The sequence below is a fragment of the Marmota flaviventris genome, chromosome 16, assembly GCF_047511675.1.
Source record: "Marmota flaviventris isolate mMarFla1 chromosome 16, mMarFla1.hap1, whole genome shotgun sequence".
NCBI classification, from domain to species: domain Eukaryota; kingdom Metazoa; phylum Chordata; class Mammalia; order Rodentia; family Sciuridae; genus Marmota; species Marmota flaviventris.
Window position 1 is genome coordinate 71413558 of NC_092513.1, and position 72089 is coordinate 71485646.

Here is a 72089-nt window from a genome sequence, read left to right on the forward strand (position 1 = left end):
ACACAGCCAAGGAAGCAATCAGTGATGCTGAAAGCACATGTATGTGTGTCCGTGTTTTACGTGCATCATGACTCTGAGGTAATAAGGTACTGAAAACATTTAGGAACAATGGCTCTTCCTATATGCACATCAGAAGGCAGCAGGGAATGTGGTCTGGCACTCTCAATTTTCAGATATTTGCTGTACAAGATTTATTTTTAATATACATATGGCAAATTGAAGCTGATGTCAGAATAGTTATTAAGCAGGGGGCACATGATTCCATTCCAATTATGTTGGGTTTAAATTCACAAATGCCTGGCAAGTGGCATGCATATATCCATATATAAATGACACCTCAGAAAACACTCATGTACATGCAATGCTTTTGTTTAGTTTATGCAATTTATTTATTTAAAAAATTTTATTTAATTCATTTGTATTCAGTGCTGAGAACTGAACCCACTGCCTCACACATTAGGCGATGCTCTACCAGTGAGCTACAACCCCAGCCCTTTTTTGGTTCTTCTTAAGCTTTTTTTGTACTAGTGAATGTGCATGAATCAATATTGTACATTTTACTAGATGTTTTCATATTTCATATGAACAAGTTTTGATATAAAATTTCTAAATAAAGGCTATTACCTACCTTTCTCAAAATTGATTCCCCTTGTATCTCTGAGAGATAATAAAGTTTGATGTCTTATTGAAATGTTCATATATTCAAAACTCAATTATCACAAATTTTTTATAACACTTTCTTGGTAGATTTCCTCTGTGTGTGTTAAAATACTGTTTTTCTACTTCCAGTATTTTCCTGTTTGATAAAGAAGAGTTTTGGACAGAAGCTGTGGCCATTCAGGATACTGTCAGGTTTCCTAAGGGACTTTTCTGATACACAGAAAACATAAGTTGTTCTTATGTCCACAGAAATCACATGCTTATGTTTTATTAAGTAAGGCTTGGTGAGTTTAGGTCATTACCAAGTATACCAAACCTTGCAGAACTTCAGCAGAGAACAAGTTTATTTTCTTGATATGAAATACCCAACTGAGTATGTGGAGGAGGAACCACATTCACACCGTCCTTCCTTGACCCTGGTTCCTACCATCAGGTACGCCTTCATCCTAGTGTGTGAACTCCAACTTTTCCCTAGAAGTAATATCTACCCAACTCTGGTGAGAAAATTTGAGAGATGTATTTAATGAGACTCGTCCGTCCCTGAACCCTACATTCTATTAGCTAGAAGTTAACAATATGACCTCCTTTGTGAGAGTGGTTGAGAAATTATGTCTAGATGGAGGATGGGACAGAAGAGGACATGGCTACCGGTCAACATTTAGTAATTAGATAAGGGAGACTACCTTTGTATAAGTCAAACTGGGGGTTGACTATGGCAGGATTGCCCATATCCATCACCTGCATTCCTTGTCTGTCTTGATATGTGGTTAGGTCTCTATCTTTTAAATATTCTGGGCTAAACTGAGAAAGATAACCTTTGGCTAAAGGTTATCACACATTTATTACTTTCTAGGTTTTCTTTCTGTGATTTCTCTGATGATGAATTAGTTTTGATTGCCTACATAAAAATTTCATTTTTTTTATTAGTTTCTTGAAGCTTTTTCTACAACATGCGTTTTTTGAGGATTGAATTCACAGAATATTTCCTATAGTCATTATCTTTCTAGCGTTTCTCTGCAGGGTAGGTTCTGTGATACAATGAGATCAGCACTTTGGGTGAGAGACTGCCCATATTTCCCATATTCTTTACATTCATACATTTAATCCTGCATGGGCTTTCTGATGTTCTCTGAGGCTTGATTTCTGGCTGAAAGTTTTCCCACATCTATCACATTTGTAAGGTTTCTCTCCTGTGTGAGTTCTCTGATGTACTCTGAGATTTGATTTCTGACTGAAAGCTTCCCCACACTGAGCACAGGTGTAGGGTTTCTCCCCCGTGTGAGTTCGCTGGTGCTTTCTCAGGACTGACTTCTCACTAAAAGCTTTTCCACATTCATTACAGTCATAGGGCTTCTCCCCTGTGTGAGTTCTCTGGTGTCCTCTGAGATTTGATTTCTGCCTGAATGTTTTCCCACATTCATCACATTTATAGGGTTTCTCCCCAGTATGAGTTCTGTGATGTACTCTGAGGTTTGATTTCTGACTGAACGCTTCCCCGCAGTGACTGCAGGTATAGGGTTTCTCCCCCGTGTGAATTCTGTTGTGCCCTCTAAGCTGTGATTTCTGTCCAAAAGCTTTTCCACACTGATTACATTTGTAGGGCTTCTCCCCTGTGTGTGTTCGGTGGTGCTTTCTTAGGCCTGACTTCAGTTTGAAAGCTTTCCCACACTCATCACATTTATATGGTCTCTCCCCTGTATGAGTTCTCCGGTGATTCCTAAGGCCTGACATGTGGCTGAAAGATTTGCCACATTCACTGCATTCAAAGGGTTTCTCTCCCGTGTGCGTTCTCTGGTGTACTATGAGGATTGACTTATAGTTGAAAGACTTCCCACATTCATGACATTCGAAGGGTTTCTCCCCTGTGTGGGTTCTTTGATGGATTCTGAGGCCTGACTTTGCACTGAAAGACTTCTCACATCCGTCACATTTGTATGGCTTCTCTCCTGTGTGAGTTCTCTGATGTTTCCTTAGGCGTGCCTTCTCACCGAAAGCTTTCCCACAGTCAGGACATTCATAGGGTTTCTCCCCACTCTGACTTTTCTGAGGCCGAATCAGGAGTAAATTCGTAGAGCAGGATTTCCCACATGCATCACCCTCACAGGGTTTCACCCTTATGTGGGTTCTTGGATGCTCACTAAAAGTTGATTGGCAGCTGAATGTTTCTACACACGTGTTAAGGTCAGCGGGTTTATCTGTTGTGTGAGTTCTCTGATGTACCTGTGGGGGTGAATTATGGCTGAAATTTTTTTCATATTCAAAGTGCTTCACCTCAAAGTGAATTCTCTGCTGTCCTCTAATGTGGGATTTGTGGCCAAAGGGTTTTCCTCCTGTGTTGGTTCTTTGGGTGGTCCTACTGAAACTATTCCTGCTTTCATTAAGCTCATAGTGACTCTTGTCCTTTGGGTGAATGCTCTTGGAGATGAAAAAGGTGGATCTGTCACCTTGGTTTTCTCCAAATGTACTGAATTTATACGATTTCACCTTTTGGTGGACCACAGGAGAAGTAACGAGGGCGGCCTTTTCAAGTAAAATTTTACCACGTTCTTTATATTGAAAATCCTGCCCCAAATTCTGAATTGTCTGAGGCTGAATAACTTCCTCCTTACGATGGAGAGCTCTCACATTCTTACTGCAAACAAAAGACTCCTCTCCAAGATTAGTTGGGTGACCTTTAATACCGAGGAGCCACCTCTCATACAAGTTAAGCTCACAAGTCTTTCCTCTTGAATACTGACAGCGTGAGGCCAAAAGGCTGAGGCTTGGGTAAGTAGGCCCAGAAGCAATACACCGATAAGGCATCATTCTTGTAGGGAAAATATTTATTTCCAGGTTACATGGTTTCTCTGGAATTTCTTGCTCTGTAGTCAATGATCTGTTGGGGAACAAAACTTGCCACAAACGTTTGCCTTGATTTTCTGGGCTCTTTTCTGAGACTTTATCAGGTTGTGAGTCTTCTAAAAATGAGAAAAATAAAATATTTATAAATAGTTAAAGTATTTTTGTACTTAACACAGCTGTTTGAATGGGACATATATACAAAAGCTCTATTAAAGTATCTGATTCTGTGGTTTCTGGCTTAGCTTTCCAACAATTCGAGATATATACTCTTTATGTACCTTTTTTCCCCTTCAAAAAAGCTTTTTTGTAGTAAAAGAGAGGAAAACAAAAATGAACACACACATGCATTTGGCATCTTAAAATATAATTTTCAAAAGTGAGTAGAGAAAAGGATATAAAAGAAAGGAACAGCTGAAAATGTAGTTTATTTAAGACAGTTGAGATCCTTGGAGAGAAAAATGAGGATATGTGAAGAATTTGACAAAGAGTATCAGCACTAAATAGATGACAAGAGTAACAACAAGAAAATCAGTGCACAGCAGGGTTTACATCAGGGAGGAACACCAGATCTAGGTTCTCACTCAGTCAAATACAGATTACAAAGGGAGGACAATCATTAGCCTATTCTGGCTTTGGCTGTTTTTTCCATTCTGTGTTTCAATACCAACATAATTTATAATGGCATCAATTTTCTCATGTGGGAAGAAGTCGTCCCACAGGCCATGCTTTAATTCCATCCACAAATGGGAAACTGGAGTGTGGAATCGACAGGAGTTAGTCATTTCCTGATTAAACTGTATCATTACATCAGAGACGTTTAACAGTTACCCTTTCTAGTCATCAAGTGTTAATTTTCTTTCAACTTGCTCACTCATTTCCCCCAAACCAGTCTTGTCCCTCTCCAATCCTTAATTCTGCTGTCTACTTTTTATACATACTTATTTTGTATTGACTCAGAATCTTAAGGGATTGTTTTTCAACCTGGCCCTAGAAACTTTACATTTCCTTATCATGTATTTCTTGCAATATATTTGATACAATTGCCCTGCTGCTACACATACAAAAATGTCAGCCTATGCTAAAAATGTTCAAAGCATTGAATTTATTTTCCTAGGTACCAACAGGTAAAAGATCTAAGAGATGTGATTCAGGAAAAGAAAGCTTTACACTAGCTGCATGCCCATTATGTATTCGAGCTACCACTCCACTAGTCCATGGTACTTTGCTCTCGTTTTGACAAGACATCAGTCTTTTTTTAAAATATTTTAAAATTGTCAATAAACCTTTATTTTATTTATTTATATGCAGTGCTGAGAATCAAACTCAGTGCCTTGCACATGCTACGTAAGCGCTGTACCACGGAGCCACCACCCCAGCTCCAAGACAAAAGTGTTTAAATGACACATGGTTCATTTCTACCAATTTCCCTTTTACTCACATTCTTTCTCCAAATCAACCCAAATTCCTGCCTTACACACATGTAATTTCATTTAGAAAGACATAGTATTGTGTAAATGAAGCAATATGAAATTTCTCTTCCAATAGGCTCTGGAGTTAGTCTACAATGTTTATTACATGGTACATGCTAGAGAATGGGAGAGTGAAACATCCTGCTTTACTCCCCTGGATAATCTAGGTGGTAAAAGAACTCACTCAATAACTGTGTTCTCTGGCACAGAGTTTCATTTTGTTTTCACACATCCACGAAGTGAGGTAAGAGTTCACAGAGAGATAACAGCATTTCAAGATTAGAGTAGAAATCTGAGCCAAAATTTAACATGAGTAGTAATGCTTCATTCTCCTTTTCATGTATAGTAATTTTTATTATTTTTATTATGAGAACCACTTTTTGGCTTTACTATTTGTATCATTATAGTTTATTTAGTTTTACTATCTTTTTAAATATCTTTTAGTTTTAGGTGGACACAATATCTTTATTTTATATTTATGTGTGCTGAGGATCGAACCCAGTGTCTCGCACATTCTAGGTAAGAGCTCTACCACTGAGCCACAACCCAGCCCCTCATTATACTTTTATCTTTATTATGTCTTTTGCTTTACTGACTTTTCTTTGAAAACATTCTTGCTTTTTAACATAAGTACATAAACAAAATTTTTCTTTTAAGCAGTATTTTGCCTGTTGTCCAAGATGCATGTTTTTCATTTTTTAAAATCTTCTGGATATTGAAAAATTTTGATTTAGTCTAATCAAATATGCTTTTAAAGATACATGCTCCTTTTTTAAATTTCAAGACAGACTTTTTTATTATATTGTATTCAAATTTTAGTTTCATGGAACAATAATCTCTCTACGTTTTTGCACTTACTGACATTTTCCTAAACTACTTTTACATTTTGTCAGTGTTCAGAGGTGATTTTAAGAGGTTTATTCTTTGTTTTCAGAGTAGAGATTTGAAAAACATGTCAATTTAATCTTAATGAAACATGCTGACTTATAAATTCTGGAGCAAGGGGTCAGTGAACTTTTTCAGTGAAAGGGAGGAGAGTGAATGATCTGACTGTACTTGTCACGTGGCCTCTGTTGCAATGACTCTGCTCTGCCTTGTAGCATGAAGCTGTGAACAGACATGGCTGTGTTCTAATCACTCTTTCTTCACCAAAACAGGCAGCAGGCAGGGTTTGTCCTGAGGGGTGCAGTGTGCTGAGCAGTATTCTAGAGACTCAACTGGTATCACTGGCTGTGCTACTGAAATCAGAGAGGAATATTAAGATCTACTGTATCGTACAACTGGAGAAATGAAAAGTTGTGCTCAAAAAAAAAAAAAGATCTCCTGTATTTAATATGGTCATGTTTCTTCTTACAATTCTTGCAGTTCTTTTAAAAAATAAAACTTGAGATCAATTTATTTGGTGGATAAATATTCAAAACTCATATATTCTTTTAAAATTGTCTCTAGCATTATTAAAATGTCCCTTTCCTCATCTGTTCTTTGATCTGAACATTTAGTATGAGTGAGATAAACATGGTTATGCTTATTGGTTAACAACTCATAACTTAGTCTGAACTATCTCTTTAAGCCAACAGGGCATCATTTCCTTTTAAAATGAGAATGTAACCCATTTATATTAGTTGATGTAGCACAGGCATCTGTCTTACTCTGTATTATGCTGTGGGTCTGAGTAACCTTTGTGCAAACAAAAGATGATACAGCAGGCCTGAGACAGGACTGCTTCAAGGTCAGCCCTGGGCTAGTATCTGGGAACTTAGACTTCAAGAGTATTCCCAAGGTTCCCAGCACTTCTGAGAGGGGCCATCATACCCAGACTGCCTGTGCCTATACTGAGCACCTGCTCTCCCTCTCACATCTACACAGGGTCCCAGCACTGCTCAGAGGGACCATCATACCCAGACTGCCTGTGCCTATGCTGAGCACCTGCTCTCCCTCTCACATCTACACTTTGACTCATGATAGATAAAGATGCCTATAAACTATCTACCTGACATACAGATCATCTGATCATCCACACAACCTGTAAATCATCCTGAACCTGTGCTTTCCATCTGAATACCCAGACTTTTAACATACTATTGAGGGTATGATAAAAATCCTGGGCTCCTAGTCCTAATCATCAGGATTCTGAGTAGACAAAATGTTACAATTCATAGCCAGGGGAACCCAGTGTGTCCTGTTTCTGTGATTGTGCCTCTTTTCCTGGTACTATGCCTCCTGCCCTTTTTAAACTGATTCTGCTCTGTATCCTTTCTGTTGATTTTTAGCCACAAGTATGGCTACATGCTGAGTGGTAAGTGTCCTCAGTGAGCTTTCTGCCAGTATTCAATTACTCACCTGGGGAACTCCAGTTTAGGAATCCTTTTTCTTTCTCTAATGACCACGGATCTTCTCCTTGTTCCAACGTGAAGATCAGTTCTGGTTTGGTAAAGCAGAACCCTGTAAATAGGAAATAATTTAGAACTTGAGTAGGCTGCGTAGATTCCGCTGCTCCTGAATATGAAGAAAAACACTGTGGTACCGCAGTCTGGCTGGGCACAATTCAGGAGCCACTTGTCAAAAGAAACGAACTTTATTTTTAGAACCACACACGCCAAACAAAACAGCTCCTCAGGAAAAACCTTCAGAGCCCAACTGCCACCACCGGCTTCCCACAAGCCTCTCAACCTCCCCCACTCCTCCTGCTCTTGAGGCTGATTGGCTGGGTCGCATGGGTGGAGCCAAAAAAGTCCCCCAATGAGCAGCTCCCTGGTCTGAAAGGGCAGGGAAACAGCCCAATGAGCATCACCGCAGAGGAGCCAATCAGTTGGCAGCTAGAAGTTGCTGGGGCTGCTGTGAGCCAATCATCAGCTGGCAGCTGGAAGTTTGCTGGGGCCCCTTGGGCTGTGGCTCTCAACACTGCGGGGAGCCATCCCTATAACGCATGAGGAACTTTCCTGGGCATCGCAGCCAGGGAAGGGACAGGTCTGGCACTGGGAACCTCCTGTGGCTCTCCCACAGAGACGGATAGCCCCAGTACATGTGACCTTCTCTCCGTTCTGCTAGAAAGGTCCCAGGCAGCACACCAGAGAAGGGACTGATATGTCATCAGGAGCTGAGCAGCCCACTTGCCCCACCTGTATCCTATTTTGGTGAAAATCTTTCCTGCAAAGCCTGTGAAGTCTTCCGATATAAATAGAGCAGGCACAGGCTCCTTTGTTAGAAGCTGGATCTGTCTGGTCAGTTGGCCCATCCTGACCCTGCCTTTAAAACTTCTTTCTGTGTTCTGTGGTTATTTCACCATCCTGTTTTTCTTAGCTTTTATGTCTCAGCCAGCCCATTCCACTGGAGGGGACTCCATTTCCACCGCTGCCCAGGATGCAGGCAGTAAAGCACAGCTTAAAAAATGGCACATTCAAGATGTGTGTACCTTTTGGAGGGAAAGTGACAATAGAATTTTTTTTTCTTACACTCAAATAATTTCCTTAAATCTCTGAACTGCAATCCTAAATAACATTATATACTAAAATGGTCAATGTCTTGGATTTAAACAGAAGATTTCATGAGGACTTCCATTTCTATCTATAGTAAAATAAATTGGATATCAGACATCTAAAAATAAACGTATATGGAAGATTACAGGCTTAAGACAAAAGGCAGGAGAACAGAGAAACAAATGAGGTGAGCCCTATAAGAATAACAGATTATTATCTCATATTTGGCAGTAGAATTATCTCATGTTTCCTAGACTTTAAGTGACTTGCCTTGCTTTTCATAACACTGTTTCAAGGACACTGTAAAAAGTCCTTCAATTTGAGATTGTCTGATGTTTTTCTCATAACTAAACTGTTGTCGTGTATATATGGGAGAAAGGCCACAGATTAAATGTCTGCCATTTTTATCACATTTTATTAACGGTACATGCTACCAACACTAACGGCTGGTGAGGTTATCCTTGTTCATCTGGCTGAGAAACCGTATGCCAGGTCTCCACTGGAAATTTGCTCCTTCTCCCCTGTGTATACTGTATCTCCAGAAGGAAGTCACTGGGCACAGCCCACTAAAGTAGAGCAGAGTTATGCTCTATCTCCCTGAAGGGACAGTAAGTACATCGATTAGTAGGATAACTCTGTTTAGGAGATTTTTCAACTTTTCCCAATTATTTATTTATATTCAATGACTTAACTTAGTATTCAGTATGGGTATTTTATACTTTGGGTTATAAATCAATAATGTTTTGTTGCTCAAATTTCTGTAGTTTGGGCTACTGAGAATTTGGTACCCCAAAATGAATTTCTCCTCTGTTCTCTATCATATGCACATATCTTGGTTCTTGAGCATTTCCTTAATTTCTGGGTCTACAAGATGCTCCATGCTCATCTCACATTCCTGTCTCAGTCCTAGAATCAGCCATTTCCGCAGGAATCCTGGCTCCTTTTACTGGCGATTGGTACTAGAAACTACTTGTGGGTCTACTCAGATTTTCTGTTTTCATGATTCAGTTTTGGTGCATGCTGTGTTTCTAGGAATGTGTTCCTCTCACCCAGCTGATGCAATCTGTTGGGATACAGCTGTTTACAGTATTCTCTTATGGTCACTTTATTTCTGTAGAGTTGGTAATACCTCTCACTTTCACTTGTGATATCAGTAATTTGAGTGTTCTTTCTCAATTTAGTCTGTCAATTTTTCATATCTTCTTAAGCAAACAAAACAACTACTGGTTTATTAATTTTCTCTATAGTTTTCCTAGCCTTTATTTCTTTTCTAATCACTATTATTTCCTTCCTTCTACTAATTTAGATTTAATTGGATCTTCTTTTTCTAGTATTTTCAGATATAAAAGGTAGGTCACTGATTCGAGATTGTCCTTTTTTTGGGGGGGGGGTACCAGGGATTGAACTCAGGAGCACTCAACCACTAAGCCACATCCCCAGCCCTATTTTGTATTTTATTTAGAGACAGGGTCTCACTGAGTTGATTAGCACCTTGCTTTTGCTGAGGCTGGCTTTGAACTCACAATCCTCCTGTTTCAGCATCCTGAACCACTGGGATTATAGGTGTGCATCACCATGCCTGGCAAGATTGACCTTTTTTAATGCATGCATTTAGGGCCATAAATTCTGATCTTAGAATTACTTTCACTGCACCATCAAAGTTTTTTTTTTTTCCCTAGGTTTTTCCTTCCTCTTTTTAAATCATGTTCTTGTTCTCAAGAACTTCTTTTCTGTGCCCAAATCAGTAAAGTTATATTTTGAAGGGACACTGTCCTTTCAAACAGGTCATCCTAGGCAGCTAACTGCATTGCATTGGGGTCTCTGAGCAAAATTCTGTGACTTGAACTAAATAGTTTTAAATGTAGATTTTTTTGAAAACTAATATTTAATATTGCTTTTCCTGAAAGGAAAAACTGCCTACTTTGCTATTTAAAAACTCTCAAGAACTATTTTCTACTGCCGCTTATTTCATGTGCACCCACAATGAAAATGTTTAAATTAACTATGTTGTACAAACAAACAGAACTTTTTTAAAAAAAATTATTTCTTTTAGTTCTACACAATGCCTTTATTTTTATTTATTTATTTATTTTTATGTGGTGCTGAGGATTGAACCCAGGGCCTTGCACGCACCAGGCAAGCGCTCTACCGCTGAGCCACAACCCCAGTCCCAAATAGAACTTCTAAAAAATTAGCCAGGTACGATGGCACATGCCTGTAATCCCAGTGGCTCAGAAGGCTGAGGTGGGAGGATCATGAGTTCAAAGCCAGCCTCAGCAAAAGGGAGGCACTAAGCAACTCAGTGAGACCCTGTCTCTAAATAAAATACAAAATAGGGCTGGGGGTGTGACTCAGTGGTTGAGTGCCCCTGAGTGCAATCACCAGTACCTGCCCCCTCTAAAAAAAATTAGTTAAGGCTTTTTGGCTCATGGTTTCAGTACATGGTCAGCTGGCTTCAGACCATGGACCTGTGGTGAGGCCCAGCACCATGGTGGAGAAGGCAGGTGCAGCAGAGCATCTCACCTCATGGCAACCAGGAAGCAGAACTGGCATTTATACAAATCCATCTGATCTTGTCTCATGCTGCATCATTTAAACGTCTTGAAAATTTGGTGTTTGTAATAGATGCTTTAATCTATGACTCCCCTTGTAATATCAAAATAACTATATTGCTTCACATATGGTGTAAGCATCTTTATAACTGTGTTCCCTGTAGCCCATCCTATCCCATGGAACTGCTGCGATTCACTTCAGTTATCTGGATACTCTAATCACCCAACCCATTATAATGGCTATTCGTATCTTCATTTGTATCCTGGGCACTCTAGGCATTATGTCAGGAGGCTCTGGGTTTTGTTTATCTTTTGCTTTAGGAAGTGTCTGGATCATTTCTGGTACCATGGCAGCTGGAGAGGCATGTTAGAGTCTGTAAACAAGTCAAGATGGCGCCTGGCATTTTGCCAGAGGGAGTGGTTTGTGAGGTGGCGCCAGCGAGCCTTTAAGTGTGGAGATTCCTTATTGGTTGACTGCTGTACCTAGTTTATGTTAATTAAGATAAGCTGTGTGTAATGTATATATACCCCTCCTGTCCTACAATAAACGGCTCCTACTCCTGCTGTATCAATCTACACAAGTTGCTCGTCACCCCCCCGGTTATTTTGCTGCGGCCGGACTGCGGCAGAGGCAGATATTTCTTCTTATTTCAGGGTGAGGTCTGGAGTCCAGGTTCTCCATCTGGTCTTTACTGACATGTGAGAGTGCTATGGTTTGAATATTGGTCCCCTCCAAAATTCATGTTGAAATTTAATTCCCACTGTGATAAATTTAATCGTGAGACCTGTAAGAAGGGATCAGACCCTGAGTGGGACTAACACCATGATACAAGAGTTAGTTCGGCTTCTTTCTCCCTCTTGCCCTCTTTGTGCTTCCACCTTATGCCCTGTGATGACACAGTTAGGAAACCCTTGCCAGAGGCTGGCACCATGATGCTGGATCCAGGAGTACAGAACTCTGAGCAGGTTCTGTTTGTTCTGAATTACCCAGTCTGTGGTATTCTATTACAGCAGAACAAAACAGAAAACGTAAGAACAAAACTGGTGCCGCAGGAAAGAGGTGCTTCTGTAACAAATGCGTGACAGTGTGCAAGTGGCTTTGGAATAGGTGATGGGTAGAGGCTGGAACGGTTTTGAAGCACATGCTGGGAAAAGCCTTTATAGTCATGAATGAAGCACGAGGGAAATTCTGGCGAGGGCTCAGAAAGAGAGAGTTATAGGGAGTCTGAAACATTTATTTATTTATTTATTTATTTTTGGTACCAGGGACACTCAATCACTGAGCCACATGCCCAGCCCTTTTTTAAAAAGAATTTTTTTTATTAGCGATAGGGTCTCACTAGTTTGTTGAGGGTGGATTGGAATTTGCCATCCTCCTGCCTTAGCCTCCAGAGCTGCTGGAATTCCAAGGGTGTGTGATCACACCCAGGAGCCTGAAACTTCTTAGAGATGACTCAACTGGTCATATATGTTGAGGAAAATAAGGGTGATAAAGGTAATTCTGATGAGGTCTAAGATGGAAATGAGACTGAAGGTATTAGAAATGAGAGAAAAGGCCAATCTTATTATAAAGTGGCAAGAACTTGGCTGAATTGTGTCCATGCTGAGTGTTTCCACTTTATTTAGGAGCAATAAATCAGGCTATCTGGTTCTTGCTGTTACACAGTCTTCATTTATATATATATATATATATATATATATATATATATATATATATTTTTTTTTTTTTTTTTTTCCCCATGTTTATTCAGCTTGTCAATGGATATTTGGACAGTTGGTATCCTATCACTCTGACAATGCTCACTAAAAATCCCTGTGTGTATACCACTTGTGTTTGTGTAGGTATTCCTAGAGATGCAGTTGTTGGGAAAAAGGTAATGCATATATAATTGTTTTTTTAGTTGCAAAAATTACGTTCCTTAAGGGAAGATTTGATTATGTTACTATTTTATTTAAAACCATCAATGGCTACTTACTATAAAGAGATCACTAATCACTCTCAGCTGGATTCTACCAGACCTTTAAAGAAAAACAAGTGCAGACACTCCTCAAATTATTCCATGAAACATAAAGGAACACTTCCAAATTCATTCTATGAAGCCAGTATCATACCAAAACCAGATAAGGATACATCAAGGAAAGAAAACTGTAGACCAATATCCCTGATGAACTTAGACACAAAATACTCAATAAAATATTATCATGTTCAACTACATAGTAAGAAGATTGTACATCAAAACTAGGTTGGTTTTATTCCAGAAATGCAAGAATGGTTTAACACATGCAAATCAATAAATGTAATTTATCACACAAATAGAATTAGTCATCTCAATAGAAACAGAGGAGACCTTTGACAAAATTCAGCACCCATCTATTATAAAAACACTGAAAAAATTAGGTGAAGAAGGAACCTATCTCAACATCATAAAGGTTATACATGAAAAACCCAACATCAATCTCATAGAAATGGGGAAAAACTGAAAGCATGTCCATTAAAGTCTGGAATTAAGACAAGGATATCTACTCTCACCAATCCTATTTAATACAGTCAAGTAATTAGGCTAGAAAAGGGAAATAAAAGGATAAAAATGGAAAAGAAGTATAAAATCATCAGTGCAGACAACATGATCCTATAATTAGAGGATCCAAAAGTCCCACCAAAAGACTGCTATACCTAATGAACAAATGTGGCAAAGTAGCAGGTTACAAAATCAACATACAAAAAATCAGTAGCTTTCCTCTATACCATCAATGAGTCTGCTGAGAAAGAAATCAGGAAAATAATTCTATTCATAATAGCCTAAAAAAACCCTCTAGGAATAATATACAAAAAATGGAAGAAAGAAACTGAAGACAGCCTCAAAAGATGGAAAGACCTTCCATGTTCATGGATATGCAGAATTAATATTATTAAAATGGCCATACTACCAAAAGCAATATGCAAATTAAATGTAATTCCCATCAAAATACCAATGACATTCTTCATAGAACTAGAAAAAATAGTCCTAAAATTCATGTGGAAGACTAAAAGACCCAGAATAGCCAAAGCAATGCTAAGCCAAAACAGCAATGCTGGAGGCATCACAATCCCTGACTTCAAATTATTCTACAAAGCTAGGTAACAAAATCTGCCTAGAACAGGCATAAGGAGACACACATAGAACAATGACACTGTAAATACAGATCTACAGTCATCTGGTCCCTGACAAAGGTGCCAAGAACACATTGGAGAAAAGACAGCCTTTTTAACATACCACACTGGGAAAACTGGTTATCCATATGTAAAAGAATGAAACTAGACCATCCTCTCCTACCCTCACAAAAGTCAACCCAAAATGAATCAAAGACCTGGGATTCAGACCAGACACTATGCAACTCCTAAAAAATAAATGTAGGGTCAACACTCCAACATATAGGCACAGACAATGGTTTTCTCAATAGGGCCCTATTAATGTCATTTGCAGGAAAATGAATAGAACCAGAGAGCATCATGTTAAGCGAAAAAAGCCAAACTCAAAAGTTCAAGGGTTGGATGGTGTGGGGGGGTAGGCAGGGATATCATGAAAACCAAGGGAGATGAGAAAAGGGACCAGTGGTTGGGAGGTGGGGAGGGAGAGGGGAAGTACTGTGGAGTGATATTGATAAAAATACATTGTTATATTATGTGCATGTACCAATGTTTAACAACAAATCTCATCATCGTCCAACTATAATTTACCAATAAAAATATGCAAAAAGAAGATCTCCCACAAAAGAGAGAAACACATCCCAACAGATGTGCAAAAATAAGACTCAAGAAAACACAAGGAAGCAGGCTAACAAGAGCCTTCCAAAATTTACACACCCTGACAATAAGTGAATCTCCAGATACTGATTTGGAGGAAGATTTGGAGGAAGCTCCAGACAATGAATATAAAAAGTTCATTGTGAAAATGATCGATGCAGACCTAAGAAGTGATCAAGAGAGAAAATACAGAATTTGAAAGGGACTTTCAGTAAAGAGAGATTCAGAAAAAGAACCAAACAAAATTTCTGGATAGGAAAGACAACAAATCAAATAAATTCAATGGAAAGTCAAACCAATAGATTAGACCACAGAGCAGGCAGAATTTCAGGACTCAAATACAAGATACATGAACTTGAACACTCAGTCAGCAATAAAGAAAAATAAAATGATCAAAATAGGACAACATTAAAAGACAAACCTAAGAATCATTAGAAGTGAAAAGATAAAGGCTAATAAGCTTTTCAGTGAAATAACAGAAACATTTCCAAACCTTGGGGATGAGACTGACATCTAGATAAAGGAGACACAGAACCACAAATAAACAAGATCCGAAAACAACCCCTCTCCATGACATATTATAATTAAAATGTATAACACAGAAAATAAGAATACAATTTTAAAAGTTTAAGGAGAAAAAACATCAGATCATAGTCAGAGGTAAACCACTAAGAGTAACCTCTGATTTCTTGCCACAAACTCTAAAATCCATAAGGGATTAGAATGAGGTATTCTAAACCTTGAAAGAAAATAACTGCCAACCAAGATTGCTTTATCCAGCACAGCTATTCTTATGAATATAAAGAAAAAATTAAAAAAAAAAATCCAAGATAAGCATAAACTAAAATAATTCATGACTACTAAGCCAGCATTACAGAAAATACTTAAAGAAATACTACACATAGAAGAACTTACATTCTAGAGCTCCTTAAAAATAAATCTCATTAGAAGGGTAAACAAATAAGGATTAGAACTGAATTAATCATTAGCAATACACCAAAACAGCAGGAAATAATCAACATCTCTTTATAATAGCATTCAATGTAAATGGTCTCAATTCTCCAATTTAAAAGACATGAATGGGTAGATTTGTTTAAAAACAAAGGCCTGACTACGTGTTATTTGTGAGAGACCCATGAGTCAGGCTAAGATACCCACAGGCTAAAAAGTAAAAGAATAGAAAGGATATTCGGTGCAAATGGAGCCTAAAAGCAAGCAGGACTAGCTATTATCATACATAACAACCAAAATGTCTGTTCAAGAAAGAAGGTCGGTTCATACTGGTAAAGGGGTCAATCCAACAAGACGTAACAGTGAATTTTTAAGCTCCTAGATACTGGGACATCTAATTACATAAAACAAAGACTCAGACAAACTCCAATATACCAACACTGAGTGATTTCAACACATCTCTCTCACTAATAAATAGGTCATCTAAACATAAGTTCAGTAAATAATCTTCAGACATAAAAAATATTATAAATACAATGAACCTAATAGACATCTATAGAATATTTCTTTCAACAATAGCCAATTCACTTTTTTTTCAGCTGCTCATAAACCATATTTTAGGCTACAAATCAAGTCTTGGCAAAATACTAAAAATTGATCTCTTCATCTTATCAAATCATAATGACAAATTATAAATCAACAGCAAAAAAAAAAACTACAGAAAATACATAAAGATACAGAAACTGAACAATACATTTCAAATGATAAATGGATCACAGAAGAAATGACTGGTGACATTAGGAAACTCTTAGTCAAACATGAAAGGATAATACATACTGAAATCTCTGACTCACTATGAAGGCAGTTCTAATAGGAAATTTTATAGTACTGAGTGCCTACATTAAAAAAAAAAGTCAGAAAGATCACAAATAAATAATCTAAAGATACACTTCAATGCTCTAGGAAAACAAGAACAAAATAATTCCAAATCCAGAAGGAAGAGAATAATGAAGATCAGAGCAAAAATTAATGAAAGAATACTATTGTAAATTATCTGAGAAATTTTAGTTGCAATAAACTGAAAAATCTAGAAGAAATGGACAAATTTCTAGACAAATATGACCTACCAAAAATATACCAGTAGAATATTAAAAATCCAAACAGATTAGTAGCAAGGAATGAGATTGGTGCAGTAATAAAAAGCCTGCCATCAAAGAAAAGTCCAGGATCAAATGGATTCTTTTTTCTTTTTTGGCTGTAGATGGACATAATAACTTTATTTTATTTACTTATTTCTATATCATGCTGAGGAGTGAACCCCGTGCTTCACACATGCTAGGCAAGTGCTCTACCACTGAGCCACAGCCCCAGCCTCCAAATGGATTCTTAGCTGAATCCTACCCGAGCTTTAATGAAGAACCATTGCCACTGCTCCTCAAAGGGTTTCATGAAAGAAAGGCAGGGGTGAGGACAACTCCCAAATTCATTCCATGAAGTCAGAATCACCCCGACAAAACCCGATAAGGACATGTCAAGGAAAGAAAACTGCAGAGTAATATCCCTCATGAAGGCTGATGCAAAAATTCTGAATAAAATATTAATAACCCAGATTCAAAAACACCACTAAGAAAATTTTACAACATGATCAAGTTGATTTTGCCGCAGTCTGGCTGGGCACAAAATCACGAGCCACTCAAGCAGGAACAAAGTTTATTTTTTGAAACTGCCGCCAATGTCCGGTACGCGCCCGGGAAGATTTTTTTCACCCACGCGGCCTCCTCCCGACCGCCGAGAGAGCTCCTCCCCCGGAACTCCCTCCTACTGTACTTCCCCAACCAATGGGAACTCTCCAGGAGTCCCGTAGCCGGCCTAGGTGAACAGCAGGAGTCCAATATCCATATGAATGCAAATCTTAACATAATCATATCATCTCAATGGCTAGCTGGCGTCACCTTTCGACCAAAAATGCCATGCATCATATACTTGGCTCTTAGCAGATTTCACTCCAGAGATTCAAGGACAGTTCAATATATACAATCTACAATGCAATGCACTGCATAAATAAAATTTGGATGCAAATCACATGATCACCTCAATAGATACAGAAAAAGCCTTTGACAAAATTGAGCACCTATTCATGATAAAAAATTAAAGAAACTAGGGATAGAAGGAACTTAACTTGATATTATAAAGGTTACTACTACAAACTCAAAGGCAAAATCATCCTGTTAGAGAACAAATGGAAAGAAATTTCTCCAAAATCAGGAACAAGGCTAGAAGGTATTCTCTTACAACTTCTACTCAACACAGTACTTGAAATTTTAACCAGAGTAATCAGGCAAGATAAAGGAATAAAAGCAATATAAATGGGAAAAGATGAAGCCAAATTTTCACTGATTGATGATGATATGATCCTATACTTAGAAGATCCACACAATTCCATCAGAACATTTCTAGAGCTGATAAACAAAGCCAGCAAAGTATCAGGACACAAAATCAATATATAAAAATCACCAGCTGTTCTATACACCACCAATAATGAATCTGCTGGGAAAAAAATCAGGAAAACAATTCCATTCAAATAGATTATAAAAAACTAGGAATAAATCTAACAAAGGAGGTATAAGACCTCTATAATGAAAATTATAAACAATGAGGAAAGAAATAAAAAAGACATTAAAGATGGAAAGACCTCCCATCTTCATAGATAGGCAGAATTAATATTGTTAAAATGGCCATATTACCGAAAATAGTCTACAGATTCAATACAATCACATCAAAATACCAGTGCCATTATTCATGAAACTAAACAAAACAATCCTATAATTCATACAGAAGAAAAAAAGACTGAGAATAGCCAAAGCAATTCTGATTAATAAGAATAATACTGGAGCCAGGCACAGTGGTACACACCTGTAATCCCAGCAGCTCGGGAGGCGGAGGCAGGAGGATGGTATGTTCAAAGCCAGCCTCAGCAAAAAAGAAGGCACTAAGCAACTCAATGAGACCCTGTCTCTAAATAAAATACAAAATAGGGCAGGGGATGTGGCTCAGTGGTCGCGTGCCCCTGAGTTCAATCCCTGGTACCCAAAAACAACAACAAAAGAACAATATTGGAGGCAACACAATACCCTATCTCAAATTACACTACAGAGCTATAGTGTAGTGACCAAAAGATCTGACAAACACAATTTTAGAGGAGGAAAGGTTATTTGGTGTTCACAGTTTTAGAGTCTCAGTCTATAGATGGTCAACTCCATTTCCCAAGGCCTGAGGTAAAGCAGGACATCAAGGCAGAGTGTGGTGGAGGAAAGGATGCAAAGTGAGAGAACAAGAGCTCCTCTCACCACAGACAAAATATAAACCCCAGAGACACTCCCCCACTGATTTACCTGCTTCAGCCATACCCTACCTGCCTGCAGTTAATCCTCATCAGGGAATCAATGCACTGATGAGGTCTAAACTCTCATAACCCAATCATTTTACCTCTGAATTTTCTTTAATTGTCTCCCACATGAGCTCTTGGGGGATACCTACATCTAAACCATAACATAAGAGAACAGCAGTAGCTTGGTATGGCATAAAAACAGACATGTAGACTAATGGAATGGGAGGCACACAGACAAACGCAAAGACACAGGCATCTGATCCTTGTCAGTGGAGATAAAAACAAATGTTGGGAGGAAAGACAGCCTTTTTAACAGATGGTGCTGTGAGAATCGGATACTTATATGTAGAAGAATAAAATTAGATACTGGTCTCTCACCCTGCACAAGAGTCAGTTCCAAAAAGTCTTTTGGATTTATATTAGCCTAGGAATCAGATTACTGTGTCAGCCATCTTTTTGTCACTGTGAGTGAGGTAACGGAGGAAAACAACTTAGAGGAAGAAAACTTCACTTTGGGCTCAGAGTTTGAGAGGTCCAGTCCACGGGCGGTCACCTTCATCGCTCTGATCCTGTGCGGGGGCAGAACATCGTGGAGGAAGGGTGAGCTGGGTGAAAGCTGTCCGCTCAGAGCCGTGAGGAAGCCAAAAGACAGAGAGGAGCCAAGAACAAAATACAATTCCCAAAGGCACGCCTCCAGTGACCTATTTCCTCCAGCCAGGCCCCTCTTGCCTATAGTCACCCCAAAACAACAGTGATCCTTTCAAATGATTAGTCCAGCAGATGGGTTGATCCACTGCTGAAGTCACAGCTCTCATACTCTGATTATTTAAGCTCTGAACATTACCACACTGAATGACCCATGAAGCTTTTGGGGGGACAACTCATATTCAAATCATAACAACCACAAACTTGGCAACTCCTAAAGGAAAACATAGGATCACACTTCAACATACAGGCACAGGCAACAACTTCCTCGATAGGACTCCTAAAGCTCAGGAAAATATCAAGAATGAATAAGGGATGGCATCAAATTAAAAAGCTTCTACACGCAAAGGGAACAATAAAAGAGCACGAATAGAGGGGCTATAGAATGGGAGACAATCTTTGCAGGATACTCTCCTGACAAGGAAAGAACTCAAGGAACTTAATATCCCAAAACCCAAATAACCCAATTAAAAATTGGCAAATAATCTAAACAGATAATTCTCAGAAGAAATATAAATGGGCCAGGCTCAGTGGTGCATGCATGTAATCCCAGCTCAGGAAGCTGAGGCAGGAGAATCTCAAGTTCAAAGCCAGCCTCAGCAAAAGTGAGGTGCTAAGCATATCTGAGAGACCCTGTCTCTAAGTGAAATATAACATGGGGCTGGGGATTTGGCTCAGTGTTCAATCCCCGGTACTCCCTACCAAAAAGGATATATAAATGGTTAACTAATATATGAAAAATATTCAATATCCTCAGCAATCAGGAACATGCAAATTGAACTACAGTGAGATTTCATCACTCCAGTTAGAATGGCAATAACCAAGAACACAAATAATAATAAATGCTGACAAGGATATGGGGAACGAAGGAACATGGAGGTTCTTCAAAAGACTAGGAAGGAAAGCACCATATGAACTATCTATGCCACTTCCTCATATTTATGCAAAAGAATTAGTCAGCACACTACAGCAATAGTTGCATATTCATGTTTACAGCAATGGAATTCACAATAGCCAAGTTATCGAATCAGTCTACGTGTCTATCAGCAGATGGTATATATATGCAATGGAGTTTTACTCAGTAATAAAGAATTAAACTGTGGATGGAACTGAAGACCATCATGTTATATGAAGTAAGCCAGAATCAGAAAGTCAAGGTCATATGTTTTCTCTCATAAGTTGAAGCTAGAGAGAAAAAAAGAATAAAAAGTTATCTCATAAAACTAGGGAGACAAGCTGACTAGAGGAAGGGGATGCGAGAGAAAGTGGAAGGCAGGAAAGGGGAGGTGCTGGGGAAATAAATCAACCAAATTATGTCATGAATATATCACCATAAATCCCACTATTGCATATAACTATAATAAACCAATTTAAAAAAAACCATGAAGCTGGAGGTATCAGAATACTTGACCTCAAACATCTTACAAAGCAGCAATGATCAAAACAGCATAATACTGGCATAAAAACAGACATACAGGGCTGGGGATGTGGCTCAAGTGGTAGCGCATGCCTGGCATGTGCGGGGCACTGGGTTCGATCCTCAGCACCACATAAAATAAAGATGTTGTGTTTACCAAAAACTGAAAAATAATTATTAAAAAATTCTCTCTTTCTCTCTCTTCTCTTCTCTTCTCTCTCTCTCTCTCTCTTTAAAAAAAAAAAAACCAGACATACAGACCAATGTACAGTACAGAGCATCAGGAATATATTCTTGCATCTGTAACCAACTGAATTGCAACCAAAATGCCAAGAATACAAAATGGGCACAGGACTTATCTTCAATAAGTGATGGAGAAACTGAATACTCACATGCAAAAGAGTGAAACTAGACCTCTCTTACCATAATACTCAAATCAAGTCAAAAAGGACAAAGGACTTAAAACAAGACCTGAAACTACAGAACTACTATAAGAAAACAGAAGAGAAGCTTCATGACATTGAATTTAGCAATAATTTTTGCTTAAGATTCCCAAAGCAAAACCAACAAACCAGAAATAGGCAAATGGGATTATATAAAGCCAAAAACTTCTGCACAGCAATGAAAACAACAGAGTGAGGAGACAGCTAGAGAATGGGACAGAATGTTTTTAAACTATCCATCTAATAAACAGCTGATATCTAAAATACATAGGGAACTCAGACAACTCAATATCAAGGAAATTAAAAAATAAGCAAAGGCTGGGGGTGTAGCTCAGTGGTAGAACGTTTGCCTAGTGTGCATGAGGATCTGGGTTTGATCCCCAGCAGTAAGAAACAAAAACAAACATCAACAAAAATGGGCAAAGAAATTAATAAAAATTTCTCAAAAGAAGATATGCAAGGACAACAAGCTATTAAAACACATTCAGCATCTTCAATCACAGGCAAATGCAAACTAAAACCTCACTATTTTACAACTGTTAGGATGGCTGTTGCTAAAAAGACATAGAATAACAAACATTGGTGAGAATGCAGAGAACGGGGACCCTTGCATACCATCAGTGGGAATGTAAACTAGCACATCTACTAAGTAAAACAGCATGGAATCTCATCAAAACATTAAAAACAGAACTACACATGATCCAGCAATCCTGGGAATATATCCACAGGAAATGAAATCCATATATTGAAGAAACATCTGTACTCCCATGTTTATTACAGCACTATTCACAATAATCAAGATATGAAATCAGCCTAAATGTTCATCAAGAGATGAATGGATGAAAAAAATGTGGTATACATAAAATTAAAAACTATTAATCCAGAAAAAGATGAAATCATATTATTTGTGGCAACATGAATGGATCTAAAAGAAATCACACTTGGGGTTGGGGATGTGGCTCAAGCGGTAGCACGCTCGCCTGGCATGTGTGCAGCCCTGGGTTCGATCCTCAGCACCACATACAAATAAAGATGTTGTGGCGCTGAAAACTAAAAAATAAATATTAAAAATTCTCTCTAAAAAAAAAAAAGAAATCCACTAAGTGGTTATTAAATCAGGTATAGAAAAATAAAGTCCACATGAGCTCACTTAACATGCAATATAAGAAAATCAATCTCATAGATGTTGTGAGTAGAATAATGGTTACCAGAGGATAGAGAGGGTGGGTAAGGAGGATGAGGAGAGGGTGGTCAATGGGTACAAATTTTCAGTTAGGTAGGAGGAATAAGCTTTGGACCACCATACAATGAGATGAGTATAGACAATAATAATGTATTATTTACTTCCAAATAGCTAGAAGAGAAGATTCTGAATGTTTCACTGCAAAGAAATGATTGATATTGGAGATGATGGATATGCTAACTATCTAGATTTGATCATTACATAGTGTGTATACATACCAAAACATTACAGAGTACCCAAAACTTTGTAAAATTATTATCAATTACAAAATGTTATTAAAGATTTTAAAAAAATAGTCTATGTAAAAAACACCCTGAAAATGTTTTCTTCTTAAAAAAGCAAGCCAAGCCAGGTGCGGTGGTGCATGCCTGTAATCCCAATGGCTTGGGAGGCTGAGACAGGAGGATGGAGAGTTCAAAGTCATCCTCAGCAACAGCGAGGCATTAAGCAACTCAGTGAGACCCTGTCTCTAAATAAAATACAAAATAGGGCTGGGGATGTGGCTCAGTGGTTGGGTGCCCCTGAGTTCAATCCCTGGTACCAAAAAAAAAAAAAAAAAAAAGCAAGCCAGAGATGCAGAGAAAACGTTTGCAAAACATATCTAATAAAGGTCTGAACTTCAACTAAAAAATAAAACAAAAAAATCCCCCAAAACTAAAAGCTAAAGTAAACAAAGAATGATCTGAAGATGTGATAAACCCTTCATTAGAGATTTATAAATGGCTAACAAACACATTTAAAAGTTTCAACATTGTTGGTCAGTAAATACAACTTAAAGCTAAACAAAATACAACCAGATGGTAAAAATATAACCCAGAATGGTTAAAAAATAATAAAACTTATCAAATGTGGGTAACTAAAAAACAATAAGATCATTATTAATTATTCATATATATATATACGTATGTGCGCGCGCATACATGCATAAAAATATATATGTATATACATTGTGTGTGTGTGTGTGTGTGTGTGTGTGTGGTGTGTGTGTGTGATATATATATATATATATATATATATATATATAAATGAAAAGCAGCATAGACAGTTTGAAAACCTTTGGCAGTTTCTTATAATGTTATATATAAACTGACCAGAAGACACAGCAAATCCACTCCTACATATTTACACAAGAAAAATGAAAACACATGTTGGCGCAAAGATCTATATGTGAAATTTTTTTGTGGCTTTATTCACAATAGCCCCAAACTGGAAAAAAACCCATGTGCCCATCAACTGATAAAGGATATCAAATTGTGATACATGCACACAAAGGAGTACTTAGCACAGAAAGAAAAAACTGCTAATATTTAAAGGGATATAAGAATCATCTGGTGGCAACAGAAATATCCAAAAATTTTGATTTTGACGGTAGTAATCAACTGTAAACATTTTCTGAACTCAGTGACCAGAATGCTGAAAGGTGCTCAATAATATTTTCTGTTAAATATACACCTTATCAACAGTGATTAGAACTTAAAAAGGAAAGAAGAGAAAACAGAACTGCATTGTAGAGAGAGCTGCATAGTCAGGTCTGCTCACCCACGGAGACCAGGTGGCTGTAGTTCTCCAGCATCACCTCTCTGTACAGGGTCCTCTGGGCAGGGCCCATGTGCTGCCACTCCTCCTGGGAGAGTTCCACAGTCACGTCCTTGAACGATACTGAGGCCTGGAACAGCACACAGCTAATCAATCTAAGGGTTCAGAATCACGGACAGGAAAATATTTTTTATCCAAGATATTGTAGTTCATCACAGACAGAAATATGATCACATATTTCTGTAGTAAATAATTTTAAGAAAGTTTAATACCCATTAATGAGTTCTTAACATATTGAGAATGGGAGGATCTTTCTTAATTTGACAAATGGTATCTTTCAAAAAAAAAAAAACTCTACTGTATATTACCCTTCATAACTTAATACAGAAGACTTCTCCCTGACATTCAATGGGAATATTGACCATTGATACAAGGAAAGGAAAAGAAAAAAGGTATAAGAGTTAGAAAGAAAAAAATAAGGCCAGGCTGTGGTGGAACATTCCTGTAATCCCAGCAGCTTGGGAGGCTGAGGCAGAAGGATAGCAAGTTCAAAGCCAGCCTGAGCAATTTAGTGAGGCCTTAAGCAACTTAGTGAGACCTGTCTCTAAATAAAATATTAAAAAGGGATGGGGTTGTGGCTGAATGGTTAAACGCCCCCAGGTAAATCTCCAGTGCCAAAAAAAAAGGAAAAAAACAAAACGCCCATATTTTAGAGGGTATCAGTTGGAAGGCTCATTACTGGATTTCAAGACTTACTGTAAAGCTATACTTATCAAGGCAGTGTATTAGCAAACGACAAACACTGATCATTAGAAGTTGAACAGAATCCAGAAACAGACCCATACACGCTTTTAGGTGCCGAGGCAATTCAAGGGAGAAGGTACATTGCTTTCAACAAATAGTACTATCAGATGGGTGTGCAAGGGCAGAGCACACAAACAGGGCAGGTGCACGTTCATCCACTTCCATTACGCAGAGCTCACACACCAATCACTAAGATCCTCACACCAGTCACTAAGATTCTCACATTACGAAATTCTAGGTACAGACTGGGCCAATTAGAGCATATTTTGTCCATTTCTAATCAGCAACTTTTATACTAAAATTATGTTTAAAGCTGCTATTGACATAGCAGAGGGAATAAAGTCTTTGTACTATTAAAAATACATCTAAAATATAAATAAAATGAACAAATTTTCTAATAAAATGTAATCAGGAAAACTGCATTAATAAAAGTACCCATGTAGTATAGTTTTATGATAATAAATTGTTTAACAGACTAATAAGTCATCTCAATAAAATCTTCACACAGAAAGTCCTCACAAAGTCCAAATTTATAGGGGAATTTCCCAAAATCTTCATATGACAATACTTTCTCACTATTCTAAATTAGAAAAGGAGTAACAGGAAACTGCCCACTTTTATGAGACTGTAATGATGATAACGTAACTAGACAGGGAAACAAGAGAGTATAATCTAATTTGTGAATATAGAAATAAAAGTCCTCGAAAAAGCTTTAAAAAAAGACTAAGAAAATATGGAAGAATCAATTTAGCACATTTATTAGCAACTAGGGTCTATATAGCAATTCAGGATACTATCAGAAAATCCATTATATTTTTTATAATATTTATAAAGGATATACTATAGCATTTGTCCAACAGACATACAAAAAATATTCCAATATAATTTAATGCCCATTCATGATTAACATGAAATCATAGCAAACTGGTTAGTGGAGGAAGCCCACATATCCCAGCAAATATGTATCTATCAAGGGCTAAGCGCAAACGTTGGAGTTCATGGTAAAACTATATTTCCCATCAAGATTGACTTGACCTATTTCCATTTCCTCTTTTCCATTTAATGCATGGACCCTTCTAAACCTCATAAATCAGTTACATTATAAAGTGAGGGAATGAATAAAGTGCTCACCTGAGATGTATTCATTTTTCTGAGGCTCCTGGGACAGCATAGGAATGGTAAAGGCTCAGCGGGGGGAGAAATAAAGAGAATGGGGTCATAAGACTGCCTGCTTCACAGCTACCAGGTTCTCTTCCCCAACTCTCACCAACCCCATTGGAGGGCAGCTCTAAAAGAGCATCTAAGCCTTGGAATGCATGCAGAGGATCATTACAGGCAGCACACCTGTCCCAGTGCAACTCTGAAATGATCATGGGCTCACACCTGCTGTTTCTTCTAAATGAACATTAAGTCTTCTAGATTGATTTAACAATAAAGCACATGTCCTTCTAGCTAAAATAAAGAAATAAAAACAAAGGATACCTTGATTTAAAGCATTTCAAAGGATCAAACACTATGCTTTCATTAAAATTAGCTTAGCAGAAAAATACTCCATATGCATCATTTATCATTTTTTCTTAGTAACACTGCTTATCCTCTGATAGAGATAACTCACAGAAAGCCTAGTAAAAGAATATGATACTCTAAGGCAAGGATTTTTGTTTGTTTTAACTGGATGTATTTCTCTAAAAGCCCTTTTGATGAGATGCTTTTGGTGACTTACCTGTGAGTGAACTGTACTATTTTTATCTCCTGTCACCAACTAGGCATCCCTTGGAAAGTCACTGAGACTTTTGTATCCAATGTTTTAAAACTTCCAGAGTCAGAAATATAACTAACTCCCACATGTATTATCATTCTGGGATTCTCTGAAGCCAGGATAAACTCATTAGAGTCACATGTGGTGTCAGACATGTGACAGCAGCACAGCATCTGTAGAATGGAGAAGCAAGGGGTTGAGCCTCTCCAGGACAGCAGAAGAACAGAACTTCCACCTTCTACCTAATCATCTCTCACCTGCAGACCTCCCTGCACAAGCCCTGCCATGAAGTGGACTTCCCCAGGCAACCTGTCCCTGGGCCTCCCTGCCTCACCCTGCTATGTTCAAAGCTGGCCCAAACTTTCTACTGTCACAGTCTGCAGTGGCTTCTGGAGTTGGCACTGTCAGCAAGTCAGGCTCACCCTGGGCAGGAGGAACAAGAACTGCTTCTGATCATGCAAATCTAGGATCTGCTTCTTCTTGGGATCTTGTCTCTTGCTCTGAAGCTCTGGAGAAAGAGCTTAAGTCAGAGAGGTTTCTCTTCCAGGTAAAACTATTGTGCACAGAGGGGCCCTTCTTCCTACTTCACAAGGGCTACTTTGTTGCAAGAAGCTGAAACCTGGACCTGAAAAACAAATTCACTTTAAGAGCAAGAACTTGACTCCTGGAATTAATTATGATATCAGAAGATATTAAAAGACACACAACTTGGCAGTGCAGAAGGGGCCAGGAACCTGTCTGATCCAAGGGATCTGAAGGGATACCAGTAATTTCAGAATACATTTAACACATGGTAAAATTCTATATTCACTTCCCATCATATCCTTGTGTATTTGGAGACAAATCAGTCTGCTCAGATACCTGTAACAGATACCTGTGATATTAGCACCTGAAACCAGAAGCAAATCACACCTGCCCTTGAATCTGAGCTCCCTCAACCGCTAGCTCATGACCTAAACTCACGACTCCACCAACCTTACGTTGTCATTTAATGCAGATGGTCATGTTGATCTTAGAGTGCTGTGGGGTTTAGGTGAGTCATCCAATGAGAAGAACAATTCTCCCCTAAACATAACAGCACTTGTCACTTACCGGGGCTTAGTAACCTGCATCTGGCTGCGCTACAGGTGATGCCTTACAAGTTTCAAAACAGTCATGAGGTCATTACTTACATCCTCGTTCCCAGGTGAGAAAGCAGACTCACCCAGGCCACCTAACAGGTGACAGAGCGGGAACTGATGCCAGCCTTTCAGGCTCCAGAGCTCGGGGTCTCGCCCCAGACGCACAGCACGCGCGTTCTGGCACCGTCGTGTCAACGTCGCGCGCGGGTTTCCCCCGCTGCCGCCGGCTGCCCCGGCTCACGGGCCCGCAAGCACCCCGCGTCGCACACCTGCTCCGCGGGCTCAGTCCCACCTGCGTCCGGGAGCGCGGGCCGGTCCCCACCGGCCTCGGCCCTCCAGGGCCCACCGGTAGTATCCAGGGACGCTGGGGGGCGCAGGAGGTCGCAGGACCTGCCGCTTCACTACCGACGGTCCCCTACGCTCATCGACGTGCGCAGCCTCAGCTCTCCGAGCCCAGCCGGAGGCAGCCGAGCCGCTGCCTGCGGAGCCCGAGCAGCCCAGCGAGGGGGCGGGGCAGATGCCGCGCGTGCGCAGAGCCCCTGAGCCGACCGAAACGCCGCGCATGCGCAGCGCCGCCGAGCCCGCCCTAGGCATAGCGCGGCTGGACGGACGGAGTGGAGACTACGAGTCCCGGGAAGCTCTGCGTCTGCGGCTGCCCCACTGGGCGCTCCCGCGGGTTGCAGGCCTGGCGGCTGCAGTTCCCCAAACCCCAGCTGGGGATCTCTAGGAGCCTGAGGAGGTGGGGGGCTCAACTTAAGCGCTACTCCCCAAAGCAGAAGGACCCCTTAGATGGATCCCGATCGAAATGACAGCATTTCCCCTTGGAAATAGTTTTGGGGGCGATGAGGGAAACTGCGCCGCGTGCTGAGAATATTAAGGAAAATTGACGCGTGAAAAAAATGGAGTTACGTTGGACAGTGTTTTGGGTTTTTGTTTTGTTTTTAAAGAAAGGCTTGAAGACTGCAACTGCGGCAGCCAGCACCCCCAATGAGGCCGCCCAGCACTGTGGTCACAGGGGAGACACGGGGGTGACAGGCACGGACTGGAAATGCTGGAAAATGACTGCTGACATGCGCTCGTGACTCAGTCATCAGGGATTTTGTCAGTTACTTTAGTTGAAGCCTCCTATGTGTAAACTGGGACAGAAAGAAGACCTAAGTCCCTGTTGTGATTTGAGCTACTTTTCTACCCGGGAGACCTACACACACACACAGTATTTCAAGAAGTCCCTTGCTAGGCGTGGTGGCACATGCCTGTAACACCAGCTACTTGGGAGGTGGAGGTAGGAGAATGGCAAGTTCAAGGCCAGCCTGGGCAACTTAAGGAGACCCCTCTCAAATTTTAAAGAAAAGAAGGGCTGGGGATGGAGCACAGTGGTAGAGCACCCCAACCCCAGGTTCAATCCCTAATACCACCAATTTTATTTAAGTATTTTTTAAAAGTACTTTAGCAGGGTGCTCATCTGTTTCATTCCGTTGGACTTCATGATTTGGTTGACAGTGATGTTCAAGACTTCCATAACCTTGCTGACTTTTTTTTTGTTTTGTATCAATTATTGACAATAAGGAATTGCAACTCAAAACAACTATGATTGAGTTGTCTTCTTGATGCCTCTTTCATTCCCTTGTGGCCAGAGAGCGTATTTTGTATAATTTCATTCCTGTTAAATTTATTGATCTGCGTTTTATGGCCTAGTACCTGTTCTACCCTGGAGAATGTTCCATGTGCTATTGAAAAGACTGTTTATTCTGTAGTAATCAAGTGGAGTGTTCCATTTGAATGGAGTCCCTAACTTACATCACTGTCTCACAGTGTAATGCTATATCCCTAGTGTGACAAATGGTCTAATGTATGTGTCCCCTATGAGAGTGCCGGCCACCTGGGAGCAGCAATGCTAGATGTTTTCAGTTAATGTTAAATTGTGGCACACTGCAGTATGTTTGGTAAATACTTGTTGACTGACTATGATGCTGGAGAGAGGGCAAAAGAAAGTATTTTGATAAGATGAGGGGAGATGCCAGGGGAAGGCTGGGAGGGGTTCAGTACTTGGCAGGGAAAGAAGCAAGAAGGAGCAATAGGTACCCAGGGAATCTTGGGTTGAGCCTGGGGGTGCTTAGGTTCACCACTTAATCTCACCACTTCTATTTAATAAAGTTCTTGAAATTCTAGCCAAGAAATCGGGCAAGAAAAGGAAATTAAAGGGATACAAAGATTAAAAGAAGAAGTCAAGTTAACCCTGTTTGCTGACATGATCCTAGACCTAGAAGACCCCCAAAAAACTCTACCAGAAGATTTCTAGAGTTGATAAATAAATTCAGCAAAGTAGCATGATACAAGATCCTTTCCTATGCTCCAATAATGAATCTTCTGAGAAAGAAATCAGGAAAACTATCCCATTTATAGTAACCTTGAACAATACTTGGGAATAAGTCTAACCTGGGAAGTGAAGTAGCTCTACAATGAAAACTAAGGAACACTGAAGAAAGAAATTGAAAAAAGACTTTAGAAGGTAGGAAGACCTCCGGTGTTCTTGGATATGTAGAATTAATGTTGTCAAAATGGCCATATTACTGGGACTGGGATTTTAACTCAGTGGTTGAGCACTTGCCTTGCATGTATAGGCACTGGGTTCGATCATCAGCACCACATAAATAAATAAATAGATAAATAAATAAATAAATATATTGTGTCCATCTACAACTAAGAAAATATATTTTTAAGAAATGGCCATATTGGGCTGGGGATGTGGCTCAAGTAGTAACGCACTCACCTGGCATGTGCAGGGTGCTGGGTTCGATCCTTAGCACCACATAAAAATAAAATAAAGATGTGTGTTCACCAAAAACTGAAAAATAAATATTAAAAAACTCTCTCTCTCTCTTTAAAAAAATTTTAAAAATGGCCATATTACCAAAGGTGTTATACAGGTTCAACACAATCCCTATCAAAATTCCAATGACATTCTTCACAGAACTGGGGGCTGAGGGAGTCCTTGAATTCATGTGGTACAATAAAAGACCCAGAATAGCCAAAACAATCCTGAGCAAGAAGAGTGATGCTGGAGGTATCACGATACCCAAACTCAAATTATATTACCAAGCTATAGTAACAGAAACAGCATGATATTGGCATCAAAATAGACATAAAAGACCAATGTAATAGAATAGAAGGCACAGAGACAAACCTACATAGTTACAATCATCTGATGCTTAGCAAAGCTTCCAAAAATATACATTGAAGCACCCCATGGTTCAATCCCTGGTAGAAAAAAGATGCTCCTCAACAAGATAAAACAAAAACAGAAAAAAACAGAACCAAAATTGTACCCTCATCTGGCACACCGCCTGGGTTTCTTTGGGGAAGCACCAAAGTGGGGGAAGCCAAGACACCACTGAAAAGTCTTCAAAAATCAATGAACAGTTGAACAACAGCCTATAGACATGAATCACACCTGCATTATGAATCTAAACAGGTTGATTCTCCGCTAAAATAAAAGGTTGAAACCGTAAACAGTCTCATGATAAAATATCAAAACCTCCAGGATGTAGTGCAAAATTATTATTACACTAGGAAAAAATGAAACTACTAACTTGCATAAGAAGGTATAATCTTCAGACCCAATGCTGAGATGATACAAATGTTGCAACTGTCTACAAGGATTATCAACATCATCATCATCATCATTTGGTACTGGGGATTGGACCCAGGATGGTTACCACAGAGTTACACTCCCAACCATTTTTATTTTTTCTTTTGTGACAGGGTCTCACCAAGTTGCCCAGGCTGGCCTCAAACTTGGTGAGTCTCAGCCTCAGCAGCTGGGATTATAGGTGTGCACCACAATGCCCAGCCGACAAAGATTTTTCAAGCAATGCTTCAACAAGCAATTACAAACACTTCTGGAATAATGAAAAATAAAACCACAGCAAAGAAATGGAAGACAGAAGGAAAAACTAAGTGCAAATTTAGAAGTGAAAAAATAATAAAAATAAAATTGCACTGGATGTGGATATAATGGAAATGACAGAGGAAACATCAGAGGACTTGACACATTCAGAAGAAATTGTCCCATTGGAATAAAGGAGACAGAATGGATTGGGTGCCATCTTAGAAACAGAGAGCTGGCTCACCCAACAACCAAAACTGTCAATGCCTTGATCTTTAGCAATTCTCCAGTCTCAGGTTTCTTTTAGAGCAGCACAAATGGACTAAGAAACATATTAATTGATTTTTATAAGGGTGTCAAGCCATTTAATGGGGAAAGAACAATATTTTCAATAAATGATGATGGGAAAACTGGATATTCACATGCAAAATAAAAAAGGTAGATTCTTACTTAGCACCACATACAAAAATTAACTCAAAATATATAAAAATCTAAACATACCAGCTAAAATCATGAAGCTCTTAGAAGACAGCAGCACAAGAGCTTTATTTGACTTGGCAATGATTTCTTGGATATGACATTAAAAGCAGAAGCAACGAAAGAAAATTAGGTGATTTGGACTTCATAAATATTAAAAACTATCTTACATCAAAGAACAAAATCAACTCAGTGGAAAAGTAACTTTTGAAATGGGAGAGAAGACTCGCAAATCATGAGGCAGATAAGGGATGAATATCCAGATATAAACAACTCCTATGACCCAACAACAATAATTTAAAAAAATTCAAAAGTGTGCAAAAGATTGGAATAGATATTTTCCGAAGAAGATGTATAAATAGCTAGTGAGCATATTCAAAGGTGCTAGCCATTAGTGAACTGTAAACCACGATGAGATACCAGTTCACACCATTAAGATGTTGAGTGTTGAGATGTGGAGAAACTGGAATCCCTGTGCATTACAGGTGGGAATGCCCCAATGTTACAGCTGTTGTGGGAAACACTGGAGCTTCTTCAGAGGGTTAAGCGCAGAGGTTGGAGATGTAGCTCCTGCCCATCGTGTGCAACATGGACACACACACACACACACACAGGATTTTATGATTCAGCAATACAAAAAAGAAGAAGAAAAGAAAAGAAAGCTGGTACTTGATCAAATACCTACATTCATTACAGAATTATTCATAGTAGCTAAAAGATGAAAGCAATCAGAGTGTCTATCAGCAGATGACTGGATAAATAGAATATGGCATATGCATGAAATGGAATGCTATTCTTCTCCAAGTAGTGGACTCCTGACACACGGTACAACATGGATGAAACTTGAAAACATGATACTGAGTGAAATAAGCCCGACACAGAAGCACTGTTTTGTGTGCTTCTGTCGCTGGACTCAATGAAGTCTGTCTGGTGGTGGGAATTGAATCAGAATAGAACACCAAGAACAGGTGTCACACAGCGTGAAATTTATTAATTTATTTGCAACCAATAAGGAGGCCACGGGGAATTGCTTCCAAAGCTGTGACTACTACCCTAAAGCTAGGGCAAGCAGTAGTTCATCTGGGCAGGGCATGCACACTCAGGAGGTGTGAGGTCATCACACGCACGGGGCGGGGGCGCATGATCCTGCGCAGGCGCAGTCTGACAGCGTGCTGCTCCATGCTTCCCATGCTATGGAAATGAGGTTTCAGCTCTTTCCAGGTAGAGATTTCAATTGTGTAATGAAGTCAAGTTTGCCTCTAGGTCTCTGCTGCTTGCCCTACCGTGTAGCCATGGAACTTCACTTCTGAGAGACAACTTTCTCTTGGGGCTCAGGCTGCTGGCTGGGAGGCAGTCTGCAGACTGCTTTCTCAGGATACCCCTCTGCTAATGATTCCATTCTATGAAGAACCTAGAAATGTCAAATTCAGAGAGAGAGAGAGAGAGAGAGAGAGAGAGAGAGAGAGAGAGAGAGAGAGAGGTGGAACAGGGGCTGGGGAGAGGAGGGAACTGGCAGTTATTGTTTAGTGAGTACAGAATTTGGGTTTGAAAAGATTCAAGTAAAAAGGCAAAAAGGTACAACACTGTTAATGTAACTAATACCATTGAGCTGTGTACTTGTATACCCGGTGCAGTAGCCCACACCTGTAATCCCAACTACTGGGGAGGCTGAGGCAGGAGGATTGAGTTGGAGGCCAGCCTGGGAAACTTAGTGAAATCTGTTCCCTGACCCCATGGAGGAATTAAAATGATAAATTTCCTGTTATAAACATTTGACTACAATAAAAAAAAGAAAGAAAATTAACAACAGCAAAATGTCCTCTGCCTTGTGGGAAGGGAACTCCTTATTTTAACCACAGTCACAGTCTCAGTTGCATCAAGGGAAGGATTTGAGGAGACTGCTCACGGGAGAAGACCCCAGCAGAGCTTCATTCCCCTTGCTCCGTCCCTCACCTCCACAAGCCTGAACTCCCAGCTCAGGAGCCTCTGGTGGTTGTAGCCCTTGGGGGCTTGTCTGCTGTGAGTCAGAGATGGCCCTGGTATTTTGGCCCCTAAGTTTCTTTTTTCTTTCTAGCAGACCCATATCCAACAGTCAAAGGGCTAATTAAGACAAAGTTTACACATCCAGACGTTTAATTTTTTAATTTATTTTGTTTTGTAAACTAATATATGAAAATTATACATAATATTGGGGTATATCATGTGATATTTCACTATATGCATACATTTAATTTTACATAGGTGTTAGAAAACAGATATATTTGCCTTCTTTAAAGCAAAATAAAAATATTTTTTAAATGCTTAATTATCTTTCCCATCCAGTGTACTCCTGAGAAACCAGTAATTAAAATGGACAGTTATTGGTCATTGCACTCGTCAAATATACATGCATATATTATTATACTTTTTTTAATTTAAAATATTTTTTCATTTAAATTAATTTTAAGTGATACATAGAAACAAAATTCCACATATTAATAGATTAATATTAATATTAATAGATTAATATTAATAGACATAGCCCAAACAAGCATAGTTTTGATTATTTAGAGCCGGCCTGCTTTGCCCCACATCTCCTGGCCATAGATGAGATCACCCCAAGACTAGGAAGGCTCCAAGTGTGGCCAACCTTAGGAGCTCTGTGACTCAGACTCCCAGGCAGCTGTTTATAACATCTCCTGGATCCATGAACCCCCTGTCCAATGTCCCTCTCTCCGGGAGGTCACTTGCCCACTTCCACATAAGGTCTCTCCTGTCTCAAGCCTGAGGGACTCCCTCTACCCTGCAAACCTCTTAAAGCATCCCCAAAATAAAGCCTGCAGCTTCTACTGCCACCTTGTGGCCATGTCTTCCTTCTTAACCAGCCCTGGAATTCCTTGAACAGCAAACACTGTCCAGACTGGGGCCTGGGTATAGAGAGGGTGCCATGGGGCAGCAGTTGGAGGGTGCGTCTCAGAATTAGACAGCCAGGGCTCCAGTCTTGTCACCCTGCTGTTGACTGGCTGTGATCCTGGGCCTGGCACTCAATCTCCCTGAGTCCTTATCTATGAAACAGGAGGAAAGGAAGTGCCTACCATGAAGGGCTGTCTGAGGGTTTGGTGAGCCCGGCCCAGAACGCACACTCAGGAGGTGGCCGCTGTGCTCTTCTGTGTGACACAGGGTTGGGCAGGCTCCCCAGCTCGTCAGGCAGCTTTGATATGATCTCCAGATGCTTGTCAGCTAATTGTCCAGATCCATCACTTGGAAACCAATATATAGCCACACATGCACTCACGCACACACCATGTATACTGTTTTGCAATCTGCATTTTTTCAACATGACAAAATTTGGATAGAAAACTTCACGTCAAAATGACAAATCTACACCATAATTTTGAAATACATATATTGTGTGGAGGTATACAGAGTAATAGTTAATAAATTCTCTATTTGGAAATGTAAGTGGCTTTTCAGTTTTTATTATGTAAGAAACTTAGTGGCAAATGTGTCTATACTTACAATATTATTCCCTTGCCTAATTACTTGATGAGAAATGGAATTACTTGATGAGAGCATATGTATTTCCACCATGCGAGCAGCACACTGGTTTCATTAAAGAGGTTCTTGGCATAAAAGTTAACTAGTGAGATCGAAATAAACACACAGACTCAGTTACCTTTTTCTATGACCAGGTCTGAGACGGCTCCCCCTCTGGCTCTCCCTTTGGCTCCCACCTCGAACCACCCCGTAGGGCAGCAGGGATTACTCAGGGCTAGCAGGAGAGAGAGAGAGAGGGAGCACGCCAGGGAGTAGCCTTTTATTGGGGAACAAGAAATTCAGGGGAGAATTCCATCCAATGAAGGTTGAGGGGGGCAGCACTCCAAGGTCAGGGTCAGTGATTGGCCCCCGGGGTCAGTGGTCAGTCACACCCCCACACGGACAGGCTCTCGCACCAGGAGGGGGCTGGGAAAGCTCCGACACAGTTTAGCCAGAGCGTCTCACACCCAAACTGGGAGTTGCCCAGTCACGTGTGAGAATGGCTCCCCACAATGTATGTTTTTAGGGTTTTAAAAATTGTAGATGGACAGAATACCTCTATTTTATTTATTTATCTTTTTATATGGTGCTGAGGATCAAACCCAGGGACTCACACATGCTAGGCAAGCACCCTACCACTGAGCCACAACCTCAACCTATTTTTAGGTTTTGATTCCAGATGTTGTTGGAACTTTGCAATTTTACTGAGAAACTAAAGTAGTAAGTTATTGGATGTGTTTTCATTATTTAAAAAAATACACACCACAGAAAATTGGCCATCCTAATCATATTTATTTTTTTAAATTTATATATACACACACATATTTTAATATTTATTTTTTAGTTTTCGGCGGACACAACATATTTGTATGTGGTGCTGAGGATTGAATCCGGGCCGCATGCACGACAGGCGAACGCCCTACCGCTTGAGCCACATCCCAGCCCCAACCTAATCATATTTAAGTGTATAGTTTAGGGACATTAAGTACATTTACATTGTTTTGCTACCATCATGACGATCCATTTAAAAAATTGTTGTAGCTATTAAAAATAACTTCCAAGTGAATTGAAAATTTATGCCCACACAACCTGCAACAGATATTTGCAATGGCTTTATTTATACTTGCCAAAACTTGGAGATACCCAGATGCCCTTCATCAGTGAATGGATAAACTGTGGCATCCAGACAATGAAATGTTCTGTAGAAAAAAGAGCTACTGAGTCTTGAAGAGACACAGAGGAAGCTTACATGCAGATCACTCAGCGAAAGAAGCAATTCTGAAAAAGCTACTACTGTATGATTCCAACTATAAGATGTTCTGAAAAATGCAAAACTACTCAGAATGTTTAAAAAGAAATTAGTGATTTCCAAGAGTTAAGGGAGCCTGAGGGGTGAGCAGGCAAAGCACAGAGGATTTTTAGGGAGTGAAAAGATTCTGTATGATGTTACAATGGAAGTTACATGTCATCATATATTTTGGATGGTGACATCGTAACCATAACTGTGTACGGAATGTGGATCTTGTGGCAAGTTGTGCCAGTGGAAAGGGAAGAAGGTCGTATGGGAACTCCGTACATTGTGTTCAAATTTGCTTTGAACCCAAAACTCCTCCAAAAAGATAAAGCCTATTAAAAAATGTTTTGTTTTTAAAAGACAAGAAATAGATGGGAATACTTAAATGACAAAGGTATTGGAATTTTCTGACAGATTGTAAGGCAATCATGATTACAAAAATATTTATAGGCAAAACCAATGTGCTTGTAACAAATAAGAAATAGAAAGTTTCAGTAAAGAAATAGAAGATATAAAGAAGAACCAAACAGAGATTTTTTAGAAGTGAAAAATGAAACATAAAGCTCAGTGAATGAGCTCAATGAAGAATGGAAAAGACAGAGAAAGAGGCAGTGAACTTCAACCTAGAACACTGGAAGAGGAGGAGGAGAGGAAGGGGAGGAGGAGGAGGAGGAGGAGGAGGAGGAGGAGCAGCAGAGAGAAAGCTGACTGAAAAAGATTAAGCAGAGCCTCGGGGACTTATAGGAATATTACAAAAGATCTACTCCTCATACAATTATTGTCCCAGAAAGAAAGAAGGCAGAAGTGAAAAAGTACTTGAAGAAATAGTGGTTGAAAATTCCTAAATTGGGCAAGAGATATAACCCTACAGATTCAAAGAACTGAGTAAACTCCCGCAGGATAAAGCCAAAGAAATCCGTATCAAGATGCATCATAATTAAACTCTGAGCCGGGCATAGTGTGCACCACCTGTAATCCCAGCACTTGAGAGGCTGAGGCAGGAGGATCTCGAGTTCAAAGCCAGCCTCATCAACTTAGCAAGGACCTAAGCAAGTCAGTGAGACCCTGGTCCTAAATAAAATATACAATGGGCTGGGGGGCTGGGGCTGGGGCTCAGCGGTAGAGCACTCACCTAGTGCCTGCCGGGTGCTGGGTTTGATCCTCAGCACCACATAAAAATGAATAGGTAAAATAAAGGTATTGTGTCCAACTACAACTAAAAAAAATAAATAAATAAAATTTAAATGGGCTGGGGATGTGGCTCAGTGGTTAAGCACTCCTGGGTTCCATCTCCAATACTAAAAGAATAAAAAAATTTTTTTTTAAATCTGAAATGGAAGTAAAACACAATGAGTTCAGCCAGAGAGAAATGACAAATTATGTATAAAAGGAAAGCAATTTGAATAAGAGCATATTTCTCATCAGAAACTCTAGAGGTCAAAAGGAAGTGAGAAAATATGTTTTAAGTGCTTTAAAAAAACAAAACAAAACAAAACAAACAAACAAACAAACAAAAAAACACCTCTAAACCCAGAACCTTCTACAAGGGGAAAATATCCTTTGGGAGGAAGGAAAATCAAAAGATTTTATTATCATCAGTAGAAATAACATGAAAGAGTGGTTAAAAAAATTCTCTAGGTAGAAATTTCTACCTAGATAAAAGAAATAATATAGCACATCAAGAAAAAGAGCAAAAGTAGAAGTAAATACCTTAAATTTGCTTCTCCCCCAGAGTTTTCTAAGTTATGATTAACAGTTTAAGCAAAGAGTAGAACACTGGTAAGCTTATCCTAAATGCAGGCAGAGGAAATATTTAAGACGGTCATGCTGTTTTAAAAGTGGGTGGGGACAAATGCAACTGAGGAGGGCAAAGAAACATAGAAGTAGGTATACCTCAGGAGAAGTATATAGATTGTGACAAGTAATCATGCTCACATAATATAATGCCTATAACAACCCATCACCAAAGAAGACAGAACCACATGCATTCAGAACCAATATGGACAAATCAAAATGGAATTCTAAAAAAAAAAAGTTCAGGTAACCTACAGGAAGGCATAAAAATATAACAGAGAAGCAGACAACAGAATAAATGATCAGAAAACAAAACAAAATGCCTGACATAGACCCAAAAAAATTTTTTTTGAGGTGGGGTCTCAGGATATTACCCAGGTTGGCCTTGGACTCCTGTGCTCAAGAGGTGGACCTGCCTCAGCCTGCTTAGGAGCTGAGGCCACAGGTGTGCACCACTGTGCCTGCCTAACCCTAACATGTTGATGATGACATTAAATGTAAATGAACAAAATTTACCTATTAAAAGAGATTGGAAGAAGAGATTTAAAGATATGATGCAACTGTATGCAGTCTGTGAGAAAACCACCTCAAATATAGTGATATAAGCAGGCTGACATAAAATAATAGTAAAAGACTTTTTTTGGGGCTGGGGATATAGCTCAGTTGGTAGAGTGCTCACCTCACATGCCAAGGCCCTGGGTTCAATCCCTAGCACCAAAAAAAATAAATAAATAAATAAAAAGACATACTTTACACATACTATTCAAAAGAAAGCAGAAGTGGCAATTTTAATAACATGTAAAAGAGACTTTAAAACAAAAGAAAATGACTAGATGGAGAGGTGCGTTGTCTCATGATTGCAATGGCCAACCCATCAACAAGATATAACAATACTAAATATGATATCAACCATTAACAACAGAGTTGGAGAATATGTTCATCAAAAACTTATAGAAGTGAAAGGATAATTAGATAATTAGATAAAAGATAATTAGAGACATCAATGCCTGTCCACTTCTCCCTCAACAAATGATATAACAATTAGAAGAAACCGGTAAAGCCGGGCACAGTGAGTAGCACACTCCTGTCATTCAGCGGCTCTGGAGGCTGAGGCAGGTGGATTGTGAGTTTAAAACCAGCTTCAGCAATTTAGCAAGGCCCTAAGCAAGTCAGTGAGACCCTTCTCTAAATAAAATACAAAAAAGGGCTGGGGATGAGGCTCAGTGGTTAAGTGCCCCTGTGTTCAATCCCCAGTACAGAAAAGAAAGAAAGAAAGAAAACCAGTAAAGATAAGAACTCAAGAACCAACTCTAGCTGTGTATGGTGGTGCACACCTATAATCCTAGGGCCTCAGGAAGCTGAGACAGGAGGATTGCAAGTTCAAAGCCAGCCTCAGCAACTTAGGAGACCCTGTCTCAAAATAATGGTTTAATTATTTTATTTGGTTTAATCCTTGGTACAAAAAGAAAATCTATAAAATTTATAAACATCGAGCAAGACTGAAAAACCAAAAAGGAGAGAATACATAGATTATAAATATCAGGAAGGAAACAGAAAATATCACTGAAGACCACCCAAAGTCAAAGGAACAAATGATAATACTATAAACAACTTTAAACACATGAATTTGGCCACTTAGATGAAATGGACCAAGTCTTTGTAAAGAATAAACTGCAACAATTTATCTGATTAAAAAATAAATAAGTTACATGAATAGCCCCACAACTATTAAAGAAATTTAATTTATAATACTTAATACAAAATACATAAGCATTAAAAAAACAATCTCCCGGCTTTGACAGCTTCACCAGATTCTGCCACATCTAAGAAAGAATTAGCACTAATTCTACACATCCTTTTCCAAAACAGAGTGAACACATCTCAAAGCACTTTAGAAACTCGAGCCGCCTTGATACCAAAACCAGACACACAAAGACACCATCTTTTGTGACACCGTCACAAAAAGAAAAAAACTACAGACCACTCTCCTGTATGAATATAAACACAAATTTCCTTTACAAAATATTAGAAGACAGAATTCAGCAAGATGTAAGAAGAATTCTACAAGGTGATAAGTGGCACTAACTTTGGAATGAAAAGTTGGTTCAATGTGTGAAGATCAGTATCATCCACCATATTAACAGGGTGAAGGAGAAAATCACAGAATCATGTCCACTAATGCAGAAAAACCAAGAATAGACAAAATTCATGATAAACCCTCAGAAAAGAAAAGAGAGGAACTTCCTGAATTTGCTGAAGAGAACCTCTAAAAATTCTACAGTTTAAATTATACTTAATGGTGAAAGAAATAATGTGTCATTTCTAAAACAGGGGCTCCAGCAAGAGTATCTGTGCCCAGGCTGCCGTTGACCAGGACTTCCACCAGTTCCCTGAGGCAGGACAGGCCGATAATAGACATTTTACAGGTCCCAGAAGGGAAGCCAAAAATCTGTCTTCCTTTGCAGATAATGTGATTGTGTGATCGGCCATGTGGAAAATCCTAAGGAATACATTCCCACCAACAACTCCTAGAATTCTGGAGCCGGCTCAGCTTCAGGATAGAGGACAGATTGGCCAGCGGGGGACATGTCTCGTTCCTCGAGGGCAGCCCAGCCACGGGCCACTTTTGCCCCAATATGGCATCTCTTGGTTGGGAAAATGAATCCTCTGGCAAACTTGCTGCGATGGTATCAATAAAACTTCAAGATTCCATCAACTGTGTAACGTCGACAGCGTTGTCCTAATGAACACAAGACACATTGCATTTTGTGGAAATGAATGGGATCACAAAGGACACTCTGCACATCCAGGCTCCCAGGTGGATGGAGACAAGGAGGAGCCGCTCAGCCTCACCAGAAGGCCCCAGTGGCAATTGTACAATTAGCTATGGACGCAGGCTGCCCACAGGCCTCTTATCCCGATGAGGATATTCCACAAGATATTCTTAAGAATCTAGTGGAGGGGCTTCCTCAGCCACGGGAAATACCAACACATCTAGATGAGAACACCCAGGGAGAAGGACAGGCTTTCCGGAGAGTGGGGTCCCCCTGCAGATGATCAGGTGCAGGAGAGCAGAAATTACAGAAAATATGGTGACGCGATTTAGGCTTCTTCCTGGTGAGTTTCTCTGCCTAAGAACAGGAAACCACTGCTGCAGGAGACTGCAATAAGACATTTTATAGAACTGTTTCATTGTATGATGTGTTTGAAATAAAATTACTTACTTGGCTTAGGAAAAAAAAGAATTCTCAAAACTCAACATTAATCAAAACAATCGATTGGAACATGGACCAATAATAGATATTTTACCAGACAGCACTCATGTCCAATAAGCACAGGAAAAGGTATTCAACATCCTCAGCCATTCAGAAAAAAAAAACCAAAACCACGATGAGATATCACTGCATGTTTGTCAGAATGGCAAAATGACGCACAGTGACAACCCCAGTCCCTCGTTTTGGCTCTGACCTTTCCCGCTTCATCTCTGGAGGTGCGTCAGGCTGCTGAATGTCAGCGGTCTCTTCTTTTTCGTTGCTGCAGAGTATTCCATGGCATGAACATGAGCAGTCTGTTTGATCATTCACCCCTGAAGGGCCCCTGGTGGCTTCTGGTTTTGACAATTATGGATAAAATGGTCCTCCTCGCCTGGCTTCCCTGCTCTGCCCCTTCATTCTCAGCACATCAGAGAAATTCCTGTTAAACAAAAGTCGGATTAAGTGACTGCCCCACTTAAAAACCCTCAGATGGTCCCTCATTTCACCCCATACTAGCTTAAGTCCTGATAGTGAGCTACAGGATCAGTAGGATCTGTCTCCAGTGCTTCCCAACCGTGGCCCTTTACTTACTCTGCCTCCTCGCCCCACACCCGCTTCCTTGCCATTTCTCAGACATATCAATCATATGCTGGCCCCAGGATCTTTGCACTTGCAGATCTTCCCCAGGCACCCCCATGACCAGGCCTTCACCTACCCCCGTGCTCAGCTCAAATGTCCTCTTGTCAGTGAGGGCTGCCTTGTTTTGTGTGTCCACTTGTGGTCCCAAAGCCCACATAGCTTTATCTGATTCCATAGGCCACATGCTTCCCCACTAAGTGGCACCAAGCCAGGCTTGGAGTGAAGTGGAGGGTGAAGAGAAGAAAAAGATGTAGTCTCCGCTCTCCACGGGTTAGGTTCACAGCAGAGAGAAGGGAACACCCAGGCCCAGATGCATGGTCACACACACACCAGGACTGGCTCAAAGTGACCCTGCTGCCTCCCCCACCCCCATTCTGCACAGGAAGGGAGTCCTGAGGCCTGAGAGGAAAAGGAACCACGTGAGCTGGCCTCTGCTGCAGGAGGGCTGAGGTGGGGGGTGCTTCTGCCTGGGAGCAGAGGAAGCAGGAAGGAGCAGCTGGCACGCAGGGGGCGGTGGGTGCAGATGGGGGGCGTCTGCATGTGGTCTGTGGCCAAAGCCAGCCTCATCCATGTGACCTGCCTGGTGGAGTCACCCGCTGGGTGCGCTTGTCTTGACAACACCAGATGGGGAGCAGTGTAGACAGAAAGGAAGACAAAATGGGAAGGAGTGATAGCAAAGGGAGGGAGTGGGAGAGAGGAGGGTCGGCTCCTTCCAGAACCTTCCTCAAGCTCCACTGCCCAGAAGGGCTGGGGGACTTTCTCCCTAGACCCTGTTCTGGAACCCTCTCCATATATATTTTTTGCGCTTGGCCTTCTCAACAGCACACTTTGGACCTCCTCATGGGCCAGGGCTCTGCCCTCATGCCACTCTCTGCTGACCTTGCTGGGAGTTTGGAGGCAGAGGGTCCCCTCCTCCAGGGCCTCTGACCCAGCGGCAGTTGCTGGTTGGGCTCTGCTGCCTCGAGGGGGTCCCACCTCCCATAGGCCCCCTACCCCACTCTATGACCCAAGTGGCTCTTAGGAGAGTTTGAATGTGCCCTTGGCCTCTCCCGGAGAGCTCCACACAGTCAGGGAGAGGACCCTGCGTCCCTGCCCACAGCTCAGCCCTATGGGGTAGGGTGACGTTTCTCTCCCAATGACATTTGGGTCATCAGAGACTGGAGGATGCACTCTCTCCCCTCCAGTGATGAGAGAAGGAGCTGTAAATGCAGCCAGATGTGTACAGATGTATGTTCTTGTACGGAAAAGACTGCATTTGGTGTTGCCGAGGCCCCGGAGGGTGAGTTCTGCAGCCCACAACTTAAAATCCAAGTCTTCGGGACTTGGTCTATGCTGCAGGCACTGGACGGGAAAATGTCATTTTGTGTTACTTTGGCTTTATCTAACTTTGTACATCCGACTTGCTCCTTGATGCGCACAGGGGGTGGCCTCAACGTGATTGGAAGTCCTATGAGCTCACTCTGCGGGGCCTTATTCACAGCCAGAAGTCTGTCCCGATTATCGGCAGGCCACAGGTCCTATGTTCCGTCTGATGGCCTGAGCTGTGCGAGGATTCAAGGAGTCATCCCTGCAGCCCCACCCGCGCCCCATGCCAGGAGGAGCCCTGCCACATGCACAGTGGGGCGTTTGGGGAGCAGGGTCCACCGAGGGTGCAAGGTGCCCTCCTCTGGCTTTCCCTGCAGCCCCTCCGGAATGCGAGCAGAGCTCTGCCTTGACCCTGGGGCAGGACACGCAGCCCAGCAGGCCTTGCTCAGGGCAGTGGTCCTGGGACAGAGTGGCCATTGATGGCTGTTGCAAAAGCGCTGGCCCCAGGACAGGACATAAGGTGCTCAGGTGGCAGTATAGCCCAGGGACTGACACCTGATGCCACTGCATTTGATCAGGACCAGAAGGGACCAAGGACCAACTGGAGGGAAGAGGTTGGAAAGTGATCAGGGCTTCCAGATGAGAACCTGGTCTGCAGGGTCCACTGCCTACTGGGCCTGAGAGCAGGAGTCACCAGGCAACTGTGGCTGCCTGTCATTCTTACTTCCTCATCAGGGGAGGGTGCTGAGCCAGAAGGCAGAGCACATGGGCAGACACAAGCACGAGTCCTCGGCAAAATTTAAACACTTGGTTTCATTGAATTTTCTTTCTGTATTTCTTTGAGGTTTGCTGAACTCCCCTAAAACAATTACTTTAAATACTTTGTCCAGACTTTCATACTCTTGCTCTCCTCTGGGTCAGCTACTGGGGAATCATTGTGTTCCTTTGGGGGTGGGGTGTCTCTGTGGCTTTTCCTATTTCTCCTTGCCTGAGGCTGATGTCCTTGCCTTTTTTGTTCCCCTTTGATGCCAGGGATTAAATCCAGGGGTGCTGAACCACTGAGCCACATCCCCAGCCCTTTTTATTTTTTATCTAGAGACAGGGTCTCGCTAAGTTGCTTAGGGTCTCACTGAGTTGCTGAAGCTGGCTTTGAAGTCACGATCCTCCTGCCTCAGCCTTCAGACTTGCTGGGACTACAAGTGTGCACCACTGGGCCTGGTGACAACCGTGTCTTTTGAAATGGGGACTTAGTCCTGTCCATGGCGATTGCTTTGCCTGCGGAAGGCCCTCACAGTCAGCCATCCAGTGGATCTGGGCAGGCTGTCCAATGAGGTCTGCTGCTGGGTCATTGAGACAGGCAGACCCGGCACTCAGGTCCCCAAGGGTTGACCTGGTGCTGAAGTGGCCTTGGACCTGAGTCCACAGGGGCTGGCTCCTCCCCAGGGTCCACCGGGCTAGGCCTGGACACTGGGTCCTCTGGGGGTGGAGGCCATAGAGAGTGGCCTGGAGTCAAGGAGGGTGGGGACTGACCTGTGCTGGTGCTGGCCTGGCAGATAGTCTGCAAGGGCTGGCCTGGATCGAGGTGTGTAGGCCAGTCCTCGTGCCAGTGGGGGCTGGTTCAGTGCTGAGGTCTCCTGCACAGGCCTGGACCTGTGGGCCTGCTGGAACAGGGTCCACCCGCTGCAGCTGCACTGAGCAGGCCTAGGGTCTCATCTGGGATGCCCTGTGGGGTTTGAGACTGAGAGTGTACCTGAGACTGCAGGGCAGCTCCCACGTGTCACTTCCCTCCCCTGAGGTCTGTTTGCAGGTTAGACACATTGACTTCTTGGGCAGGCCTCTGTCTTTGGTTGTGGAGTGACATCACCACTGGGAGTGATAACCGCTCTTTTGGAAACATATATTTCCCACATTTGGGGAAAGGTATTCGACTTTATGACATTGCATTTGGATTTTCACTAGACAGTTCACTACGGAGTCTCTCCTGTGGTGAGGAAGGGTCTAGAGACAGCAAAGGCTTCCCCACCCCGAGGAGGCCCGTATCCCTGGACTGGAGGACTGTGGCAGTCACTTGGGGTGACTGTGGAGGTCCCCTCCTCTGGAGCACTACACCCCTCCAAACACAGGCCTGCCTGCAGGATGGCTGCCTGCCCCAGGGCACATCAGTAGCAGAGGAATGAGGGATTTCCAGGCTCTGGGCACCTCAAAGCTGGGCCCCCAATGACCGCCACGCGGGAGCATCTGTCATGGGAGCAAAGCCACCTGCAGACGCCTCCCAAGCAGAGCCACCAAGACAGAGGCCTGCCCAAGGAGTCAATGTGTCTGACCTGCAAACAGACCTCAGGGGAGGGAAATGACACGGGGGACCTGTCCTGCAGTCTCAGGTACACTCTCAGCCTGCCAGGAGGGGACCATAGGTGACAGACGGTCACCACTCTCCTGGCCCATGTGCGGTCTCCCCATAACTCATTCTCTAAGGATCCAGAGGATTCATAAAGGAAAACAATAATCAGGGGGACTTCTGATTTCCAGGGTGACATTAAGAGCTTGGAGGCCGTCACACCCTCCCAATGACAAAACAAAACTGAACATCAACAAGTTTTCTTAGAGTCATCAGAAAGTTGAGGTCGCAGGGAAACCACCACCTGGGAATCTGAGAGCCAGACGCAGCATCCCAGCTCACCCCAAGCGGAAACCTGCGCCGTGGCCAGCATCAGGCAGGAGTCATGGGGCGGGTGACCATCTGGGGGAGGTACGCTGGTCTGAGGGACAAAAATTCCTGGAGCCAATTTTAAAGGGGCCACATGCTTCCCATTAACGTCACCCCCAGGAAGCCTACCAGGACCTCAGAGTGAAGAAGAGGCCCTTCCTGCTCCCAGCAGGGCCACGGGCAGGTCGCTGTGTTGAAATACTCCTGCAACGTCCTCTTCTCCACAGGAAGGCCACCCTCAGGGACTTCTTCACCAGAGCCCCACTAAGGGGCACTAGCCAACCCAGGGGGAGAAACCCTACTTCAGCCCCCGCTGGCCCAGAGACAGGCTCACTTGAAGACAGAGACCTCAGCCAGGTGGGGGACACTTGTAAAGCTGCTCCGGAGGCTGAGGTTGTGTTCAAGGCCAGCCTGGGCTAGGTGGCAAGGTGCCGTCTGCCCACACAGAAAGAAAGGCCAGAACAGAGACCTCCTCAGGGGACCAGAGAGGATCCCCTCACCCCATGCCTCAGCACCACGTCACTAGGGCTCTTGTACAGTGACAGGGAGTCGCAATGGAAGCGCTGATGTCTGAGATCACATCAGGAACAAGCCTCTATAGCACGCCCCTCCCCCAGCAAAAGTCATGGGGAACAAAAATGACACTGGAAGAAACTTAGGCTCTGACAACTGCGGTGTGGTTCACCCAGCCACACGAGGCGGAATCGCACACCAGGGTGGTACCCTGTCATCAGCCTCTCACCTGGTACTCGGGACGGCTAGCTTTCAACCAGGTGTCCCAGGGCCCATGAAAGCCACAAGCAGAGTTTTAAAAGACAAAGTGGTATCAAAGCCAGACTAAAAGACAGCAGGGATTTTGGAATCATGAACTGTGAATTTAAAATAACCGTGGTGAACACGCAGAGGGCTCCAACGGAAATGGTCCCTCGTGCGAGAACAGACGGGCAGTGGAGGAGACGAGATGGAAATTTCCAGGAAGAATTCAGTGGAAATGCTAGAAATCAAAAGTCACAACAGAAATGAACAACACACTGTGGGGCAAGCCTGTAATCCTAGTGACTCCGTCGCTGAGGCTAGAGGATGGCAAGTTCAAGGCCAGCCTCAGCAATTTAGCCAGGCCCTCGGCAACTTAGTGAGACCCTGTTTCAAAATCAAAAATCAAATCAAATCAAATGAACTGAGGACTTGGCTCAATGATAAAGTACCTCTAGGTTCAATGTCCAGTACAAAAAAAAAAAAGCCTTGTTTGGGCCCACTAGTAAAACATAACCAATGTGATTATTGATGCATTTGAGATATATCAAGACAAACTCCTCAACTGAGAAAATTAATTGGAAATCATGTCCTTACAAAACCTATGCATGGATGTGCATAGCAGCTTGTGTGTAATTGTCCACACTTAGAAGCAACCAAGACAACCTTCAATATATGAGCGAGTCAATAAACTGTGGTACATCCAGACAATGGAATATTATTCGGCACTAAAAAAATGATCTAGCCAAGAAAGAAATGACAAGAGGAAACCTAAATGCCTATTATAAACTGTAAAAAAGTCAGTCCTAAGAGGTTGCTACTATATGATTCCAACAATGTGACACTTGGGAGGTGGTAGAACTATAGAGACATTTTAAAAAAGAGCAGTTGCCATGGGCAAGGGGTAAGGGAGGAATGAAGAGGCAGGGCACAGGACTTCCGGCAGTGCAGCCATTCTGTATCATCCCATATTGGTGGACACGTGTTAATATGCCTTCATCAAACCCATAGACTCCAAAAACTGCTCTTAAACGTAAAATGTATTAATAAAAGGAAGAAACTCTAAAACTGAAAAGAGGGAAAAACACTAAAAACAAACAGAATTTCTAAGACCTAAGGACAATTACAAAAGATATAATAATATTTCCATCCTGGAAATCAGGACCCCTAGCTTGGCTTCCGGTGACACTTGTCTCATTTTCCTCTTGGGAGAAGATTCTGGGAGTGAGTTGCCTACTACAGAGTCTTGGGGTGCACAAAAAGGTGCTGAACCAGTGGGTGGCGCACACAGCGGCTGGGGAGGCTGAGATAGGAGGATTGTGAGTTCGAAGCCAGCCTCAGCAATGGCAAGGCACTAAGCAACTCAGTGAGACTCTGTCTCTAAATAAAATACTAAATCAGGATGGGGATGTGGCTTAGTGGTGGAGTGCCCCTGAGTTGAATCCCAGTACCCACCCCACCAAAAAAGGTGCAGAGTCTGACCCTGCCAGAGGGCGGGAGGAGAGGGAGAAACGGTTTAAGGAAGGACAGGAGGTACAATGAGCGGAGAGAAGGACCCTCCCCCTCTGCAGAGGTAGATGTCAGGAGACAAGGAGACACCAATTTGGGGGACACGAGCTCAGGATGAGAGCATTGCATAAGGGAGGAGCGTGGGTCACCGTCACCCCTGGAGGAGAGTTGTCCCCTCTAGGACACTGGATTGAATGGGGACACACTGGCTCCTGGAAGTTCAAGAGATTGTAAGCCCCTGCAGTGCCCTTCATTTCTCCAGAGTTTTTGTGATTGAAATCCAGACCTCTCAGTGCCCCCAGCGCCGTGCCCCCGCTGCTGGCGCTGCCCAAACTTGAAGTGGGCAGGAGGCCTCTGCAGAGGGCGATTCTGGGACCACATGGCAGGAAAAGCCTTCCCTGCAGCAGAAGGAAACCTAAGAGAGGAGAGGGGCCTCCTGAGGGACAGTCCCACCACTCTGCCCTGGGGGCACAGCATGGCCCTTTTCTGAACTCTTGAGCTCAGGCGGGGCGAGGAGTCTGAGCCACAGGTGCAGTCAGGTCTCCCTAGCGGCCCTTGTGCACTGCAGAGCACAGGGTTTTCTAGAACCTGCCTGGCCTCCCCTCCCTCAGCCCAGCTCATGTCTTTCCTGGGTCCCGGGCACTTATGGGCACTGCAGATGGGACACTCCACAGGGTTTGTGGGCTCACTTGTGCTACAGTCATTGGTGAGCAGAAGCAGAGCTGCAGAGCCCTTCCCAGCCACAAAGGGCCTGTTCCCACCTGGGGTGCCCTCCTGCTGCCCCTGAGCCACCGTGCAATGCTCCGCCAGTGACATCAGGAGAGGCTGAGACAAGGGCCAGGAGCCTTGGCTTCCCCTGGGAGATCCTGTGAGTTCTACTGGGCTGGTCCTTGGAGTGAACAGAGCCCTCACAACAAGAAGGAAAAAGCTGGCCAGATGGTGCTCAGCCAGGGGAGCAGTCCATGCCAAAGCCCAGGCTGAGGCTGGACCAACACATAGGTCATCTGTGGTGGCCAGTCCTCCCATGCTGCAAGCCTTATCCTTGGGGGCTCTAAATAGAACCCTGAACAGATGTTCCCTTTAGGAACAAAGCCAGCCGCAGCAAAAGCAAGGCGCTAAGCAACTCAATGATTTTGAACTGAGAAACCTATCTTTTATAGTAATACCTATTTTGTCAAAGATATCTATTGAAAAACCAAGGTGAGGTGAGCCCCTTACAAAGACAAAAAAGCAATTCTTTGAAAGTCTCCGCATGATGGATGCAAAACACCTCTTACAAGCGGCCGGGGAGGCTGAGGCAGGAGGATCTCAAGTTCAAAGCCAGCCTCAGCAACTTAGTGAGGCACTTAGCAACTCAGTGAGCCCCTGTGTCTAATAAATACAAAAAAGGGCTGGGGATGTGGCTCAGGGGTCAAGCACCCCTGGGCACTCCCAGTACCAAAACCAAGAAACTTACAAGGAGTTCCAACTAAATTTGACCTAAGAGCCACTTCTTTGAAACCTTGTTGTCCAAATGTGGCTAAAAGGGTTTTTGACACTGACTCCTAGTCATCAGTCATTTTTCCTCCAAGGTGGGGCCAGATGAGACTAATGACTGGGACACATACATCCCAGCAACAAGGGACAATAAAAATCTAACAACAGGACAGTGGATCAACAGTGTCTTCAGGAAGAAAACTTTCACCAAGACAAGAGGGAAGTAAAATGATAAAAGTGGTCAAAATCGAGATGGAAGCTGGGCATGGTGGAGCAAGCCTGTAATCCCAGCAGCTGGGGAGACTGAGGCAGGAGGATTGTGAGTTCAAAGCCAGCCTCAGCAAAAGCAAGGCACTAAGCAACTCAATGATTTTGAACTGAGAAACCTATCTTTTATAGTAATACCTATTTTGTCAAAGATATCTATTGAAAAACCAACTTGTGTGAAGAAAAAGGCTTGACCCTTACCAGAGTACTTGTGCTGGGTGTGGTAGTGTGTGCCTGTATTCCCAGCAGCTGGGAAGGCTGAGGAAGGAGGATCACAAGTTCAAAGCCAGCCTCAGCAACCTGGAGAGGGGTGGGAGGAAGAGACATCTTTACTTTTATCCTAACAACAAATTTAAGTCAACATCTTTTTGTCAAAGATTTATTTCAGTCACATGAACTAAAAAAAACATTTGGCTCTTTTTCAATTTATGAGCACTTGGTTGTCTATAAGCCAGTTTGGTACCACGTAGACGCAACGTAGCATACACATGCACACAAATGTACTTTGTAATAAACAGAAAACAAAGATTTTATAACTTATTTACCAGGCATTAGATCCCCACAGGTAGAGGACAAGAGAGCTACAAATGTTTATTACCAGGGTGTCTGCCAGATTTAAACATTTAGAAACCAAAACAGAACCTGCCCCAAATAAATAAATAAATAAATAAATAAATAAATAAAACCTTTGTTTGAAACAGACATGGGAAGTCCAGAACCTTTGGGGAAGTTCAGGACAGAGTGTGCCACTCACGAGGGATACCAAAATCAAAGGTTCAGTTACCCTCAACGGAGCAGATTCACACAGACCACCATTAGAGTCTATCCTCTCTCCCGAGGACCTGACAAAGTTGGTTGACTGACCACTGACTAAAGACAGCAGGAAAAAAACGCAGGTGGGGAGAAGACCCTCCAGGTAGACAAAACAAATCAGAATAAAAATATATTACTTTAGGCATGGAAAACCTTGAGCTCAAAAAGGCAGAAGGTATTTTTTGTTGTTTGTTTGTCTATGTAAAAAGAAGTGGCTGTTACTCTAATGAAAGGTCACACAGAACATTTCCTCTGGACCACAGTGCACTTTTGAATCAAGAGCAAGAGCCCCCAGGGAGGGGGAGGAAAAGCAAATGAGAGAGACCTACAGCCACAGGACACAGGTTTTTGACTACCAGCTTGTGCACCACAGGTGTCCACTCAAGGACACCCTTGTCCCCCCTCCTTTTGTCAGAAAGGGGTTAAGAGGAAGAGCCCCAGAATCTGAGAATTGGCTTCTCAAAGTATAAGGGAATACACAGGAAGAAATGTTTTCCAATTTTTGTCAAGAGTGCACCTAAATTATACTTTGTAGAATGAGGAAATGAATTCAGATCACCGGTTTGTTAGTGATTTGGATTTTAAGAGAGACACCCTCTTTTCCCCATAAGCAACCCTGAACAAGAAATTACTTGTTGTCTGCAGTGTAAAAAAGAAAAGAAGAGGAAGAGGAGGAGGAGGAGGAGCAGGAGGAGGAAGGGGAGGAAGACAGGAAGCTAAGGCTTCTGGAGTTAACCCCGTAACTTAAGTATAAGAGAAACAGGAAAATTGCCTAGCATGGTCAGCAGAGCGCCATCTAATTTACATATTTTTTAAAAAATATTTTTTAGTTGTAGATGGACACAATACCCTTACTTTATTTATTTTTATGCAGTGCGGAGAGAAAGAGGGATGAGCCCAACATTTGTCAAGGTGCCCCTCGGCTCTCAAGTGGCATTGTGTGGTCCTAGATTGTGGGATCCTGGTCCAGTCCACAAACAAGTGCCCCTGGTTTCATGGAGGACCATGCAACACAGAAACAGCATCCTTGTTTCCATGAAAATTGTGTCACCCAGGTCCTAGGTGTCCCCCCGAGGGTTCCTGAGGTCGGGTGCAGTCAGCTCTAAGCTGGATCTTACCTTGTGCCTTCAAACTATCAGACAAGAAAGGGAAGAGGCAAAGAAAGAGACAATACATTTATTTTTTTCCTTATTTTTTTGTTGATGCATTATAGTCATACTTAATGGTGGGATGAGTTGTTAGGTATTCATACATACACAAAATATAACAATATAAACTGGCCAGTATCATTCCATAGTGTTTCTTCTTCCCCTCCCCCCTCTCTCCCCCTGGTCCCTGGAAGAGACAATTTCTCCAAGGAGCATCAGTCTATGCCTCACCGACATCGCTGCTCACCAGGAATGGTAGGAAGGGGTAAATTGTGATCATGGGCACACCAGTTTTCAGCTTGCCTCTAGAGCATCCATCTACATAACTCGTATAAAGGGGGCACTGGATGGCAGTTTTTAAAAAAGGGGACAGCAAAGGATCCCACCTGGACCCCCGAAATAAGACTTACCTCCCAAACAGCTAAAAGATAAACCAGTGGCTGGGCTCGGAAGGGCCCACCACCAGGCATAGAGGGTGCCTAAGTATTTTAATCAGGCTAGAGGAAGGGGACTTAGTCTGTTTCCATTACTGAGCTCCAAGAACACAGCACCAGACACAAGGCTCCTGCAGGGAAGGGGTCATTTTTTTCCTTAGTGAGCTGGGAACTCTGGGCAGTAGAATTGCCCCTTCCCATAGCAGCCATCTAGTCCCTGGGAAGAACAAGGGCCGGCTTCCTTTTGTACTCTGGCCAGCTTCCCTTTGAAATAAAAAAACTCTGGCCTGTCAGTTAGGGACTTCAATAATACAGGTGTCCAGCAAAAGGTGGAGGTGTTGTATAAGACGAGGAGGTGACAGAGATCTCAGACACTGAGCAACTGGGCAACCAGTCAAAGCTCCCTCGGTTCTGTTGGGGTCACTGTGAGCTCTGATAATGAGCCCTGAAGCAAGTATCAGCTGGCCCGGCCAAGGCACGGGGGCCAAGTGTCCGGCAAAAGTGATCCCTCAGAAAAAGGAAAGCTTGAGAGCTGGGGATACAGCTCAGTGGGCAGAAGGCTTGCCTTGCAGGCACAAGGCCCCGGGTTCAATCCCCGGTGTTGTAGGGACAAACGAAGCAAGGCACTGAAGACAGCAGGAGACCGTTTTATATTGACTGCAGCCAGGCTCAGAAGGCACAGCTTTTGCTGTAATCAACTAATCCCCTGAACCCCGAGTTCAAGGAGTTTCGGGGTTTTATACCCAGCGTGTAAGGGGAGGGGCTCAAAAGTTCACAGTCTGCAGAAGCTCACATAAAAGCAGCTTTTTCTTTCACTGTTCTGGGCAAGTTAACCCTTCAAGGATAGCACCTGAGAAGGGGAGAGCTTCTCCTCCCCTTTCTTTCCTCCCCCTGCCAGCTGTGACCAGGGAGCCCAGTGGGTAACTTATCTTGAAAATGTAGACATCTCTGTGAAGCCCAGCTCAAGGCCAGAGGCCTTGTTTGCACATTTCTTCAAAGTACTAAACTGGATACGTGTTTGTGAAAAACTAGTAAGGGGGTGCCCAGCACCTGGAGTGCTGGTACCTTCCCGGCCAGTGGCCAAGTAAAATGGGGTGACATGAAAATAGGAAGTTTATCTACATTGAACTCTTTTGCAGAGACTCTTTGGCTGACAGTCCCAAAATCAGCCATGGTGAAGATTTCTGGAGAAGCCCAGTGAAGACTTTTCTGTGGAGAAAGGGGGTGCCACTTCACCTGCACCACACACACACACACACACACACACAAAAGGAAAGGCTGAGGTCCCACCACTACTGCCGCAGTCCGGCTGCAGCAAAATAACCCGGGGGGGGGGGGGTGTGGTGTGACGAACAACTTGTGTAGATTGATACAGCCGGAGTGGAAGCCGTTTATTGTAGGACAGGAGTGGTATATATACCTTTCACACAGCTTATCTTAATTAACATAAACTAGATACAGCAGTCAACCAATAAGGAATCTCCACACTTAATGGCTCCCTGGCTTTACTTCACAAACTACTCCCTCTGGCAAAATGCCAGGCGCCATCCAGACTTGTTTACAGACTCTAACACACTACCCCAACTAGAACTTTCAGACACTGGAGGGAGAGAAGGAGCAAAGGTCTCAGGCTCTACCCTGAGGGCATTGGAGTTAGGCTACCTTTCTTGAAAGAGTGGGAGATAAGATAACACCTGAGATAAGACTTTACAGAAGTGACTGCTTGTGTGTCTGTCAGCTCTCCTGTCTTCGAGCAAGCGAGGGGACACGGATTTAGATTTAGGAAAAGCACGCTAAGTTTATTAGCAGAGAAGAAAGAAGGGGGAAGCAGCCTCAAGGGAGAGTCTCTGAGTCCTCTCAGAGGACTTCTTCTTTTTTTTTTTTTTTTGGGTACTGGGGATTGAACACAGGGGCACAGGGCCACTGAGCCATATCCTCAGCTCTATTTTGTATTTTATTTAGAGAGAGGGTCTCATTGAGTTGCTTAGCACCTCATTTTGGCTGAGGCTGGCTTTGAATTCACGATCCTCTTGCCTCAGCCTCCAGAGCCACTGGGATTACAGGTGCGCGCCACTGTACCTGGCTCGACCACTCACTTCTTTGTGTCCCAGCCTCTACTGGGGTAGAAGGGAGATGGTTAGCAGGTCCAGCCCAAGTATCATCTCTCACTCTGGATTGACAGGTTACACTAGCTGCCAACCCACAGGCGACTCCTGGCCATGGGCCCGACTGACAGATCCTAATTGCAATTGGTTTTACAGAATTTATGGTTGGAAGCCTCTAGACTTTTTTTTTTTTGGTACCAGGGATTGAACCCAGGGGGGCACTTAACCACTGAGCCACATCCCCCGCCTTTTAAAAATATTTTATTTAGAGACAGGGTCTCATTGAGTTGCTTAGCACCTCATTTTTGCTGAGGCTGGCTTTGAACTCACGATCCTCCTGTCTCAGCCTCCTGAGCCACTGGGATTACAGGCGTGCAACACAACTCTAGTCTTGATCACCCTGCTTTTCTGGTAATCTCTGCTCCGTCCTCTGAGTGGGGTCTAGCCTGAGACCGTCTTAGCCATCAGGCCCTGCTGAGCAAACATGCCCCCTCCTCATGCAAAGTTCATGTGAATTGTAGAGGATCCATCTGTTCAGCTCAGACTCAAGGGCACTTCTGTGAAGTAGGACGTCGAGTCTTAAGATGTAATGGGAAGCTGTGGAGGGGCCTGGGCAGAGAGAACTACCAGGAAGGCAATACCACCGGAAGAGGCAGGGGTGACCCTTTGCCTTCTTAGGGCCCTTGCCTGGAGTCTTGATCAGTTGGTCTTGGGTGGAGCCTGAACGTCTGTCTCTTTTCCAAGTTCCTCTTATGATCCTGATGCACAGCAAAGCGGGGGAACCACTGCACTGGGGTGTCACCTCCACACTCAGGAGAGTCGTGCACTTTTCTCTGACTCAGCCGGTGGGTGGAGCTCCTCACTTGTCACACCCTCAGGACCCCGTGGCTCAAGGCACTGCCTGTGTGTGCCCCCTCTGCTGTCTGCTGAGTTGTGGAAGATTCGGTCACAGTCTGTCCCCGTCCTTCCAGCTGTACTTGAGTTGAGCACTAGGGGACTCAAAAGTAGACTGGACCTAAGGGTTGCGGCAGGGAATTTGCCTTCCTAGGTCCTTTCTGACAAGGTCACCTTGAGCTGGCTCTGTCCTGGACATGCTCCTCTTCAGGGGCTGACTGACTGGGTGGCTCCCTTCCATGGAGTTACATGAACAAACCCTTCCCAAGGGCCCCTGAGGCCTGGAGGTGGTGACAGCTGGCCTACAGCCAGCCCCCAGGTGACTGTGGTGACAACTGGGGCCTGCAACTAGCCCCAGGTGACTGCCTGCGCTCATTTCTGATTTCTGCTGTGACAAATCCCCACACTCCACAGTTCCAAACAACACACGGATTCTTTGTTCTGCGGGGCAGAGTCTAAACCAGTCTCCCTGGTTGTTGGGTTGGAGTCAAGTCCAAGCAGGGGTGGCTCCCGGAGGCTCTTCCTGACTCCTCCAGCCTCTAGAGGTCACGGGCCTCCCTGGCTGGCAGCCCCTGCCTCCACATTCCAGGACACCAGTCTTTTCTCCCCTCTGACCCCGGCTTCTGCCCCCACATCTTCTTCTCTGACCCTCAGATGGACTCTGCTGATGACACTAAGCCCATCTGGCTACTGCTGAAGCTAGAATTAGACAGACAGGCAGTTGGTATAGATGGGTAAACCGAGTCAGACCAAGTCAGGCCAATTCTGAGTGAGTTCCGGGAAGATGGAGGCTGTCCCCTGAAGGACTGAAATGTTAATTCCTTCTGAGCCCTTCCCCCACCCTTATCAAGAACCTGCACCTGCTCCAAATGATGCTAAGGTAACCTGTTCCAGGAATTGCCCCTCCCTACAGGGAGCTATTAGGTGGTTAATTCATGTGTCTTAGGCTGCTCCATCCTGCCCTTCCCCCTTCTTTCCACCTTTTGGCCACCCCACCAGCATTCCTGGGCCTAGTCACCTATGCAGGAAGGAGAGAGATAAGGGGAAGAGGGCAGGAGATCAAAGGAAGCCTCACTTCTGGGGATCCCAGGATACCGGCTATGGCCCCTTCTCCCTTTTTAAATAAACCCTGCTGTGTATGCTTGCCTCGGCGTATATACTTATCTAATGTTCAAACTTCAACATGTCGGGGAGCAGGACTCGTCACAGTAACCTCTCACTGCTGGTGACCCCCTCCACGCTGGTCAGCTCACCAATACCTGTGTCCTCTCCACTGCACTTTTCAACTGCCCAGAAGAGAAGCTGTCCAAAGCATCACATCGCAGTGTCCATCTTGCGAAGTGCCACCCACTCCCCTAAAAGCTGCCTTGCCTCTCTCTTCAGTCCTTAGTTGTTCCTTGTCTACTTTCCAAGCCAAATGTCCTTTTGTGACGGGCTTGCTTCATCTGGCCTAATGTCCTCAAGGTTCATCCATGTTTTGGCATTTGTCAGAACTCCTTCCTTTGCCTGGTGCACACCTGTAATCCCAACAGCCCTGGAGGCTGAGGCAGGAGGATTGTAAATTTAAAGCCAGCCTCAGCAACTTGATGAGGCCCTAAGCAACTCAGCAAGACCCTGTCTCTAAGTGAAATATTTTAAAAAGGGTTGGGGATGTGGCTCAGTGGTTGAACTTCCCTGGGTTCAACCCCCAGTTATCCCCACAAAAAAAGAATTCCTTCCTTTTAAAAGCTGCATAACATTCTGCTGTACATACACACTACATTATGTTGATACATCCGTTGGTCGATGGGCACTTGGCGGGCTTTCAACTTTCGGCTACACATTGTGAATGATGCTGCTGTGAACATGGATGTACAAATCTCTAAGAGCTTTCAATTATTTTGTGTGTAGACCTGGAATTTAGGTCCTAAGGTGTCCAGCCCAGGGCTGCAAATTCCCCAGTGGACTCTTTACTAATCTCAAAGAAAGAATGCACAGGACTCAGTGGAGAGGTTTTGGACTTTTTATTGCTCATACACTCCTCTGCGGCAGGTCAGGATACAATGGAGGACCTGTTCCTACAAGCAGTGGAATATATACGATGGGCTGCATGCCCACTCTGCAGGTGGGGATCCTTAGATGTTTTACGAGTACATTCCTTTACAACCAAGGTCATTCTGCTTTTATAATTCCCTAAAGACTGGAAATACAGAAGTGGCTAGCTTCCCTATCCCTATATATTTATATCATAAATATATATATATATATATATATATATATATATATATATATATATATATATATATATATGTGTGTGTGTGTAAATAAAGTAAAGGTCCATTGATTTTATATATATGTATATAAAATCAATGGACCTTTATTTTATTCATTTATATATGGCACTGAGAATCAAACCCAGTGCCTCACACATGCTAGGCAAGAGCTCTACCACTGAGCTACTGAAAGACCTAAGCAATCTCATTCTACTTAGGACCTCATTTTGCTCTGAAACTTAACCTCTGACCTACTGTAGTCCTAAAGTCAGGAAAATACCACAGAAAAGCTCTGTGGGAACAGTTCTTGGAAAAGCCGCAGATGGTGATCACCTAAGATAGGCCAAGATAGCGAAATATCTGAAATTCTAGATGGCTCCCACCTAGGTGTGGTGACCAATATCTAAACTAGAAGCCCTGCAGTTTGGCAGTACCCCCCTTGTGACATCCTCATGATTTAAACCAATCAATTTTAAGTGCATCAACCCCTTGAACTAACCAATAATTCTTTCCAGCCACTTGATACGCTAATCATGTTTTAGAGTTGGTATTTGATTTTCCCGCGGTGTGTGATGATTTGCTAAGAGATGCTATGATGCATGTGAGGGTCCCTGCTTTCTCCAAAGAATGTATAAAACTACTGCAAATTCTGGGCCTCTCAGTGTGACCTGTTGCTGTGTGCGCGCGGAGGACCCAGCTAGCTCGCAATAAACACCTCTTTGCTGCTTACATCCATCTTGGTCTCTGGTGGTCTTTGGGGGTTCCGAATTCGAGCATAACACTACAACCCCAGCCCTCCTTTATATTCTTTAGAGTACTTCTTATCTAACTACAAGCTTTCCTAGGCACTGACTGATTAGTGTTTAACCCAATGTATGGTAATTCTATTTTTTTTTAAATATTTTTTTTAGTAGTTGATGGACTTTATTGTCCTTATTTTTATGTGGTGCTGAAGGTTGGACCCAGTGCCTCATGCATGCTAGGCGAGCATGCTACCACTGAGCCACAAACCCAGCCCCATGGTAATTCTATTTTAATTTTTTTTGGTTAGGGGGTACTGGGAATTGAACTCAGGGGCACTCGACCACTGAGCCACTTCCCCAGCCCTATTTTGTATTTTATTTAGAGACAGGATCTCACTGAGTTGCTTAGCACCTCACTTTTGCTGAGGCTGGCTTTGAACTCATGATCTTCCTGCCTCAGCCTCCTGAGCTGCTGGGATTACAGGTGTGCATCACCGTGTCTAGCTCTATTTTAATTTTTTGAGGACCTTCCATACTATCTTCCATAGTAGCTGCACAATTTACATTCCCACCAACAGTGCACAAGGGTTTGAATTTCTCAACATCCTCCTAACTTTTTTTTTTTTAATAGTATTCATCCTAATGGGTTTGAGGTTTATCTCATTTTGGTTCATTGACAAATTTAATTAAGTGAGGGACTTACACATACTTGTACACCTATGTTTATAGCAGTGTTATTACTGTATCCATCCAAAAGGTGGAAACAACTTAAATGTCCATCAACTCATGAATACATAAGAAATGTGACATATTCATAGCATGGAATTTATTCATTTTTCTCTAGAAAAATAAACTTTTAAAATGCTTATACTTTAGGGGAGGAAATATTGGGATTGGGAACATAGCTCAGTGGTTGATTGCTTGCCTACCATGAGCAAGGCCCTGGGTTTGACCCCCAGGATTGAAAACAAAATTAGTATATTAGACTAAATTTTTCTTCTAATCATTCATTTACTTATCAACTGAAAGGTTCTAATACACATGTTTTGCATGTTTGTAATTTTATGAATATTCTATAAATTTTATTCTCATTTATGACTTCCCAAAACAGGGCTTTCTTTGGATACTTTTATTGTGATAAAATATTTAATATAAAAATTTACCATCTTAACCATACTTACATGCACAATTCAGTGGCATTAAGTAAATCCATAGCATTATGCAACCATCACCACTATCCACTTCCAGTTTCTTGTTACCCCAAAGAGAAACCCTCTCCCTACTAATTACTCACTTCTCATTACCCCTTCTTCCAGCCCCTGGTAATCTCTGTTCTTTGCTGACTCTATGCATTTGCATATTCTAGGGATCTCATGCAAACTGAACCCTGTGATATTTGTCTTTTTGGGTCTGGCTTATTTGACTTAGTATAATATTTTCAATTCATCCATACTAAAGCATGAGTCAGAATTTTATTCCTTTCAAAAAGGCTGAGGCTTGGCATAGTGGCACACGCCTGTAATCCCAGCAGCTCAAGAGGCTGAGGTAGAAGGATCTCAAATTCAAAGCCAGCCTCAGCAACTTATCAAGGCTCTCAGAAATTCAGCAAGACCCTGTCTCTAAATAAAATATATTTGAAAAGGGCTGGGGATGTGGCTCAGTGGGTAAGCATCCCTGGGTTCAATACTCAGTGCCAAAAAAAACCAAAAAGGCTGAATAATATTCTATGCTATGAATATGTCACATTTCTTATGTATTCATGAGTTGATGGACATTTAAGTTGTTTCCACCTTTTGGATGGATACAGTAATAACATTGCTATAAACATGGGTGTACAAGTATGTGTAAGTCCCTGCATTCAATGGTTTTGGGTACATTCAGTTGTTCCTCGGCTTACAATGGGGCTATATCCTGATTAAACCCATCATAAGTTGAAATATTACAGGTCAATATTACATTTAAAACATGTCAAATACTATAGCTTCAGCTAGTCTACTTTAAAGGTGCTCAGAATACTTATATTTGCAAAATCACCTAACACAAAACCTATTTATGATAAAGTGTTGAATATCACATGTAACTTATTAAATACAGATCATTGTTTAATAAATATGGTATAGTATTGGTTTTTTACCCTCATGGTTATGTGGCTGAGTGGAGGTACAGCTCTCTGCCACTTCCCAACCACACGAAAGGGCATTATATCACACATCAGCAGGCCAGGAAAAGATTAAAATGCAAAATTCAAAGTGCAATTTCTACAGAGCATGTATTGCTTTTGTACCATTCTACAATCAAACCATTGTTAAGCAGGGGACTGTCTATACCTAGGCATGGGACTGCTGGACCATGCATCAGCTATTCTATGTCTAGCAAAGGAACCCCATAACTGTTTTCCACAGTGGCTGCGCCATGCTCCAATGAAACCAGGAGTGCACAGAGGTCTCGATTTCTCCTCATTATCACCAGCACTTTTTTTTCTGCTTCCCTTTAGGTTTTCCATAAGAACCATCCTAATAGGTGTGAAGTGATATCTCATGGTGGTTCTGGCTTGGATTTCCCTAATGATTCGTGACATTCAACATTCATGGGCCTATTAGTCATTTGTATATCTTCTTTGGAGAGATGTCTGTTTAAGTCCTTGCCCATCTTCGAATTGGGTTGTTTTGTTGTGGAGTTGTAGGCGATCACAAAATTTATATGCTGAGAACCTCACTCCCAATGTGACTATATTTGGAGAGAGGGAGGTCTTTAAAGAGGTACTTAAGGGTAAATGAGGTCCTGAAGTGGTTGAATAACTAGTGTCCTTATAAGAAGAGGAAGGGACACCAGAGAGCTCTCTTTCTCTCTCCCACCTCTCTCCCTCACTCCCTGTGTGCACAGAGAAAAGGCCATGTGAGGACACAGAGTGGGGCAGCTTGTCTGCACGCCAAGTAGAGGGGCCTCAAAAAAAAAAAGTATATATATATATAATTATATATATATATATATGCATTTACATTGCTTAAGCCACTCTGTGATATTTTGTTATGGCAAGCAGAACAGGCTAAAAGACTCACAGAAAAAAAAAAAAGAAAAAGAAAGAAAGAGAAAAAAGAAAGAAAAAGAAAAAGAAAAATTGATCATTGTAAAACCTCTGCCCTCTGAAAGGTACCATATGGGAAGAAATACAGGATGAGAGAAAGTATCTACAAATCACTTATCTGAAGAAATATTTCATAGAATATACGTAATCCTCCAAATCAAAAGTGACTTTTAAAATGGAAAAACAGAATAAAACAGGCACTTTCCCCAAACAAAAAGAAGCTCATTATCAAAATTAGGAAAATCCATTACAAATCTAACATCATGGTTCAATTTTTAAAAACTGACGATAGTAAGTGCTGGTGAAGAGGTAACTAGGACCCTCCCTGCTGATGGGAATGCATAATGATGCAGCCACTTTGAAAACCACTTGCACAGTTTCTCCCTTGTTATGAGACCCAGCAATTCTACTTACTCCTTGGCATTAACCCAAGAGAACGAAGACATGTGTTCACCCAAAGAAACCTGCAGATGAAGTGTTCATGGATGGAGACTGTCTCAAGGGGGCAAAATTGCGACAACATGTGCAGTCAAGGGGAGAAATAAAGAATGTCCATGCGCTTCTGCCCCTTTTCAATGCTTTATTCACTCAAATTACTCAATACAGATTTACTCTATAGGTTCTTAATCAAGAAAACGACAATCCTTAATGGTAGGCACTGCAATAGACAAAATCAATTCACAGCAAATATTCTAGATTAATTAATTCACAGCAAACAATTCTAGATTAATTCTAAGCACTGCAAAACACTTAATCATGACAGACATTCCCTCTGCGTGCTAAATTCAAAGGTCTTAAGTCTTAGGCTTTGAGTCCAGCAGATGCACACTCACTCAGACTGTGGTGATCAAGCCCGGAACCAAGGCAGGCTTTTCCTGGTGTGGAGTGGACAGCCGGTTGAGGAGGGGGTCATAGGGAGGAGTTGGCTCTCACCAAGGTCCAGACAAGGCGGTAGAGTTTGAGAGCGGCGAGGATCACGCAGAGGCTCAGGAACAATGACAAGTGTTGGGATGTCAGGTCCTCATCAGGCTCTTCAGCTGGGGTGCATCCTTGTTTCGGCTGCTGAATCCCTGATCATTTGCTCTATCATTTATACTAAATTTTGGGGCTCTTGACCCTCCCCCCCCCGTTTCAATTCTTAACAGCTACCACCGGATTTCTCAGTGACATCATTTACCCTGAGACCAGAAACATCTGGCCTGGTGGTCTCCACTCTGATCTTCTCGCCTTTCCCTCTTATCAGGCAAGGACAGCCTGCCAGGGGCTTCACTCTCTTTTATCAGGGTGAGGGGAAGTAACTTGTTTGAGGCCATACTGGAGGGATCTGTGGATGTGCCTGGTGAAACTGCAGGTCTTTTAAAATGAAGTTAAAATGGAATTGCTTAGGCTCAGACCTAAGGCCATCCTAACAGAGATCATCAAATATACATTGACTAGGAAATGGACAAATAAATTGTGGATTATCCATATTATATCACTGCTTATTTTTTAAAAATGAATTACTAAAACATGAACAACACAAACCTGTGTCAAACTGAATGGCGCTCTGACTCCTAGATCTGTCACAATCTATGTGGCTCTGGACAATATGCTGGTGCTCTCTGGTCCAATTTTGTAAAAGTCTGAAATGAGTCAGAGCAATGACCTTGTGGAAACCCTTTGTGAACCATCACTGTGGGATCCCCTGAAGTCAGGATATTCAGGATAGCATGACCAGTATCAAGGTGGGGAGGGAGACTGTGTAACAACACAGCATTTGTAAAGAATGGAGAATGAAGACCCTGGGGGCTGTCTTGGGATAATGGAGACACCCTCTGCCTGGTGACCCTTGCACCTGACCTCACTCTGGAAAGTTCTGCAATGAAACAGCCCTTCCTTGGCAGCCTGCCCCTGAGCCTCCCTAGTACACTTTGTACTTCTCAAAACTGCTCCGAACATTCTGCTGCCAGAATCTCTGGTGGCTTCTGGAGATAACTGCATCACCGTATCTTGCTCATTCTGGGCAGGGAGATCAAGAACTGCTTCCGTTTTACAGACCTGCTCCAGCCTGGGCTTTCCTGCCTCTGCCAGGAAACTGGGCAGGGAAGTCTAAGGTCAGAGGGGTGCTCTCTTTTCAGGTCAGATTTCTATTCCCCGAGATACCCCTGCTTCCTACTTCACCGGAGCTGAATGCTCTAAGATAAAATTGGTTTCCCAGGAGCTGGAAACTTAATTTTAGGACCACAAATACAGAGGGCCTGCCAGTGCCTGAGGGCTAGGAGCCCAAACACGTGACACACAGTGAGGTTTCATCTGCAGTCACTTCCCATTGTATCTTCTCTGTATTTGGGAAAAGGTTACTCGCTCAGCGCTGCAGAGGCCGCAGCACTGGTTTTTAGGCAGGTGTGATGTTAGTGCCTAGGACCGGAAGGAAATCACACCTGCCCTTGAATCAGAGCTCTCTCACTGCTAGCTCGTGACCCAGGGCGCGTCCTGAGCCTCGGTTGTTATTTTTAATGCAGATGGTTATGCCAACCTCAGAAGGATGTGAGGTTTACCTAGTCATCTCGTGAAAAGAACAAAGCAACTTCTAAACATAACAGCAGTTGTCTCTCCGGGCTCAGTAACCTGCCCGGGGCGGTCTGCTTTACAGATGATGACTCACCTAGGTTGCAAAATACACCAAGCAGTCATTACGAAAAGCCTCAAGTTCTACCCCGCCTCGCGCAGAAGCAGACCCCGCGCCCGCGGATCGCCGCACCGCGATCTGGTAGTTGGGGGCGTCCCCTCCCGGGGCGGCCACGGCTTTCCCCGGTCGGCCAGGCTCACGGTCCGCACCGATCGCCTGCTGCGATACCGCTTGGAGAGACCCCCTTGGCCCTCCGCTCGCGCCCTCGGGGGTCTCAGCCCTCTTTTCTCTGGAAGTTGCTAGGCCGGGAGGAAACTTCCCACAGCTCGTCCCACGGATCCCCACCCCAGGGCGCAGGAGCCGGAGCGCCGAGGTCCACCCGCACCTACGCAGATGAGCCCAGGGCGCGTTCCCAGCGCGCAATCGCGCGCCAGGAGGGGCCAGGCTGAGGTCCTGGGGCGGGGCGCTGAGGTCCTGGCCTCGAGGTCCCTGTTTTTCATCCGAGGGTTGGAAGCTGCCCTTGCCTGTCTCACCGCCCGCGTGCAGATTTCGGCCAAGTTTACCGCAAAATATGTCGCGTAGTCCTCAGTCAAATCCTCACCGGAAAAAGTAATAGCTTCCAGAGACATTGCGAACAGCTTGAGAAATCTGAATGTGGATTGGCGTTTAGAAATAATAAATGAGTATTACTCATACTCCTAATTTTTAAATGGAGTTACATTGGAAAATATTTAGCCAAATAAAGGCATGCATTGTGAAGCACTGAGCGTGGAAGCGATCCTTGCTAATTCACGTTACAGTTTTTCCTCAGATACTAACAAAGCAAATATAAGTAAAACTGTCACCGAAAGCTCAGTCCTTGTCCCCAGGCCGATTTAATAAGGAGGACAGGGCTTTGAGAAAAAAAAAAAAAAAAAGAAAGAAAAGCTTTGCTAACAAAGGGGAAGCACAGGTTCTGATCCTCAGGGAGAACAAAGTTTTTTTTTTTTTTTTTTTTTAAAGAGGATTCAAAGGCTACATACCAGGTGTGCCCTGACCCGAGTGGAGTGGGGTGTTCCCAGGTGCGCCCTGGTGACGTGGTAACAATTCACTTGTTAATGTAGGAGCTAGTCATTCCTTAGATCTTCTAGCACCATCCCCCAAAGTCTGAATGACTTGGTTCCTGTGGTGGCTTTGGGTTAAGGACTGATGACAAGGTCTAAGGATGGGAAAAAGATAATCCCTGCCTCCAGGTTAAGGAGGGGGGAGAGGGTGAAGAGCAAAAGAAAAACAGGTCCTCTTTTAAATATTAGCCTCATTGTAGTGAGGGCGATATTCAGAAGGTCAAGTGGACATCTGTTACAGACATTACGCTTTCTTAAACCAAAGGCACGACTATAGATGGATGCTCATTTTACCTTTTTCTACTTTTTTGGGGTGTGCTTGAACATTTTGATCCAAAGGAAAAAAGGACGAAAAAGAAATAAGGATTCTCCTTCCATCAATGTGCCTTTTAAACTCAAAGCTGCCCAGAGAAGTCAAGATACACGAAAATCTCTCCTAAGAGGGTTGTGAAATAAACAAAATGCTTGAACATGGAGCACAACAGTACTATAAAAGGAATCTACGTGTAACCAAGGGGTTCTATTTATTTCAGGAAGGAGGGGAAAGCCCCCCGAAACTTTACAAAACTACATCATATACAAAAATACACCGCAAATAAGGAAATAGTTACCCGGCATAGCACGGATCTTCCAGAGCTGCTCCTACTTCACGTGAGCAAGCCTGCTGATATTTCATAAAAAACAAAACAAAACAAACAAACAAACAAAAAAACAGATTAGGGACACGCAGGCATACATTATAGAAACATCCCAGTGTGGATCTGCTCAATATTACTAACGTCAATCATTTATTCTACGAAACGGTAAATTTAAATACTGGTCCTGTCCGCACGGAGGAGGGGAGGATGGAGTCCAGAAGCCGGCGCATGCGAGGGAGCGCGCAGCGCACTGGGGCGCAGCCTTGCGGCGGGCGCTGGCACCAGCCGGGCGAGGGAGCCGCCGCAGTCGCCGCCCCGCTCGCGGGAGCCTGCCCTGGGCCCCCGCTGATTCCTGGAGCTGGGGCGGCGGCCAGCGCTCTTGCCCCGTCTGCATCGGGCGGCCGCGCTGGACCAGGTCCAGCGTCCTCGGTCGCACTTGGCTGGGCTCTGGGCCCCGGGCTTTTGGGCCCCGGGCTGGGTCTGGGGGCGGCTCCCGGGGCTCGCGGTTGGCAGGCGACTTCGCAGCCCTGCACCCGCACAAGTGAAAGCATTCTGTGTCTGCTCTGGTCCGAATTGAGTCTTCTTTGTGGGTCAGCGCCTGGGGTCATGGCTGTGTCCTCTTAATCGGAATGAATTTCCCGTTCTTGAAATAATGACCCTACTCAGTAACGTGTGGGCAAAGGACAAAATCCGTCTTTTCCATTAACAATTTTATTGGCTTATTAATAATCAGATCCTCTTCTATTGTATTAAGTGCAATTTTCTATATAAAAATATTTGAAGTTGTCATGCAAAAGCTAAATGTTACTATAATGATTGGTCACCCCAACATTTATTCACTTTGTGAGAAGCTTGGCAACTTGAGCTCTGTATTGAGTATAATAAGAAGTCTTGTTTTTTAAACTCCTGAGTTTTTCCTGTCAACTGTTTAAATATACTTAGGGGCTGGAGGTGTAGCTCAGTGGTAAGAGCACTTGTGTTGCCTGCCCTGCGTGAGGTCCTAGCGTTCGGTCACCAGCATCCCCAAATAAAACAAAAAAGTTTCTTTTAAACTTTAAATATACAGCTTGATTTGATAAAGTATGTGGCAGTGCATCATGTGATAATAGCGGAAGCTCCCTCCCTCCCACGCTCCATCCCACCTCCCAAACAAAACAGGTGGTCAATCAAGAGAGGTCAGTAAAGGAACGGGGTGGGGTGGAGGAGGGAGCAGAGGAGGGAAAAGGGAAATACCGGGGAATGATATTGGCCAAATAATATTTTTACATTGTGTGCGTGTCCGAATATGCAACAACAAATCCCACCATGATATACAGCTATAATACACCAATAAATAAATGTGGGAAAACAAAGAAACAACAACAAAAAAGTATTTGCTGATGCTTAATTCTAAAGTTCCTGCTGGAGCAAAGAATGCATATCCAAAACCATGGTTATTACTCTTTAAACTTGTTTCTTTTTTTTTTTTTAATTTTAAAGTTTATGTATGACCGAAGACTCCCAGATTTGAAGATTTTTATTTATTTATTTATTTTTTAAATTTTTTTCGATGGACACAATATCTTCACTTCATTTTTATGTGGTGCTGAGGATCGAACCCAGTGCTTCACACATGCCAGGAGAGCGGGCTACCACTTGAACCACATCCCCAGCCCTTTAAACTTGTTTCTAACACATAAAATTGTCTCATGTCTCATTATTTGGCCAGAGCTATGTACAACTAAATAATTCTTTTCCTTAACTTCATTATGGGGGTCTATCATGCTTGTTTTACAATCCCTTGTGACAGATGTTTAGTTTGATTTCAGTAGTCACCGTTGTAGTTAATATATAGTAAACATTGCCCATGCATCTTTTGCATGTGATTATTCTTTTGTCATAAATGTCCAGATAAGAGAAATTGCCCAGTTGAAATGTGTTAACATGTATAAATTAAAAATTTGATAGATGCTAATAGTCCTCAGAAAGACAGTTTCATTTTATTCTGTTTCCTTACATCCATTCAACGTCAGATAGCATGCATTTTTGTTTAAATATTTTTTTTAGTTGTCAATGAACCTTTATTTTATTTATTTATACGAGGTGCTGAGACTCAACGTCAGGGCCTCACACAGCGCTCTTCCACTGAGCTACCACGCATTTTGGGTAGTTGATTAAAGAAATGCTTTAGGTTAAACATCAAGTTGTACACCTACCTTTTTTTTTTTTATAATTGCTTAAGGAATTACTGTTCATGTTCTAATGGAGAGAAAGAGGCCTTTACATACATTCATTCAAAACCATTTATTGAAAACCTGCTGTGTGACAGACATCAATGGATGCTGGCATAATAACAAGGAATAATAGAGATAAAAATCCCCACTCTGATATGGCTCATTGTTAACAGCAGGGACACTTGGGGCATGGAACAAAAGGGACTCTTGACAAAAAGCACAGACAGGGTTGGTGAGGCACTCTGTGACAAGTGACAGTAGGAACCATTATGATCACCAGGCTTGATGTGAGAGGAAGGGAAAATTACAAGAACTTGGCAGAAAAGCCCAGCCGGATGGGAGCTGTGGCCTTAGAAGAGGCACATTGTGATAGCCATGTTACCGAAAGCTCAGTCCTTGTCCCCAGGGCCAATTCACGCCAATTTAGTAACAGTTTAGGACATAGTTTTTCTTTGCTAGCAAAGGAGAAACAATAGGGGATGCTTGTCCCTGAGGCTGTGACTCTGCTCTTTGGAGGAACAGGGGCCTTTGAAAGGAGCTATCCAAAGGCTACATTCTAGGTGTGCCCTGACAGGGGGTCCCAGGGCGCCCTGCTGCTGTGTTGGTTGGGAGACACTCACTTCCTAGATCCTCTGGCAGACACCTCCTTCCTGTGGAGCACAGATAGCACAAGGTCATCTGAGGGAGAAGAGGAAAAGGAAAACGAGTCCCTCTTCAAATTAAGCCTCAGAGCTATATTCAAAAGGTGAAGTGGACACTGTTTACAGAAGTACGGCCGCATGTTCTCCAGGGCTTCTTGTTAAGTTTTCCAGTTAGGTTCTTTCCTATCCCTGGATTACCAGTGAACTCACCAAATCATTGGTCATGAGTCATTATTACTCTAAACTCAGGACATGTCTTCATCCACACAGAGGGGACCATCAAATGCACCTCCCCAAACTCTGCCTCTTTATCTCAGCCTTTCAGGAGCTCCTCTGAGGGGGGCTGACGTGCAGGGGTCATGCACTTCCAGATGATGCCGCACACCTTGCAGACAGACCTCCAACCAGGAAGATGCTTGCTTTTCCCTCTTAGTTGTTTATGGTGGACTCCTCATAGGGCCATGAGGTGTGCTGAGGGTCACGTGTCAAGGCATTAGGAACAAGTACTATGTGAGTGAACCACTTGCTTATAACACTTACACCTTTGGGTCCTGTTTTCTTTCTGCTTCCACCCCCCCAACCAATATTTGCCATTCTATCTGACAAAGAAATAACTTTGCATACATCCAATATTTTGATTCGGTGAAAGAGATGATGTGCCGCAGTCCGGCTGCAGCAAAATAACTGGGTGTGGGGGGGTGACGAGCAACTTGTGTACATTGATACAGCAGGAGTGGGAGCCGTTTATTGTAGGACAGCAGAGGTATTTATACATTCCACACAGCTTATCTTAATTAACATGAACCAGATACAGCAGTCAACCAATAAGGAATCTTCACACTTAATGGCTCGCTGGTGTTACTTCACAAACCACTCCCTCTGCAAAATGCCAGGCGCCATCCCGACTTGTTTACAGACTCTAACAATGATGGAAATTTATAATGGATATTTTGGCTTGCATAAGCACTTGTTCTCCCCCGCTCAGGATTTAGTCTCCCTCAGGCTTCAGTAGCCAATCAGAAGCTACTTTCACATGGAGGACAGTTCTCATGAGTTGAAGACATGCCTCACTCCAAAACCCTCAGAGCCTGATCTATGGTGAGGCTTCTAATCTATGTCTTTCCATTTATTTAGATCTTCTTTGATTTTTAAAATTAGCTATATACATTTGATATGTTTGCATATTATAAGTTATAGATATTTGGCTTTTTTGTTTGTTTGTTTTGTGATGCTGGGGTGCCGAAGGCCGGCTGGCTGGGCAAAATAAGCAGAGGGGTGGACGAACAACTTGTGTACACTGGGCAAAATAAGCGGAGGGGTGGACGAACAACTTGTGTACATTGATACAGCAGGAGTAGGAGCCGTTTATTGCAGGACAGGAGCAGTATTTATACATTCCACACAGCTTATCTAATTAGCATAAACTAGATACATCAGTTAACCAATCAGGAATCTCCACACTTGATGGCTCGCTTTTGTTACTTCTCAAACCACTCCCTCTGACATTTTGCCAGGCACCATCCAGACTTGTTTACGAATTCTAACATTCCCTTGGCAAAATGCCAGGTGTTATTTTGACTTGTTTACAGACTCTAACACTGGGGATGGAACCCAGAACTCTGGTGCCACACTAGGCAAACATTCTGCCACTGAGCTACATCCTCAGCCCAGCATTTTATAGTTTATGAACAGAAGTGAGGAGAATGGAAATCCTTACTTTGGTCCTGTATTTTTTACCTTTTGCATTAAAGACTATGATCTACTTTGTATTAATTTTTATGTATATTATGAAGCAAGGAATAAGAATGGAACCTTCCCTAACCTCCACAAATATCCAGTTGTCTTATCACTATTTATGGAAAAGACTGCTTTTCCTAATTGAAAAACTTGGCAAGTCTGTAGCAAATCCGTTGCTCAGGCCACAAATGCATGACATCATATTCTGCTTCATTGATCTGTTTGTACATCCTTATTCCAACACCATGCTATCTTTTCTCTGGGGGGACGGGTGCCAGGGACTGGACTCAGGGGCACTCAACCACTGAGCCACATCCCCAGCCCTATTTTATATTTTATTTAGAGACAGGGTCTCACTGAGTTGCTTAGTGCCTGGCTTTTGCTGAGGCTGGTTTTGAACTTGCAATCTTCCTGCCTCAGCCTCCCCAGCTGCTGGATTACAGGTATACTGCTCCCGACAATACTATCTTGATAACTGTAGTTTTATACTAATTCTCTAAATAAAGCAATATGAGTCCCCCACTTTATTTTTATTTTAATTTTTTGTGTGTTTTTTAAATTTTTATTTTTGTTTTTTAAATTTATTTTGGTTATTGGGGCTGGGGCTTTAGCTCAGTGGTAAAGCGCTTGCCTCACATGTGTGAGGCAC

At 42.7% G+C, this 72089-nt stretch overlaps 1 protein-coding gene and 1 pseudogene across 1 annotated transcript; one reads left to right on the top strand and one right to left on the bottom strand.

The window, feature by feature from the left end:
• Window positions 1–254: 254 nt before the first annotated feature.
• On the bottom strand, window positions 255–28646 carry Znf782 (zinc finger protein 782). Its single transcript, XM_071602534.1, has 6 exons — window positions 28233–28646; window positions 27451–27653; window positions 26401–26428; window positions 24469–24595; window positions 7311–7412; window positions 255–3617 (listed from the first exon to the last, which is right to left on the bottom strand). Exons 2-6 carry the CDS (start codon window positions 27483–27485, stop codon window positions 1753–1755), a joined length of 2157 nt encoding a protein of 718 aa, XP_071458635.1. The 5' UTR covers window positions 27486–27653; window positions 28233–28646; the 3' UTR covers window positions 255–1752.
• Window positions 28647–41702: 13056 nt separating this feature from the next.
• LOC114108208 (large ribosomal subunit protein uL13m pseudogene) lies at window positions 41703–42222 on the top strand (annotated as a pseudogene).
• The last annotated feature ends 29867 nt before the right edge of the window (window positions 42223–72089 follow it).

Excerpts from the sequence above, each read along its gene's own strand:
- Znf782 (XM_071602534.1), bottom strand. The coding sequence starts at position 27,485 with ATGATCAGAAGCAGTTCTTGTTCCTCCTGCCCAGG. Across the intron at positions 7,413-24,468 it reads CAGCCACCTGGTCTCCGTGG|GGTTCTGCTTTACCAAACCA; the intron begins GTGAGCAGACCT and ends TCCTATTTACAG. Across the intron at positions 3,618-7,310 it reads CCTAAACTGGAGTTCCCCAG|AAGACTCACAACCTGATAAA; the intron begins GTGAGTAATTGA and ends TCTCATTTTTAG.